Raw genomic sequence first — 72,089 nt, forward strand, 5'->3', positions numbered from 1 at the left:
ACTTCAGGCACAAGGCTGTCAGTACAGCCAAGCACTAGGAAAGTGGAGCTGAACATGGGCAACGTGAGGCCCTTGGCTTTCAAGCGTACGAACTTTGATACTCCCTACTTCTTGAATTGCTCTTTGGCAATTCAAAGCACTATATTGACTGCAGTTGCATAATATTGTTTCACAAACATATTAATGTTCTTGTTCTCATTAATAAGCATTCCTATTCTGTTACTACACGCAGCATCAAGTGCTCTTCAAGTGCTTTTGGGGTGAATTCAGAGAAGTGCACCAGCATTTGCTCCTTAGGCCACAACTCCTCTTTGAGGACCTCCAACCTAACTTCTTCCATTCACACTTTCGGTGAGGAGCACGGAGCCCTGAGACATAAGCAATTCCCTCCTCTCATTTTACAGGCGAGTATGCCTGTAGATGCCTGTAAAATGAGAATTAAGATCACACTTCAGCACACAAATGTCTGCTTGCCCAGAAAGAGGACCAGAAACATGGAAACCTCCTGTGGCACAACTGTCAGGCGAGATCCCAGATCAGGGAGATCAGCCCTTGTTGTAACCCTTGTACTGTCTGGTGGCCAGCCTTGAGTCTGGATGTGCTTCAGGAAAGGGCTGAGGAAGCTCACATCCCTCAGAGTGGGAACATGGCATTGCTACAAGCACAGCACCACCCTCAGCAGCACGGTTTGGTTTTGATGTTGGCTTGGAGTTGGAGTTTCCAGGGGTCCCAGCTGGGCTGGACCCTCACATGGAGATCCAACACTGAACACCCAGCTCAGGCACATGCCCAGAGTCAACAGCAAAGGAGGAGGTGCACTTCACAAGACTACAAACTTAAAACTCCTGTAAGGCCTTCTACTACTTTCAGCATATCAAGTGAAGGCTTTTTGCAGTAAACACAGCTGAGTGCTCCAAAGGGAATCAGGCAAACAAACATCAGGAAGGAAGAAAATACTGGCACAGAGTATGCTGTTAGAAACTGTCATCTAGAAGGAAAGCTTCACCTCCCTCTAAGTCTGACAGGCTGAAGAGACTGAAGTAGTAGTCTGGGAAAGCTTGAAACTCTGGAGAGCCTCTGCAAGTCAATATTTTTTAAGATCTCTCATGAATGTAAGAATATGTAGTTATTTACTGTAAAGAGAATTTCATCTTCACATTAAGACCAAATTCAGGGATACATGTTTATTTGGCCCCCCTTTGCAACCATGTAGTCTTGATAGAACAAACACATTGTCAACACCTACCCTCCTGGCAAGACGCAGCAGTCTTGCAAGCGCTGCCAGCCATTGACGTGGACATTTTCCTTTCTCAACCATAGCCCCATAAAGCCTGGTTTAGCAGTAGCATGACTAGGAGTCCATGCCACAGGAAAAACTGCCTAAAAACAATACAAACAGGACACGGAAGCCTCTTTCTGTTTTCTCTCTCCCACGAAGGTCAGGCTGGGCCCTTCTTCTACCTGGGTCCAACCAAGAGTGAACTCTTGAACTCACCTGGAAGAGTAATACCCACATTTCAGGATGTCAGCACACCGCTCTGACATCATTAACAGATCTAGGTCACACTCATGATGCAGGCAATTAAGGCAGGAACTGTGCACCAGCAGTCCCACCAGTGACCCACACAGACTCCAAACCAGCTGCTGGGGAGGCACCTCCACAGTCTCAGGGTGCTTCAAAGTCTGTAAAATAAACGAGGCAGTCAGTCAAAGCTCCTCTCTCTGCTTACATTTACTATTATTATCCACTGGGAAATACTGACGTTCCTTATTGGAAGAAACACCATCATTTCAAAAACTGCCTGCACCGAGTCATTTAAAAAAATGGTTCTTTTACAGATGATCGAAAAGTTCTGACAAAAGTCAAAGCACTTCTTTCCAACAGCAATTTTATTTCATTTTAGATACACATTCAGAAGATGAAGTTTTTTTGGGGTAACTGAACAATTTAATCACTGAAAAGGTCAAAGTGACACCCTCTGACCTTATCAAACGGGTTTCTTTGCAATTATTTTCTAAACAAAAACCTTATTAGAATTATGCATTCCATGCAATGCCTTGCTGTTAATGAAATGAATAATTTTCCTAATGAAAATTAAATTCTTTTCGTCTTCCTAATGAATAAAATCAAAACATCTTATTCAAAAAATTCTTGTCAGTTCAAGTTAAAAGGGAATTACCTAAGAACACAATGAAAATAGAGTAAATCAGCTTCGGATGAGCGCAAAGGAGTACTTAGCCTTGACACCCACTCAGCATGGAAAACTTTAGCCCCAAATAGCTCCAGTTCAGTAAAGTTATAAGGAACTGAAACCTGAGACTTCTCATGATAAGTGCAAGGACACCACAATGAGACTAACAGAGCCAGCAGAGTGATGACAAAGTGCCTGAGTCCCCTCCGTGAGGCAACAGAATTTAACCTTCATGGTGAAAGGATTGCAGGGAAACCAAGGTGGTTCTCAGATGGGCAAAGCTGCCAACAGGCTGGACATCCAGCCTTGTCTCCCAGTATTAGGATGTCAGTTGGACCCAACTGGCTTTCAGTCACCAGGGTGCAGCTGGCCCCAGGCCCTCCCTGGGAAGCTGAAGACTCCAGGAGGATCTCAAACCCTCAGATGGTCACACAATGTCTCCATTGCCTTCTGCAGGTATCCTATCTCAACCCAGCTCTCCCTGCCACCCAGAGCAGGGACTAAGGTGAACTTTTTCTATCTGGGTCACTGTTTCCATCTCTCTTAACCAGGCCAATGATATAAAGAAATGCATGAAATAAAATTGCTGTTTTGCACCAGCCCAGCTCCCAGGTCCTATTTCTTTCCTTGGCCAGCTGCTCATCTCAAGAGGTCCAGCTACTGACTGCCAGAGGTGGTGTTCCTGATTCCACACCACTCAGCAGAGAGATCCAGAATTGTCCCTCAAACCCAGGTGAGGAGCGACTCTCACTTCTGCACCCAGTTTTCCCTTTGTGTGCCATCCTCTGCTTCTTAGCATCTCCCACACATAGTACTTTTCATCAAGGTAGTTATGCCTTTTCCACCCTCCCATCATTAAGAGCCTGAAATTTTTTTCACCTTAAAGGTGAAAAAGGAAGCAAAGAGAAATACCATCTCCAACTGAAACAGGAAGGACAATTTTAATAGGCAAAACATCATTATGCTGTGGGTGTAGACCATGTGCCTGGAGTGCTACTGAAGGCATCTGGCAGACAGAAACATAGAACAGGAGAGATTAAAGAAGCAAAAAAACTATAGTTTATTTCCCTAGGATCTTAGGATGATCCAGAAATCCTTTTGCCCAGTTTCTCCATACATGACCCTTACTCTGACAGATTGCACTAAGTCATGGTTCCTCTGCTTTCTCATGTACCATGTGCGGTCATCCTAGCAAAAGCAAGGCAAAGGTAGCAGGAGTTTATTTACTTAATTCCCCAGTGGTTTATCCAGCGCACTCATCCCAGGAATTCAGCTGGGAGGGACATTAGGTCCAGAGTACCCTGGGTCAGACAGCTTGCAAGCAGCGGCTCTTTGCAAGGTGGTGAGGGGGAAAGGGCTCAGCTCTGCAGAAGCCTGTCTTGAACCGGGCTGGTACGGATCCAGCAGCTGCAGCTGGCTGCCAGCATTCAGCTGACACATTCCCACCACATCAGGGTGTGCTATAAGATGCTGCTGTCTAGTCATCCCATCGTCAAAGCCAATAGGATACGCACAATTAAAATTAAGAAAATAGATGAGGAAAGCATTCCAAGCTTTCAACAGGTATTAGCCTGTCCCAAAACCAAATCTCCTGCCTGCATGATACTTAATGACCTGCATACCATATGGGTGCAGAAGGTTAAATCCCCATTTAGCAGCCAAAACAGTGGTACCATTGCACTTGTGCTTGTGCCCTGTCGGTACAGTCCCTGTCTTTGCACGACTTCCCTCCATCCTGTAACTCCAGGTAGGCACCACTCTGCATCTCATGATGCACTGCGCAGCCTCTGCCCTAAGCAGGACCATTTCCCAAGTTACTCTCAGACCCCAGCTTTGGCTTTCTTGTCTGTGTAGTCCCTGACTCCAGGCTCCTGCTGTGAGGACTTCGGATGACTACAATAGTACTGAGTGCTATTAAAGACTCAGGTTCAGTTTTCAAGAGTAGCTCACACCGTATCTGGAGAGGAAATTTCTGCAAACACAGCTTAAACTGAAGTCACTGAAGACAGCAAGAAAACACAGACTTGGCTTATTAATAGTGCTTGTTATAGCCCCTGGAAAAGCTTTGTGCAGGTGTCCAAGAAAAAAGGGGACAAAGAGAAGGGAGAAGCACAATAGCATGGGCGCTTTGCCCAACAGCTCTCTCTGAATTACGTTCTCTGGTTCTAAAGCCGAGGCTGCAGCAGTGTAAAGCCATGCCAGCCATGTCCAGGGCTGGTGGGGCAAGTTCCCACCACACAGGTGCTTGTGCTGCACAGCTAATGGTCATGGGCACAGGCAGCAGCCCCACCACCCCCTGAGTGATGAGATGCTGGTGTGATGGTTCACTGCTCACCAGCATGACCACCTATGCTGCAGGACCTGCCAAACCAGCGCTCTTGCTCAGCCTAAAGTCGGGGTTGCACAGACATCTGCGTGCACCCTGGTGTAGTCTCCAGAAATACTGCAAAGCCCCTCACACCCTGGGTCACGGGTCACCTCTGCCATGAAAAGGCAGCCCGGCCAAGTGGAAGTCCTTTCGGGGTTGTGCTGGAAGCTTGTCTTTTCCAAATACGTCGAAAACAGAAGGCCAGGGCTGGATGCAGGTTTGCTGAGATCAGGGCTATTCTGGTGCAGACAGGCTATGTGCTGCTGATAGGGAGGATTAATGAGCCAGGCTGCTCATCCATTGCAATTAGAAACAACACTACAACTATTCTGGTGTCATTTCTCTGCAGAGTACTCAAATGGCTTATCAGCCCCTTCTATATCTCCATGTAACCGTGGCTTTGTTAAATATAGGATGGTAAACTGCCATACGTATGCATTGCACTTCATTTAGAGCTAAGGTGCAGAGGACCATTTGCTAATGCTCATAGAGCAGTAGAAAGGGGGTTAGTGAATGGCACTAATAAGACTTCACTGTCACTTATTGGAAGCTAAAATTGCTTTGGCATTTTCAGTGCATATAGGACAGCAGACACAATGAGGACCTAATTCGCTCCAGCTTCAAGAAGGGCCTCAGCATCTGAAGCTGTAGCTAATCACCACATTTATCAGCAACCAGCTGAAGTTTTAAGAAATGGTTTTGTGACATTAGTAAGGCAAGAGGAGTTCTAGCTCCTGGGCCCTGTTCCTTACTCCTCTCTGACCACGGACATCCCTCTCATCAGCCCCAGCTGCAAAATGGGAGGGACAACAACTGTCCAAAGGACGAGGTCTTGCCTCCTGCTTCCACACTGTTATTTACAAGTATGGGTGATAGGGCAGAGAGGACTCCCAGAGAAACCCAATCCTATCTTATAGCAAGCATACTATGTTTCATACAGATCCTACAGAGCTGTACACATTTTATCTGCCTAGATTCCCTGACAAAGGTTGCGTACTCGTGGCTGTGCACCAAATCCTCAATACGCATCAAAAATTCAGAGTAAGAACTGGGTTCTCATTTCAGGCTTTCTGGGATTTTTACTGATGCTACATGAGCAAGAGTTCAGCCAAGTCAGCTGGCAGCAACAGCCCACCCAGCACGCTTGAGTTTCCTCTTCAGGCACTGTCACAGACCCCAGCCCAGAAAAGCCAAGCCCAGAGGGGTTTCTTCATGGATCGCACTCCATCGGGATCAACAGCTGAAACACAGCTGGACTTCACACCATGACCTGGTGGCCACTGGAGCCCTCGCCACTCAAGAAGCACAACTGAAAACCGAGGAGGGTTTGGAGAAGGAGCACAAACTGTCAGTGTGCTCCCTGGCACCCATTTGCCTCCCACTGGAAATGAATTCCTACAAACTACTATCAGTAACTGCAAAAGTTTGGTCTCAGGTGTTGGAGTATTACACCACAGAGCAAAGCAATGTGAGGCAGATGCACAGCACAGCACTGAAACTGGATGCCTTTAAAAAGAGCTTTCAAATGGATGCTAGCAGTGCAAAGCTTTGTTCAGGACTGTGGGACAGACCTTTGAAAACGTAGGTGACTCCAGGTAAGCTCCTCAGCTCAGCTGCCAGTATCTCACATTTTTTTCACACCAGCATCCTCTTCCATTACCCCAGTGGATTTTAACAAATGACCAGAACACGTTCTTAGGGAACCTGCTGCCTATGCCTCTGACTAGACGTTCTATATCTGCCCAAGTCCTGGATCAGAGAGAGATCTTACAAATCCAGTGCCTCTCTATTCAGAGTCCCTGCATCACAGACAAACCTCTGTCCATCCTTATAGCAACTTACTACTCTGCTCTACAATGTGATCTTCTTTAAACGCTCCACTGGCGTCTGCCAGAAGCGCAACTTGATACACAACCCCCAAGTGCCAGACAGCTCCTTCATCTCTCCATGACAAATAAATCTTCAGGATAAATCCATGCTCTCCAATGTCATCTCTTATATATAGACAATCAAAGAAGCTAAGGTACAGCAAGCAGAAGTGTGAAGACAAGGCATATGAGTCAAATTACATTTAACCTCTGGTTTAGTTCCTTTTTCTACCAGAAATAGTTTGTTACATGTTTTAACTTTACTCCCTGATTCATGTTAGGTTTTTTAAACTGTTTCTGTACTGTGCTGAACCCTCCCCCTCCCAGATAGAGCAATTCTTATCCCCAGGAATAAAACTTTAGGTTATATTTTTCCTTGTCACTGAAATGAACCCAGCCCTGAGGCAGGAGCTCACGGGCTCTGTGCTCACTCTGACAAACTCATGTCACAGCCCAGGAACATGCCAAACAGACAGGCGTCTCACATTGGAGGATTTAAGCCAGACTGGATCCAGCAATTCAATAGGAGCTCAGACAGCTTCTGAGGCAAGGAACCATATCTCTACATACTCCAGGAATACTGGCTCCATAAAGATACAAAGAGAAGATCAACCACTGAGTCACTAGCAGGATTTCTGGGTGCACACTGAGTAAGTCCTGCTACAGCTCATTTGCACACCTCACAGGCCTCCCCACCCTGGGAAGCACCAACTACAGACTGGCATGCTACTCAGCAGGTGATTGCAATATGTAATTTTGTCATCCCAACAATGTCCCTTGTTTCTAGCAAGAAGAGAGTTGCAAACTTGCAAACAGGAATTGTTGCAGGAGAAGGTCTCAGGCTCCAGCCTCCCTAGGAGAGAAGCTGCCTGCACAATACTTAAATCAGACCAGGAGTCCATCAGAGTGGCTGAAAACATCCATCCCGCTGCAGTACACCTTCAAAATGACTGGCTTTAAATTGCTTTCCTCTAGTCTCAGAAATGACAGGGTTGGAATATAAGCAGAAGACAGCTAGTGCAAGACCAGAAAGGAGCCTGCTCCTCCATCTCATGCTCCATGGGACAAGAGTCTAACAGAGAGAGAGGCGACATCAGAAGAAAGTAATGCCTCAGCAAAAGGAGTGCCCAACTGAGTTGAGAGATTGAGATTGCACCCAGCACAGGGAGGATGCCGGGGGCTGGCAGCACCCAGGACTGCTCCTGGGAACATGGCACGGCTTGAACCATCTCCCTTTGCTGCCAGCAGCAGCATGCTCAGGGGGAAAACCAAGGGCTTTAATTATCAGCTACTGATGTCAGGCTGTGCTCAAACCATTTGAAACCTGCTCATCAGTAACCTCCTCTGTGGTACCTACAGGAGCAGCAGGCAAACATGCCACACGAAAGCAGGTACCTGGTAATGAGACAGCCATCAACCACTTGTTATCTCTCTTTGATTACCTCCTTAACTCAGTCAAGAGATAGCATACTTTATTTTTGTCCTCCCTACTGAAACAGCATCTTCAGTTCCCAGGAGGCTTTCCTGCTGCTGGTACTGCACATGCCAGGAGCCAGCTCCACCACGGCCGATCAGGACCCGAGGCCAAAACGCTCCCAGTCTGTTCAGCACTTTCCCACACTCCTTGTGTTTCCTATCTCAGTCTCATCAGCTCCTGCATGTACTTTTGAACACGCCTTCCTACAACGAGTCATTGGCAGATCTTGTGACCATAAGGTAACAAAACTCTTCCTACACGATCGCTTCATCTTGAAACACTCCTAGCCTGTATCTGTCAAACAGGTAGGAGAGGGACCTTCAATTCATCTTTCCCCAAAGGATGTTAGCACAACATTTGTAAAGTCCTAGGAAACCTCAGAAAATTGACTGCCAAGACAAAAAGGGATTTGGTTCAGTCCCTGGTGTGACCCAGAAGAATGAAGCATATGAGATACTTAGCATGAAAAGTTAATCTCTTGGCTCTGCAAGTCCAACCTTAAAATTGGGATAGTTTGCAAGATCAATGAATTGAACAGTTGTAGCTTTAATAGAGACTTACAGCAGGTCTTAACACTCTCACACACTGACAGTTCACCATTTGGTAGAGTTCCCAAGTTTGTAAAGACAACCAGAAGCAGCACTTTCTCCGAACACCCTGCCTGGGCTTGCAAGTTGGATCTCAGGGACCTGCTCCCAAAATGGGACCTGCTTCCAAAAAGGGAAATGCTTTCAGAAACAAGCACTCAGGGGCGTACCCCAAGTTCCTGAAGGGGAGAAATGGAAAATAAGTTATGCAGTAATCAATTTTCCAGGACAGTACCTATTTTGGATATCTTGCATGCAAGTACGCAACGCTGATGCTGAGTAAGGAAAAGCAGGTCCTGCCCTTGCTGATGCCCACGCGTACAAAGACTATTGAATGATTTTCCTGATTTATATTTTGTTTTAACCATGCCCCATCTCAGAGAGACTGGGAGCGCGTTACAGGCAGCGGTAAGAGCAGGGGATCAGTGATCGAGCCTCAATTCTGCAAGAGACAGGCCAGAACCTTAAATCAGAATAACCTTTCTGAAGGTTTCTGTGGCAGAGCAACACCAACGTCTGCTTAAACACCCTTCGCAGCTGTGTCCCCTATCCCTTCAGCCTTGCTTCCTCTTAGAAATGAGGGCAAATTGTTTTTTACAGCTGGAGTGCGTGGTGCTCAGACAGGGGCTTTCTACTGACATACAGGCATGTATGTGCAGTGCATCATAGCAGGTACCAGAAAAGGAGGCATCTCTAATACGTGTGCACACAGGCAGGGCTCCCAGGTGGTCTAGCACTCATACAAACCCTAACTGAATTTCTCCTGCCCTCAGGCATACAGATATCAAGTGATCATCTGCTGGCTTCAATAAATTCTGCCTGGAAAAAAATTAGCATTTCTGCTCAGCCTGTCCCCACTTGAAGCGGTTCCCAGGCTGCTACTTCCCAGCATTGCCTTCAGCAGGATATAACCCTCCTGAGCTCCTCTCCTCCAGCCCAGGTCCAGTCCCCTCCAAGGAAACAGGTCTGCACAAAGGAGAGGTTTGATCCAGCCCATCCCTGCTACTGACAGACCCACAGCATCCTCACCCACAGCCTCGCACTGCCCAGCCCCATCATTTCTGTCTTCATCACACTGGAGAGCAAAATCAAGCAAGGTTTACCCTCTTTTCGCTACTTCTCACCACGACAAACACAAAGGCTGATGGGTTTTCTGCAGCAGAGAGCAAGCCCTCCAAACTCCACGTTCATGCGTGCAGCACGAAACAAAGCAAATGCATCGGACCCTCCGCTGACAGTGACTTACTCAGGGCTGCAAGGGCTATCCTTTGGCTTAAATAAGAACCAAATGCAAGAACTTACATGGCTGTGAACTTGATCCTGATCCAAGGCAGCATATGGCAGCTGAGGCTGAACCAGAGAGGATGCTGTGAGTCACGCTGGTATGGCAGGCCCTTCCTCCCGCTGAAGATGTTTGCATCAGGCCATTTAGCATGGGAACAAGAAAACAGTAGTAACAGAGAAGACCGATTTTGAATCAAATCCTCCTTCCCCTCACGCTTAGGAGAGCCATGTCCCAGGTGGGCAGCTGGCACTCTCCCCTTTGCTGAATAACCTGTTTCCCAGGCAAAGCACCAGCACTATTAGTGCTTATGGCCACGGACACCAGCTGCAAGGACCAACTTTTCAGTCAGCCCTGCCGCAGCTGCTTTTGCTGCTCGGGCAGGAAACAAAGAGGTTTTCTAACTACCTCCCTGCTCTCAAACTACCTGCACCTGCAGTTCATGGAGAACAGCTGGAAGAGGTTGAGCCTAAATGCAAGGAAAGGGCGGGGGGACAAGGGAGACCATCTTTGCTGAGGGACCTCCTTCATCCCGGAGCACAAAGGCTCCCAACCAGCATGTGGTAACCCCTCTGTCCAGTCACTCTCCCTGCAGCCCCAGGAGCAGTCACAGTCTGAGAGCTTTTGCCACCTGGGCGACACTTGCTGCCAAGAGCATCTCAGCAAAAGGACCAATATTGATCATAGAAAAGAATTAAAAAAAAAAATCATTTCCAGTAGAAAAATAATTTAATAAAGGGATAAGTTTCAAGAAAATATCTGTATAGTAACAACATTTTAAGTAAAATGTCCACAAAAATATACATGTTTAATGTGATTATACATAAGTTTTCCAACAGGTCCTGATTTAAACTTGGTTCAGTCCATCCACATAGGTTTTGTCTAGGAAAAACCTCCATTGCTATCAGACTTCCTGGGATATATCAGTTTGCACAACAGAATCATATGAGAAATGTTTTCTAACTCATTTTAGGTTCATACAAATAAACTTTAGAGTTGGTAACGGTCCAGAAGAGATCAGGTTATATCATATCATTAAAAAAAAAAGTAAATACAAAGTAAGCAAAAGTCAGCCACCTAAGGGACACTGTCAGGCAGAAACATCAGCCCTACAATAAACACCACACTTAACACTGACACAGCTGGATAAAGGAGGGGGATGAAGGAAAGATGAGCAAGAAAGAGGGGGAAATCCCAGGAGGAAGATTCCCAGGAATAATGGAACTCCTAAAGGAGGGCACTATAGAGAGGCCAGGGAAAACACACGTGAAACCAACATATTTCTAGAAACCGGACAATTCCGTAACATAGAAGGTAAGCTACTTGCAGGAAGATGAAAAGGAATCAGTAGAGAAATGTTTATTTCTTATTTTTCCAAATGGCTACTGAGCTGTAGAAAGAACAGGTCTGTCTCAAAGAGCCCTCATCAATAGTGCTAATTCAGCCAAACAGCTCCAAAACTGATGCACTTCCAGGAGAGAAAAATCCGGTTACAGAAATTGAAGGATGCAAGAGTAGAGTAGAAAATAAAGAAAGCATGTTCCACCAGCAGAGGACAGGAACAAAACACTGAATCCAAGCTGAACAAGAGATACCAGTTTTGTCAAAGGGAGATGTACACTACAACAAAAAACAAAACAAAAAAGAACAGAACAAAAACCCATCCCACAAAGAAAATGGAAAACTGCTAAAGAAATAAAAGGACACACATTTTCCAAAAGATTTTGTTTTATAATCAAATTTTTTTTTTACATAGACAACTGAAACACACCAATATTTTGTGCGAAAAATATTTTTAAATAAACTTTGCTCGGTCTTGATTTTTGTACATTCTGATATACATATGTAACAAGGTTTATGGCACTGTAACCAGGATCAAAATCATATAAAGGAACAAAATAAATGCTCTCATTTAGCCTTTCTGAACCAAGCTGGCTGCTGTTGCACTATTAGACTTTAAAAATTATTATCTTATTATTAGTGGGCAGCCAACTCTAATTGGTTTGAACACTCAAAACAAACCCCAAATTATTATTGCACAAGAAGCCAGTGAAGGCATATGGCATAGAATGATCAAAGTCCCTTGCTGTTAAAACCTTACGCCCCAAAATAGAAAAATAGAACTGGAACATGAAACACGCCAAATAAACTTCTTTCTTCTTTAGTTTGAGTCAGGAGTGTGAAAAGTGCCTTGCAGACTTTTTAAGCTGCTCTGATTTCCTTTGCATCGGTGAGCATTTTGCTAGGTTATCTTTAGCAAAGCCTTTGCAGAACGAAGGCCCTTATGTTTCAGGGAGGGTTTTTCTCTGCTTTGTTTTGGCTGTTTGTGTTTCATCTTCAACTTAGGTTTCTTCAGTCTATGAACCTGCACAGACTACTTAGCCATAAACTCTACAAGTAGCAGGAGAGGAAGGAAAAATAAAAGGAAAAAAAGCCCAATATTTCCTCATCTTGTTTTGATTTTATAAAGTACTCCTTTTGCTCCAAATCCTCCCTGCTCTGCCGGCATCTGGGAAGGAAATCACAACAGCATCCCAAGCACGGCAAAGTTCTTAGATCTTTTAAAAACCTTTCCTACAAAAAAAGGTTTTTTATTCACAAAAAGTTTGCCACAAAACCCCCCCTTTGAAAGCTAAAAAGAAAAACCCACAACCCACCCATCACTGCCCCAAATCAAGTGAAGAATAGGTTAACCCCTTCACTGAGCGCCTCCTCGCAGCTTTGCTGTCACACGACAGTCTCTACGCCGATCAACTTTGGTGTGAGGATTCGTGGTGTAACACCGTTGTTTAGATCTTCTTCAAACTCCAGTAACTGCCCCATAAAGTTAAGGTTAGGGGAAATGATTGGTCGTTTGCCTTTTACAAATTTATAGGCATCCGTCATGGTCATGCGCGTGTGCTTCATTAAGTACGCGATAACTATGGTGGCAGATCGGGAGACACCAGCCTGGCAGTGGATGAGGAGACCTTTTCCACACTGATGAGCTTCCTCTGGAAACAAGACAGACAGAAGAAAATAAGATTTTTTTGCCAGTTCATAAATTAGAAAAAGCTCAGTGCAATTAAGAGTAACTTAATGTGAATAGTCCCTTTATTTGACTACAAGCACAGCAGCATCTCCTCCCCTTCCCCTCCAGTCCATCTTCCTTTGGTGTTTCAGAGTTACTGAACGTGAAACACAGGCCAGTCTAACACTGAAAATCCTCACATTCACTTTTATCTCTATTAGATGAACTGCACATTGAGAGACACTGGTGCGCTGCACACATGCACTGCCAGGGAGATTTATTTAGGAGGTCAAGTCCCATGACGAGACAGCTCAGGCTCCATCTCCACCTCCGTCAACATCGCTGTGTTACACTGGCATCTCAACCTCCCTTTCAAAGCAGGACACCACCTTTTCAAAAACAGGTATTTTCAGATTATGAATTCATAACAATACATCTGTTTCAAACCCCTATTCTTCAAGTCTTTTACAAAGCTACTCTCGTAATGAGCTTCAACAGGGCACTCTGCTGTGGTGTCTCTGCAAAAATCAGAGGCTGGATCCGGTTTATACCTCAGCAAGACTTTGGTGGTAAGAGACCTCAAATTCTGACTCCTCACTTCCTGCATGTCAAGCTTTGTGTATTTTGACTTGGTCACCTTCAGCAGTGTGAAAAAGGCAATTTGCCATCCCTGTTTTCACAACTCAAGCACAGCATCGCATTCTGCTGAACGATATCCCTCCAGAGCGTCTCACTGGGCAAGTGGAGGGGAAAGGGGGAGGGAGGAAGGAAGGCAGACAACAACAATCACACACACAATCACACACACGCTCTCCACCAAGATACACCACTTAGAGAGATGCAACCTGGGCAGGATTCAGGGAGGACAGAGCCCCTGGAACCACATGCTAATAGGACATGAGAAAGAGTCACTACCATACCATCCTCAACTCCCCCAGCTTGCTTTTAAAATAGAAGATAAAACTTTCAAGATGTGACACTTCAATCTATTTATTTTGTTTTAATCTGCAGGAGGAGCATGAATTTAGCAAGTTTTGGCATGAATCCAACCCCACCAAGAATATGGTTCATCCTACCCCACGTGTTCAACTTGTATTGTGAAAGCATAAATGAAGCCAACTTCCCTCCAGACCTTTTTGCCAGTTAGTATTTCAGAAAGCTGAAACTCTTAACACATTTTGACACACTTTCCCAGAGAGTTTTTGATGATTTCACTTCCTATGGCTTTAGTCTTAGCTAAACCTGGGTTTGGTTGTAGTTTTTTCATGACATATTTAAAGAAACATAGGCCAATCATCTGCTGTTTAAACATTTCCAAATCTTCTCAAATGCAATTTAAAGTTTACCCCGAGGAAGGGAAAGCTTTGACTATTTACTTACCCAGCTGGCTAAGTTTGCTATGGAGAAAAACTCTCAATGGAGAAATATTTGTTTATTAAAAACAAAGACAGACCCTCAGGCTGTAATTATTAAATGGGAAAAAAAAATAGGTTTTGAAACACTTTCTAAACCTTTTCAGGGCAAGGCTGCTTTCTCTGCCCTTGGTAAGGCCATAAACCAAACACTACTTTTAGTGGTTTTGAGAGCTCTAATCCTGCAGTTCATAGGGATGCTGGGTGCAGAAGTCTCCCTCCCACCCAAAAGTACCTCAACAGAGCTTTGCAGTTTCTCTGTGTAAGCTTAGCCTATTGCATCTCCCCATCTTGTTGAATCCAAAGTTTAAGGTTTTACTGGATTTCTTGACCCAACTTTTCTTCCCAAAGGATCAAAGCCAGATTCCCCCTCCCCTACCCTCAGAGAAGGTTTCCCTTCACGCAAACAGGGGTGTTCACCTTGCCATGCACACAGTAATCAGCAGATTCAGGAGCTGACAGCACTACTGGTAGAGCAGGGATTGGGTTAGAAACACTAGGGAGAATTTGGTTTTAAGCAGAGATCCTTCAGTCCTCTACACTGTAGAGGACAAGCCCAAGGGCTCATGGTAGAAGCTCTCAACGGTAAGACTCAAGCTTTAATGCTGCACTCCATGTGAACTGCAGCATAAGCAGCAATTTGCCTGTTCACCTTCACTAAAGTAGCATGGCTACAGACCCCATGCATCAGCGCACAATGACTCCCTGCCAACCGAAACACAGCCAGACTAAGCTGACAAGCTGTCTGCTTCAGAGCAGCGAGTCCCTGCCCAGCCATACGGCAGGGGCAGATGGGCTCTGAAGAATATGCTGAGCTTGGACCTCCTGCCCCAGGGCCCAGTCCCACAACCGGGGCCCAATCCTTGCTGAGCCCAAGAGCACCTCCACAGAGCCAGCACAAGCAGGCTTGAGTTTCAGGAGCCGTGTACCCACACCCTGATTCAAGGGCCATAAACACGGATGTTTTGAGGGCAGAGAGGGTGACAGCTCTGCACCCACTTCAGCATGGGGTCAGCTAAGGACCTAAGGTGTGATGAAGCACAGAAGCACACTTCCTTTGGCTAGTTAAAGAGATTAGCCCAGCCTCAGCACAAGAAAACAAAATTATATGTCAGTGGTCACCCCCGCATATTCCAGAAAACCTCTCAGGACACATACTTGTGCTGGGGAAGCAAAAGTGGACTATGCTGCAAAAGCTGTGCCACAAAGACATGTAGAGGGACAAGGGAAGGTCCTCAAAACCCAGTGTCCTCACTGACCAGCCTTGCTTAAAGAGGCCATCTGGCTTTAGCCTAGATGACCAACCAGAGCTGAACGCACCCCTAAGCTTGGCTGAGGGTTATGCTCCATGGGTCATAGCGAGGTCTGGAGCAACACGGGCAATATTACTGGGTCATTTCTTCAGCAACCTCCCCAACAAGCTGCACGTCTGTGGTAAACTCAGCCTACAGGGTTTACAGGCTTATTAATACAAGTTTTCTTCACAATCCACTCATCCACACATACACTCTGGAGTTATAAATCTAATGACAGAACAAGTAAAGTGTGAAATTTTGTCAGTTTTCTCATGAAATTAAGTTAGGAAAGACTCAGCCATCATTAAGAATAGTTACTATGAAAAACTGGCTGGAAGCCACCGTGGAAACTAGAAATGCAAAGGAATCAAGAAGAGGAGGTGCCAGGTCTCAGTTTTCTGGGGTTTCCTGAATTTGGAAGCCTGGAGGTAGGCATTGCTATCAATGAATAAAAACTGTACCTTCAGGCTACTTAACTGGATATGCCAGAGATGAGAACAAGTAGAAATGTGAGGTGCTCAGCATTTCTGACAACCTAAACAAAAGCAAATATGGTCTTCCGGAGCCTTCAGGGTAGTTAGCAAAGCATAAAATTCACCCTAGGTTAATACAACAGGTAAAAAAACCACGGGAGTATTTCCAGTCAAGGATAATTACCAATGAACTCAAAAGCCTCTTCAAAATACTGCCTGAGATTCTGCTTGTTGCTATCAGTGGCTGGGAGCCGCTTGTAGTTGAACATGCCTTTCTCGTAATGGTACAGGGGCAGGTGGGTGGTCACATTGATTACGTAGCCTATGTTCATCCTCTGCATTTTCTCCAAGTCCTGAGCATCGTGCTCATTTCCAAGGAAGAGGAAGGGCAGGATGGGGGTGAGCTCAGCATTCTCGATGTCCGGTGTGGTGGGGATAGACTGAGGTAGCGTGGGGGGGACAGCAGATGCGCCGCCCCCTCCTCCCCCCTCTGGGCACTCTTGCAGCTGGAGGGAGTTATCGCAGAGGTTTTCATGGTTCTGCTTGAAACCGCTGAGTCCTCCTGGGAAGAGAGACCAAGCAGATATTTTGGTTAGACACCCCAAGGTTGGCAACGCTTTGGACACACCCTTCTTCAGAGCACATGCTGGGGCCACCAGGACTGGAGCTGGCTCTATTGTCCCCACCACCACTATTACAGTGACCGATGTTGGGCACGGCTACCAATGGCAAGGGTTGCATGAATCAGTGGCACGCATTGTCCTCCCCTCCACAAGGCTGACAGTGCCAAGGAAGAGGCGCACAAACACAACTGTGCAACATCAGTATGCTGGGGCTGCCTCACCTATGAGCCCATGGGAGGAAGCAAAGGGAGGGGGGAAAACAAAACAAAAAAAGAGACAAAAGGCATTTTTCCAAGAAGGAAAACATCACCAAGATGATGAGCAAATGGGCTATCACCACACCAAAGCAGTGAGCCAGCTGGGACAGTCTTTTAGCTTTACCTGTCCACAGCAGATTTGCCTGCTGGGAGCAGCCCTGCGGGGCACCCCCTGATCCAACGCCCCCGAGGAAGGGTGGGTGCCCCACAGAACCCTACCTATGCGTGTGGGGCCAAACAAAAGAAAGTCCGCTCCCTGTAACCAAACAGCGACTGAGGCGCTCACTTAACATGTGGCAAACAGCTCTCCTTTCTCTGCCCCGGCTGCCTGAAAATATCTAGCAAGAGTTATTTTTAGGACATTAATATGGATTGGGAAATGGATCCGAGGGGGGAGGGAGAAGTCACTTTTTTGGCTCGTGCCTCCCCTGGCTCTACTGCACATCTTGCTGGCTTTTTCAAACAGCATTCCCTCCCCCCCCCCCTTTTTTTTTTTTATCAGAAGGGCGGCTCCGCAGAACTGGAGCAGAAAAGCAGACCTCCTTTCTACACCTCATTCGGCAATTACATCAGCCCCAGGCTCCCCACCTGCCCGGTTTCCATAGCGATTACACAAAGCACACAATGACATCAGCTGGCATGACATCAGCTCTTTGAGCGCAAACAATACAAGAAGAACTACTTTGTGTAAGGCCTTTGGTAGGAGGCGGCGTTCCTGGGAGCCGCTGATGTAATGCTAACAGGTGGCTCCTCCAAAAGAAAAAGGCGGAAAGAGGAGAAATCCAATGATATATTCCCCCCGCCTCGCTCCCAAAAGCACACGTTTATGTTGTACCAGGATACTTGGAGTCATGCACCACATCGAGACGGGCCAAGTGTTCAGACTCAATTGCACTTTGTTAAATGCAAGCCAAAAAAAAAAAACCCACAACCAGGAGGGGGGAGAGCTATGCTGAAGTTACTAGAAAGAGCTACACTAGCCAAAATAAATGCTGAATGTCACCATCCCAATAAAGTTATTCTTGAAAAAAGAAAAAAAGAGGTTGTCTTTTCCCTGCTCTTTCACAGTGATCTAGCGAAGGAAGATTTTAAAACACAGCAAAACACGCTGTCACACGGACTCTGGATCACACACAGCAAAGGGCTTTGATGCCAATGTCTTGAGTGCTGCTACTCCACATGTCCACACACCTGCCCATAGGGTGGGATCCACCCAGGGACCATCTCGGTGCCCTACACAGTACTCGATGGGCATGAGGCACCCAGTCTAGGTTACAACCATCTAAGTCCCTCTAATACAAGTACCCTTTTTAATGTGCAGACTTTTATTCTTCACATGCTGCTAGTAACTCATCTTCCCAGAAATCCTCCAACTGCCCACAAAACAGAGTATTTCCCCCACCTCAAAAGCATGCTTGTCTTCAGCTGTTTCTGCTGTTTACAGAACACAAAGCAAACAGATCTGCCTTAATCTCTGCTCACAACGTTGTTACAACAGGGGAGCAGGATGGAAAAATGAGCAAGGACAAAAATCTGAGCTCAACTGTCAACTGCACCCCTTTTCAGACCCTGTCAAGGCCAAATCTTCTCAGTTCACTCAAGAAAACAAACAAGACTATGGTCCCCAAGCTGAAGATGTCTGAAATCTCATCCAAACAGACAGCCCCAGCCTAGAGTCTGGGCTAAAGGCTAAGCCCTAACTCACATTCCCGTCCTTCTGCATAGGCAAGCAAACCGTTCAGCCTAAATATTGCTGTTTAAACAATAACCAGAGCACGCCGGGATTCCTAAGAAAACCCCTGAAAAATAAGTTGCTTTAGTGACTCGTGGTTGTAACAGAAGCTGTTTTGTGGTTGAAGCTGCTCAAGCCATTCCAAACCTGGGACATGAAGGAAGCGTTGCAGAGGGCAGCAACAGGAAGTGTGGAGGAGACGCACAACCTGGCAGAAGCTCTTCACTAGCTCAAAAGTAAGGTGCATTTTAAAAGCAGCTTTTCACCTGCTATTTGCCATATGCAAAAAGCCTTCATCTTATACAGGCAGCCTAAGCACAGAGGCAATACAATATATTCACCAGGAAAGACCATTAGCATGCACAGCTGTGCGGACTGAGTGACAGCCATGAAGCCTAGACTCAGCTGTGTAGCCACCTTCAGTGACAAACCAAAATGCCAGCAGCTAGATAAGCCACCAGTGTTCACTTCTACAGAATGTCATGGTTGTAACCTGTCTCTTCTAGCTTTAAACATACCACATAGCTTTAATAACCAAAGTACAGCAAAAAGCCTGAACCACCCAGTCAGTTTGACACAGCCCACACGTGGATGTGGAGAACATGCCAAGTGCTTTTGTGCACACTCTGCTCCGAAACGGCTGCTGGGCAGGATTTCATGGGGGTGAACCTACCCAAGTCCAAACGAAGATGGACATGCAAAGATTTCCAGCACACTGGGGAACCCAAGATATTTCTATTATAAGGAAATTAATCAAAGCAGGACCCTTCACAGCAGGTGGCCTTGCCTGCATCTAGTGGAACACAAAAGACTGAGGGCTCCTGCTCACCACTGATGCAAGAACCAAATATTTTTGCAGTTATCACTGCATGACATCTTCCAGCATCTTGCCCTGCCAGAACAGTTAGTGAGCAACAACAGACTCTGGATTGTCAGAGACCTCAAAACTTTTAGGAAGTTTCAAGTCAGCACCGTACATGCTCCAGCTATTCACACTTGTTTGTTCAAGTTCTTTGCAGCCATCTGCCCATAAACATCTCGCTTAATGCTTCTCAAAATCCCCCGCCTAGCAGCACCCGGGCAGCAGCTGCACACAGATTTTCCCAACTCCAAAGCCACCCAGGAGCCTGGGGCTTGCACCAGCGCTGCGAGGCCAGGTGAGCAGCTGGGCAGGAGCCAGAGCAGCTCTGAACAAATAAAAAAAGACAAGCAGCATGGTGCTTGCATGAAAATCATGCCAAACATGGTGTCTGTCATCTGCCATCAGAAGAGGGCAAACACTATGCAAAACAGGCACAAGAGGTATGTCAGGGACTAGGCAACCAGCTTTTACAAGGGACCATGACCTTGCACTAGAGACAACTATCTTCAAGGAAAGCAAGAAAAACAAACCTTACCTGCACACACTTTATACAAGTGGGTGGGTTTTTTTGTTTGGGTTTTTGGTTTGGTTTTTCTTTTGGGGTTTTTTTGTGGGGTTTTTTGGTTTTTTTTATTTTATTTTTATTTTTAAAGAGAAGATTGAGAATTAAAGTACAATGAGTACAGTAACACCCACCCTCTTCTGTGTCTTCTCTGACACCTCTTTCAACCATCACTGCTGCTCTATAGCTGTTTGACTATATGCAAACTAGGATGTGGGTTTACATGTTTTGTGAGATTTGCAGCATGTTTCCTATCTGGAAACAGGCTCTTACCCCACAGTAAAGGGAGTAAGTGACCTTGTTCCCTCTATAGTGAGAGCGCTTACAGAGGCAGTTAGTGTGAAATACCCTCACTATAAAGCAATACCTTTGCATTACCTCATTGGTGTGGCCATACTTTGTTCTGAGCATGACAGGTACTGGGTGTTCCTGCTACAATTACAAACAGGAACGTATTTTCATACATGACAGACTGCAGATGCAGGACCCACATTTAGACAGAACACGTGGTCCCAGGAGACAAACAGACCTTTTATACAGCTTTCAAAGCTGTCCAGGCGGATTTCTGGATCCACTCATCCTCGATTACAATAACAAAGCATCTCAAAAAAATAAAACCAAAACCATACAGGCACATGTGCAACAAGAGCAGAAATCCCAGGGTGCTGTGAAGTATCAGCAGAAAAGATGTTTGGTCTGTAGCTTTCCCTCCTCTTGAGTTGCTGGGCTCTTGCAGGGGGAGCAGCAGAAAATTTGGCAATACGGGGGTTCTGGCCACCAAAAGCTTCGCTCGCTCAGGAATGAAGCCAAGTTTTAAAACACCCTCTCAGCACACACACTGTCAGTACTGACACAACAAACCAAGCCCCTGCAGCTGCGTTTGAGTGTGCTTAAGGTCGAAATGTTACAGTGAGCATTTGGGGCGCAGGATGGAGATATGGACAATTGGTGCGTATCTGTTTAAGATGACGCTTTGAATTTGTGCAAGCACAGCCTGTTCCTTTAAACCTGTGACCTCATTTATTTACATTACTGCAGAAAAGCACTGCCAGAAGCAACAGCTGATGACAGTCTCATGTATTTTTCCACTAAGACAACAATTAAACTGCTCCTGTGTTATTAATGAACAGATGACTTTGTGTCAAGTTGATTCAAAGTGCAGGATGCCTCAAGGTTAAGCAAACGTGACTCCAGCATGTAAAAATAGAGGCCAGGTACTGTTCAGACACTTCGCCCACCCAGTGCTGTGCCCTTCCTCAGCCTGGCAGGAGGGTCCAGGCCCTGCCGTGCTGCCGTCAGTGCCTGGAGGTCCTGCTGCAGGGTGGCACGCTGGTGCTGAGCCACCACTGCTTTAATGCCAGCATTCAGGCTGCTCCTGTACCATGGGCAGGGAATGCTATGGACTGTAGCACCATGCTTGAGTGAGATGCACTTACCTTTGAGCACTGTGCTTGCTTATCTTTTTTCTTTACTGTCACATATTCCTCCCCTTTGGCTCAGGCTACAGTTGCTCCTGGCTTCAGAGGTAGGTAGCACTGCTTTCCTTGTGCTGACCTTCACAAACCAGGTTACAGAGGGCTGAGGCTGGCTCAGCTTATTTGGAGGCAATGTCTTGTCCCCAGGTCACATATCTATTGTAAGAGTGCTTTCCCACACAAGGTGAACCAGTGAACTCCAGCACAGAGACACCCCAAGGGACACCACTCCCCTCTGACATGGATATGCTATTAGCAGCAAATCCATCACAGCTCGCTTCCTTCCACCAAGGGAAAAGCAGCTGTACAGGCTGAAGCAGAATTCAGTCAGTATAAGCCAAATCCACTCCCAGGATGTGGACAACCATCCAGACCATCTCTTCATACCACCGACCAACACAGCCATGTCTGCAGAAGTTTATGACTACACACAAAGGATCTTGTATCCGGGCCATAACAAAACTGAAGGCCCACTACTTTATCTCCAACACCACCAGATGACATGGAAAAAGGAAAAGCAGGAGAAAAGTACCTAACACTCCATATTTCTTCTGCAGTACTCCCTTAGCCTCAAGCAGGTGCAGGTCTACTGGGTACCAAAGGTACTAGCAGGGAGGACATGGAGACACTGGGGGACCATCCACAGAGCACGAGTGCTAAGACCACGTTGCAGTGGAAGATCTAGCCATCATACTTTCCCACAGCTGTTGCTGGCACCATTTCAGCCATAGCAGAGATGGTTCAACAGTGCATACTGGGGATCATTCCCTGTTCATCCTGAAGTATGAAAGAAGGGATACTCAAATTTCCTGAACAACATGACAGCCACTTTCCTTGTCCAAGCAGAATTCTGCTCATGTGGCAAAGAACCATGCTTCCCACACCTCTTCTGGAGCAATGGGGCCAATCCAAGCAGGTCACTGTAGGAGTGTTCCTACTCTCCAAGACAGATGTCCTTCTCACCACAGCCGCTGCTGAGCGGTGCTCAAGGCTTGACCTCATTGCTGTAGAAAGCTCAACATGGTTGAAAAATACTATATTTGGCCCACACAGTGGGAAGCTGAGATGAGACAGGCAACTCCTGTCAGAAGGGGTGGGGACCTATCAGACCACACTCATCCAAGTGACATTAGGAGTTGCTCCTTTGATTTCAAGGAAATTGTGGTTTTGTTTGTTTGTTTTTAAAACACTGGAGAGAGACTTCTGTGAGGTCAAGCCCACAACAGAGGGGAGCCCATCCTTCTGCAGTACAAGGAGACCACAGTGACACCAGGACTGCTTTACACATTGCCATTCCTGATGTTAAAGGAAGGGGGGACCAAATAAAAAAAAAAAAATCCATCCTTTTACAATATAAGTATCCACATTTACCTCAGCAACCCACATTGCCTCCCTGTTTTACAAAGTCAAAGGCAGAACAAAGTCTTTCTACTTCTATTGTTACTAGCAAGTAGAATAAGTCTGACTTTCTGGTCCTGAGCGTATTTCTCACCTGTCCGCAGGAGGCTGAAAAGACCCATCGCAGGGTTTCTGTCCCTGTCACCTGCATGGCATTCGGCATCAGCCTTGCCACAAAAGATTAAGCTTTAAACAAACATAAAAAAAGTAAAAGTAAACATAGTTCACAAAGAACAGCTTCCACTTCAATACACTCAATCTAATCTAATCTCTCCCTCTAATCGAGCTGCCAACTGCACTTCAAAAAAAGGCAAAACCCTGCATTCCAAAGAATTTGCAAGGTCATTTTTTTTTCCATGTGGGAACTATCCCAAGAGATCAGCTTGTACACAAATTCTGGCCTAGAGGAGTTACAAGCACATCCTTGACACAACTGCTTTGGGGTCCCTTTAGAAGTCAAGTGCATGATGCCAGATAAAGTGGAAAGGTTTCCCCTCAGCATTGAGGCACACGCGTGCACATTTGCATGCAATTTCTAATTTCATCTCGCTATGGCTCACGCCCCTTGCCACAGCACATCCTCTCCCACTGGCCTTTGCATTCCCTGGCCTCATCTACTTCTATTTTGTACTTTGACACCAGTCACGGTGCAGCTGGCTATCCTAGGGATATGTCCCAGGAAGGCAGGAGGGAGGTCACCGAAAGCCCCTTCCCCTGCTGTGCTGTACCAGAGATGCTGGCTCTGCCCAGCTCAACTCTCGGCTCCCCCCATTCCACCACCACCTCCTATCAACCTCACTGTCACCCCCAGCACCTCCCACACCTCAACACATGACTTGCTTCTTTCCACCATCAGCTCTCACCCGTTTGCTTTTCTTCTTCTGAAGACCACTAGATCTTCCAAATTAGTTCCAATTAGAAAAAAACAATATTGTTTTTTTTTTTTTTAACCTGCCACTAGGGATTTCAGTTTGGGATTTTTTTGTTGTTGTTGTTTTAAACTTAGTTTTTGCTCAGCTCCAAAGTTTTGGGCCCATTCAAATCCCACACATCCCTTCCCTACCCTACTCACCAGCTTTTCCAAGAGATGCCACTAATTTCTGGACTACTCATCAGCCTGTCCAGGAGCTTCTGTGAATACTTCTGGACCACATCTCTGAATTCAAGATAGTGGTTCCAGCTTGTAACTGGAAATCCCCCTATGCTAAGTGTAGAATCTGCCCATTTGAAAGAAAAAAAAATAAAGTATTCAAAGGAAAATAAGCCACATGACTGCATCCTTCAGAGCACACGCTATCCTTGGGGAACAGTCACGAAGGTGAAAGAGGAGAAGGCCTGCTCTCAATTTTGGTACAAGGATTAAGCTATACAAGAATGTAATTAGGAACAAGACAAGAAACCCCACATCCCAAACACACTGTGGTGACAATTCTGCAGCCACAGACAAGGACTGGACTTACCCTCCCTGGAGGGCAAGCGTTTATAGCAGAAACTCAAAATTAGACACATTACAACTTCTCATAGCAAAAGTATGCATTCCCATGGGGATGTAGGCTAACATGAAGTCCAATTAAATAATCACTGGAAATGTCAGCATAAACCCTGAAGGAATACATACTTCTACTGTGAAATGCTCCCACTGGAAATCATATTAACAAAAAGGTCATCAAGAAATGTTAAAGCTATGCACAAAGGAGGCAGGGGAAGTGAGGGGGGAGGGAACAGAAACTATTTTAATGCAATAAAGATACCACAAATGGTTTTATATTGACAAAGAGCTATGAGTCTGTTTTCACAGACAGAGGTAGAGCAGACCAGATTTGCCCAAAACACCAAGGGTTGGTTTTTTTTATTATTTTTTAACTTATTACCAATTCTCTCCCTGTCCATCACCATGCGCATCCCTCAAGAAACTGGCCTGCTTGGCCTGGAGACAGCCAGTGGCCGGTGTGATCATGCACGAGCATGATGCAAAGGGCTTTGGCTCAGCATGTCTGAAGAGGGAGAAGGGTCCCGGGCACTGTGTCAGACATCTGTAATCCTGGATGCGTAGGGGTGGACATTTCTGTTTAATTCACATGTTTTAGGAGAACACTTGATATTTTCATGGTTCAGCCATCTATTTATTCACTTTACCCTTTTAAGGGCAACCTCTTCAGGTCAGCTTCTTTCTAACAAGAGAGGAGGCTGCTTTGTTTCTCCTGAGGATGAACACAGGCTCTTCTCCAGTCCAAAACACTGTTTCTCCACATCAGAAACATCAGCAACATTTCCATTAACGTGAAAGGAAAACAGGGTGCTGATATACCACACCAGCCTTTGGAAGTGCCATCCATTCCTGCTGGATCTAAACTCTTTTTAAAGTGAAGAATTCTATCCCTTTGGCTAGAACTAATAATAATAACAACAATAATAATAACAACAACAATAGTATCTGGCTCTGATTTGACACTTTCCAACAAGGTATTTCAAAGCACATGAAAAAAAACCAGAAAATAAAGGGTGTTGCCTTGACATATCCCAGTAGCACACTGTCCAGAAATAAAAGCAGCAAACTACTGGATCTAGCATGGACACAAACTTCAAGGCCAGCCCTGTCAACACTTAAATACTAATGGTCAGAGAAGCAAAGCTAGATCTTAAAAACCCCAAAGGGCAAGAGAAAGTTGACCCACTTTGCATCCATATATTTCAGAGTCATGGGAAAAAAACCCCAAACATATTTACAGAATCCAGAGCTAAACAGCAATCAAACAAGGAATCTCTTCAGCCAGATCAAAACTACCCCAGGTCTCCTTGTTTCCACAGGTGAGTTAACACTAATGTTTACCAGGAAGCATAAACACTGTGTTATCCCCCAGAGATGTCATGCTGCCTTGCAGGACTAACACAAACACCTACGAACCTAGGATTAACCTCATGTTAAATGATCACATTAAGTGGTTTTGTACCTAAAATATGCCAGCAAATTCTAAGCAGCAGCAAAAGGCTTATTCTTAGTTCCATCAACTGAACAGACTCCCATTATCTTAGCAGAGACCAAGAAGAATGAGAGCCCATCACCAGCACAGTACAGGTCAACTGCTCTAACAGCTTTTACTTTAAAACATTATTGGTCAACTGCTTACATAAGGCTTAATATCACACTTTGGAATAACCAACCATAGCAACCAATCTGATATGACAGAATCTTCCATTTTCCAAATCTTTTTAAGGCATTGTTAAAAAAATATATGATAATTCATGTGTGGACAAAGCAGTAACATTTGTTCTTCTTTTTATTACCTTTAATTAGAAGAGGTTCTTCTCAGTTGCAGTGAATCAACCGGGAATTAACCCAGGCATGCTGTAGACTTTTTAAAGCTAGAGCATAGTAAAAGCGTTGGAACCAACATGTTCACATCACCTTATTATTATTCTCTTAATTTATTTTTTCTGATTTCCTCCTTTGAAGTCATCATCTTAGAAACAGAGTCATGCGTACATGCAAAGCAGCATCTAACCCTAGTGGGAGGGGTGGCTCCCAAGCCCTCCCACCCACTGGGCACATTCACGTCCCCCCAGCAGCAGGTGACGACAGATTTACAGTCATCCCCACTGCGGTAACCCCAGATCCCTCTGGTGGGGACAGCCCAGTGCAGGGACGCATGGGCTGGCTGGACCCTAGCCAAGGGAGCTGTGGGTGTAGTTGAGCTAGACAAGGCTAGTGTTGCCCCAAGCGGCAGCAATTAGAGGCTCATTCCTTCAGGACAAGAGGGACTAGGTGGCACCCAGATTTACAAGGTCCCAGTTGCTTCCTGCAGACTTGTTGGCTCAGGTCTCTGCACACACTCCCCTGGGACATTCTTTTACAGGCACCACTGAAAACAAGTGCCAGGAGATCATAAGATTGTGCCCCTTATGGATCTTGGTCTCTTCACTGGCAGTGGAGCTTTCCGTTAGAAAGGAGGTAACCTGCTCACCCAAGCAGAGAAAGACATGAAAACAAGCCTTGAATTTTTAGAAGAACAAAAACCACTTAGAGGCAAATCAGAGCCTACAATTTCACTTCAGCAAAAATGCACTGTTAAGAGAAGAGGGGAAAGGGGTGCTCCTAAATCCATCTCCCACTTTCTGCAACAGGCAGCTGTGTTGTTCCAGAGCACCACTGTGATGGTGGATGAACCTGGGTCAACCATACTTAACACCGATGGCAACAAGAGAGATGAGCTCAATGTTACAAACAGTGCAGAGGACAGAAAAAGAAAACCCAGACAGATTAAAGTGACTTCTCCAAGGCCTCACAGCAAGTCTGTTGTGTGTGCTTAATCACAGAGCAAGACAATAACCATTGCACATCCTTAGCCAGAGCTCCCCTGGCCCCAAGACTGCCCTGCTGTCTAGGCACACTTATACCTCTAGCCAGATTACCCCCTTTCTGCACCACATGGGAGAGATACTTACCTCTCCCATCTCCCCCCATCTCCTTTAAGCCCTAAAATGCTGCTATACAGTTCCAGAACCAGGTCAGAGACCACCTTCTGGAAGGACACATGCTCCTGGGGAACCAACATCTTTCAGAGCATGGGAGGACACACCAAAGCCAACCTCCAGTGGGCTGAGGTGCATCTGGAGTTGCCTTAATCAGAGATATCAACTGAAGCAAAAAGTTTCCTGTACTAAAGAGTCACAAGACATTAAAAAAAACCACCAAAACCCAAAAAACCCTGCAGCTTCACTACTGAAGCACAGATCATCAATCAGTCACCCTGCACAGAGACCATGAGCACCTCAGGACTTTCCAGCTGCAGAAATAACTCACTGAACCCTTCCATGCCTCCTGCTCATAGCAGCCCCCCATTCTGCCTCCACATAGGGTGAGTTGAGACCATACAGTCAGGACTGGTGGCCAAACCCAAAGGCATTGGTGCACATGTGAGCTTTACCACCATAACCATTAACATTTATTGGATCAAGATCAGGTGGAAGGCCTGCCAGCTGAAGCAAGTGCAATGCTCAAGACAGCTCCTTTATTCAGCCTCCTCTCAACAGGACTCTACCAGCTCTGACTTTCTGGTGAGGAGGGGAAAGGTGACATCCATGATATCCACTGCTCTTCTTTAAACCCCAGCTTACCAGACACCTTTGTGATAACAACCTCAAAACCAAAAAATTTAACTTTTACAGTACAGAGGTGTTTAAAACACACTGAAGGCAGATTCAGGTGAGTACCTAGAAACAAAGCTCCAGGCAGACAACTGCTCTCGGTAATTCAGGTCAGCATTGTGATTTTCTGTAGCCAGCCCCCTCCCAGGCCCACCAGAGACTTCCCAACAAGGACAAGGCACTACACATAATCTTATCTTATGCACAAAGGGACAATGCATTAGGTCATCTTCACAGATTACCATAATCTATTTCTTTAAACAGTGTGACTTGCATAGCTCTGCCAAGCCCATGCTGAATATTTGAGAAATATTTCCCTCCTGGTTGGCTGGTAAACATGCAAAATAACACTAAAAAAAGAAGTCCATCTGTATTAGTTAACATCCAGACACCACTCAAACCTCAAATATAGCTACTCTTCCACCCTGAGTGTCTCAAAAAGGCTGTGCTCACCTTAAGAATAGAGAACCAGAAGACACACCAGCAAGCAACACTATAAAGATTTTACTAATAGAATGTCTCACCTCAAGCAGGGTAAGGGCAGCACATGAGGCATTCAGCTAATTATAACCCAACATCTACCTACCAGGAACACTGCAGGGGATGTCCCCCTAGTTTAAAAAGAACTGGAGCCAGATTTTCCTTCACAAGCATCAGACATATTTGCCTAATGTAACAGTTTGCTTCTTGACTCTTAATTTTGGTTTCCAAGGGTATAAGAAGCTGGAGAGCTAAAAAAAAAAAAATATCTCCTTCCTGTTCCTCTTTCCAAGGCAGTGTCATTGCTCTCTTCCCCCCAAGGACAGTTAAAATGTGACAGGCACTGTGCAAGCCAGCACTTGGAACTCTCAGATACCATCATCTGGGAGGAAATGCTACGCTTTCTATTATTGTTGAACAGGCAATGTTTAGAGGTACACTGCAGAAGCATCCCCTCAAAGTTCAGAAAAGACTGTGGTCTCCAGCCACACTATTGCCCCAATTTATTTATGTGCAAAAGACAGACACACAGAGCCAGTTTTCAAGTGTTATGGTCAATAAGACTGTCTATTCCACTGGAGAAAGAGATACTTTAAGCTCCAGCAATCAAGAGTCTGAAAACTGAAGGTGGAATCTCAGCCCTAATAGAGCCAACAGAAGTTTTTTTCCCCAGTGACTGATGGGGCCAGATTTCCTCTGCAGCACAGAGGGAACAGACTTTAGTTTTAAACACATTGGATGCTTCACACACATTACTTAACACTTAAAAATACACATTTCCCTATTACAACCATGACCTAATAATTATTCAGTGGAAATCTCTGGTGGAAGTAAGTGCCAGACACGTGTTTTGTTGGTCAGCTGGATTTGTTGACCATTGCATCAAGTTTTACTCTCAAATACACTTGTGCAATGTAATCCAATTAGGGTTTAAAGTAACACTGACACTGTTAAATTATATAATTAATAATGCATTTGCAACAGATTATGACCAGGTCAGGTATTCCAAAGGCAAATGATCATAGTATTTTACATGAACATGGGACAATATAAAACAGGTACTTATTCCTTTTATAGGTGTCTCGGTCCCCTCTGTAGTTCTTTCAACTTCACTGATACATGACTTCAGTGTGGTAAGAGATCTGAAGCTATTCTTAGACCATGGCAGAAAGCATGAAGTAGTTTGCTGGCAGGTCTTATACTCCCCACTAGAATGAGAGCGAGCCACTTCATTTATTTCCCTGTTAGATGATCAATGAGAAGACTGAGAGCCAGAGAATAAATAAGCTCCTCAGACCAGGAACAAGAACAGAGACACAACCAGTTGTTATCACCACCAGTCGGTTCCTCCCCATCCCCCTTGCAGCAGTTCTGCCATCAGATTACAGCACCCAGTGGGGGGGAAAAAAAAGGATTATTTGCCAAATTATGCTTTGCACCTCTGTTTTTGAATCTGGTGTTTCCTTGCAGTCACACCTTTAAAAACTAAACACAAGACTTCACAAGGCTCCTGCTGCTGGGGCTTGAAGGTAGAGGAGGGAGGAAGACAATACTGATAGACACCGTCTGGGGAGACAAAGGTAACTCCTCTTGCATTAAAGACTGTTGAAATGTCTTGGCACAGATGCTTCAATTTTTCATTTTTGTTTCATTTGTAGATTTAACTGGGAAAAGAGACACTCAACTCCAAACCTAAACATTTAATTCTGGGGAAAATAATACTTTTCATCTGAATGCAAATGAATTGCCCACCTCCTATTTTTAGCTCCCAGCAGCAGACTCAAGCACACAAACTCCCAAAACTCCAGGCCACTTTCACCATGAGCAGAGGTGCTCAGGAAGGGCAGAGATGTCTTGCCGTTGGGTTGACAGGAGGGAAAGGGGCACAATCCTGCCAAGGAGGACCAGGGCTGCTGAGCCAGCCCACAGCCGCACCACGACACTCTCCCTCCCCAAATTAAACAGTTTGGCCATTGGCCTCAAGCAGAAGGGACGCAGGGCTCGCATCACTCTCCTTCCCAATGCTAAGCAAAAAAGAAAAAAGCTCCACAGAAAGGGAGCCTTTTGGTTTCAGTAAGCATGCAATACCATGGTCTAGTACAAAGGTGTGTGGGTGTGGGGGGGCAAAACATGACTTCCTTCTATTTTGTATACAAACAGGCTGAGCAGCAGCTTCAGCCCTGACAGCTTAGACTGTTAGAGCCTGTGTAGCAGCACTGTGAAGTACATGACTTTTTAAATTATTTTTTTAGTAAAAATAGGGAGTTTATGCCTGTCTCAAGTGCTGTTGTGCCTTGCGAACAAAGTAATAAGCAAATACTTTGCTTCTAAAGAGCTTAAATCTAAGATATGCAAATGTTTTATTTATGATGAAAAAAATGCTCCATGTTAAAGGAAGCAGCAAAGAGAAGCATAGAGAGAGAGGAACAGAGGTCTTAAAATCCCCCCATACTACAGCATACATAAAACCCCAACACTCTTTTGTCACAGTGCTAGCTTATTTATTGGTCTGTTAAATTAAAAATAAATCAGGTCACCTCTTTTTAACTGGAGCCTAATAAGGTGCCTCATACATACATTTATCTATAGATCACAGCCTGGTCTTTAGAAACAGCACAGAATTTCTCTGCTGCTTAAAAAGACTTGGGCACCTAAAAACCTATACACACGCAGGGCCACGTCGCTGCCCCGGCGCGCTGTAAGCCAAAGCTGTAACTCAACCCTCGGCTTTGCTGATCAGATTCGCCCCACAACACGACACCATGCCACGAAAACGGCAACGGGGCCACAGGCTGACAGGCAGCACCAAACATGGAGAAGGTGGCACCGGATCAGGGGGACATAAACTTGGACAGCCAGGCTAGCAACCAGTGTTTGCAAACACAACACAGGGGATCAGATGGGCCGGCAATAAATTAGGACCAGATTGTAGTGAGCAAGAGAAATTGCTCGAAATAACAAATGGAGGCTAAGAGGACTCCCCAGCTAGCCCCGGTTTCATTTCAGAGCCTGAACTGAGAGGCATGCACGCACCAGGTCCCAGGTTGCTGAAGCAGGATGGAAAAAACACTATCTGACAAGTGAAACTAAATAACAGGCCCTTCCAGCACCACTCCTCCGGCTGGGAAACTTAACCACAGCCTTCCTAAATGCCGCTTTGTCCTAGGCTCGACTTCATTTGACCCCTGTTTGAGTCCCACTTCAAAGTGGGGGGCGGGAAGTTAAGGTGATGGGGGAGCTCCTTGCTACACATTTTCCCAGGTGAGGTCTGCTCTGACCCAGTGGATCACTACATTCAAAAAAAAAAAAAAATCAAAGAATTTGGGCTTCCTCTGTCTTCTAGCATGCTTCCACATCTGTTAGCAGAACAGTTTGGGAAAGGGATTTCTGCTAAACAGGTCTTTGAGGCAGATGTTAATATTTCTCAGTGGTTGAAAACCAAAACTGGCCCAAACAATTCCACAAGCTCTCAGTTAAACCCAGCACAGCGCCAAGGGGCAGCGACCAGCGTTGGAAGGTGGGAGGAAGCTTAGTGCTGCCCAACTACAGCTCTGCAGCTCCATCTCGGCCAGGATCTTACTTCAAGTACTGAAGAACTGCCAGTTTGAGGTCCCCAGGAGCTTCAGTGTTTTCAGAGAAAAAGGAAAAACACCTTCAGCATCCCACTTTTCTAAGGACAGGAAGGGTGGCAGACCTCAACCATCTGTCTAGTTGCAAGGACTGTACAACAGAATCATTACCACCAGAAATACAGGACTTCAGTGGTAACCTCACTCTGAAAAGCACCTCCTCTCCCTCTTTTACAGATGAAGGGCATCAACACGACCCGAGAGACTCAATAAAAGCATGCTGGGAACCTGTAGCAAGTATCAAAGCAAGTGCAGCATGACCATACGCTTGCTGGGAGCAAGGAGAACATTCGGTGCAATTTTAAGCTTCCACAAGGTAACACCTACAGAGGAGTACCTCGCAGGACCCTTCGCTCCTATAAAGCTATGAAACTGAACAGGGGAAAGGGCATAAACTGTCAGCCAATCCATTCTACTGTCACGTTGTGCAAGTTGGAAGTAGCAAGCTGTACAGAAAAATTAGGCAAATACATACAGTAAGAGCTAAGCAACAAATCCTTCCACAGTTTCTCAGTGCCACAGCCAGTCTCTGCCAACCATGCCTCTGAATGGCATAAACACCCAGGGGAAAGGAGATTCAAGATAGAGGGCTGCGTTGTTATAAATGGGAGCTACAGAATAAAGTGAAGAATGGATGCTGCCTTAATTGGTGGGGCTCATTTCCTCCAAAGCATTAAGGAATAGACCAAACACCACATTAGAACAGTAGCCTCCACAGGAAAACCATATACATATATAAGCATGCATACATGTAAACACACTTTCAGATCACTTTTTAGATGAAGTATCTCCCTCTGTCCATTACTCTGACCCCATACCACCAAAACAAGGATTGATTGCTCCTCAAGTTTTGCTGACTGGTCCATGATGCAACACCTCAGACCAAGTAGCCTCCCTCGTCTTTCCTCCTCCCTTCTACTCTCCCACTGTCCATCTCCAGCACCTATGAGTTCAGCTTTATACGGACTAAAATAAGGCTGCTAAGTAAAGGTCAGTCTGATGAGCTAAAAGAGAAGTATACCCTCCTGGACCTCTGCCCCTTGGGCTATAAATACTCAGAGCAAGCACTGGGGGAAATTCTTCGTCTGCACAGACAGACACCAGGAAGCAAGTCTCCTTCTCCTTCCAGTCCCCCCCTCCCTCCACTACTCAAGGACAACAGTCAGAGAAAAGCAAGCATCTCCCTGATACTGACTCCATGATTTGTCCACGGAAGGCATCTGCTTTGCCACTGGTGACTCGAGGCACACAGGTCTTCCTAAACAGACACTTTCAAAGTTCAACCACCAGCAAGGCTGACACCAGAGTACACACACTGCAAAGCGAACCATGAGACTAGGTATGGGCAAAGAGGATTACCTTTTAGAACTAGGGGTTCCTTGCCTTCTCGCTTGAGTGACTCCAGCACTATGTGGAGTGGCTGGGAAGGCATTACTCTGCTTGGCTCATTGGTATTCTCATCATAAACTATGATTTCTTTGGAAAAGATCCTCTTGAAGGAGTCCTTGCCTTCCCGGCAGGAGATCAAGTCCAAGACAGTGATCTTGCCCTGCTGGAGCCTTCTCCGGCTGATCTTGTCAGAACAGTTAATGTGGACAGCCCCTTGAATGTGGCTCTTATTATACTCCATGAACGGCCTGCAGTCAATGATGACAGGCCCTTGGTTCTGTTGGTGGCTCTTGCTGCATTTGGTCATCTTCTTCGCCAGATCATTGGGATAAATGATTTTGATGCTAGCGAGTTGCTTGGTGGTGCCTGAGACCGGGCTCCCCACTCCACCCAGCGGGCTCAAGCTGCCGGCATTCTCATTGCTGTTGACCATTTGGTTGGCAGGGCAGGCGGTGGAGGCTCCGGCGTTGGTGCTGCTGGTGCTCGCTTGAGTTTGGGCCTGAGTGTCCTTGTCGTACGTTGCCACAGTGCAGCAACTGGCACTGCTGCATCCACAACTCAGGGAGCGTGCAGAGCCGTTAGATGAGGGCATATACGTGAGATTAGCAGTCTTTAGGGACACGACAGCTGCGCCGAGCAGACTGGAGTGGCTCTCACCGGCAGAAGAGGCAGATTCAAGATAGCTAGAGTCTAAACAAAGGTTGAGATCCTGAGGTCTCACTGGCCTCGAAAGTGCCACTACTACCCTGTCGTCTAAAGGAGATGGAGGCATGAGGAGGCTGAGCACTAGCAAGTTAAGAAGAACTCAAGATCACCCTGCAAGAGAAAAAAGGGAGGGGGAAACGGAAATAAGAGAAAGGTGATGAAAACCGATCATGAAAATCACATAAGCCTACAGATACAGCAACTTACTTTGCCAACACCCATTATCCATGGGTAACAACCTAACAACCCCTTCTGACAGTTATCAGCTCACAGTAGTTGCTGTAAAACCTTTTCCAATCCTGCAGCAAATACTTCAGCTATCTGCATGTGCGCACATGGCACGCAGAATACATGCGACCAGCCTGGACTGTGCAGCTACACCCAGGAGGAGGCATTTGTCTACATGCAGATGGTGCTGAGCTATTCTGAAACCCCAGGCTGCAAGGCACGCAACTGATAACGACAGAGAGGCACGTTCTCTTGTTCCCATCGCTTACTGCAAGGGAAGCAACTACTGGGCTGACTCTACTGCTGGGAGGAACACACAGGAGCTGAATGTGTCAGCAGTGATATGCAACTTTTCCAGCAGGCTGGAATAAAATTAGTTTATGAATAAATTCTCCGAGACAGTTACAAACTTGAACACATTAAGTTAAACAGAAAACATCCAGAGAAAACAGGAAAATTATGTTCTGGAGATCTTTACAAAAAGTAAGTGTGCGCCTTGCACCTCCATCCCCCCTGTTAGAGAGGTAAATCCAGCCCCAGTTAAGCCCCCAGCTCCAGGCCTGGGAAGGCTGCTGTTCTCCAGCAGTCCCAGAGGCATAAATTCCCTCCACCCCAGCACATTTCACAGCTTCTAGGAAGAGGGGTCCCCTCCATGCCCCAGCCAAGGTCACAGCCAGCACAACCTCTGCCTTGCCATTTGCTAAGAGACAGCGCACAGGATTGCAAACTCCCCCCTTCCATTCGGGAGGGAAGGAAGGCAACCAGAGCAAAACAACCTAAGACAGCCCAGACAGTGCCTCCCCTTCCCCAGCAACTTTCGGAGCAGCTGGGCTCTCGCTGGAAAACCCATCCTAACAACAACTTCACCAACTCCACCAAATCCCCGAAACCGGGCGAGCGCTTGCAACACCGCTTCGCCTCCCCAGCCAGCTCCGCACCGGGACCGCTGATAAGGGGCACGGAGATGCCCCATCCCGAAGAGCGAGACCTCGTCCCGGGACGGCCCGGGAGACAACACCGCCGCCCCCCAGCACCCACCGCCTGACGGAGCAAACCCGCGGGCGCCGCCGGAGCCACGGGGGATGCCGCGACCCACCCGCCCGGGGGACGGCGGAGCGGCCCTGGCGGCGGCAGCGGCTCACCCGGGAGGTTTTCCAGCCTATTCTTGCTTTTCATAAACCTTCCCTCGCCCTTGTCGCTGTTTGGAAAAGGGATAAACAAGCCCTGAGGATCTTCGCCTGATGCAATTATAAAGAATTAAATAAACGAGGGAGATAACCCAGCTCCTCCGGCTGGGGACGGGGGAAACAAGAAAAAAAAGCACAAGAGAAGTGAGAAACTGAAGTTTTACCCCCGCGCGCAGGGACCCGGCGCCGCCGCCACCGGGACGGCGGGCCGAGCCAGGCCGGGCCGGGCCGGTCCTCCCCGCCGCGGCAGCCCTGCCCGGGCTCCCGCAGCCCCCGGCCCCCGCGTCCCGGGGAAGGGGAGGAATGGGGACGCCCCGCTCCGCCCCGCTGCCCGCACTCACCGGCGCGGCGCGCTCCGGCCCGGTGCGTGGTGATGATAATGATGCTGGTGGCGGCGGCGGCCGCCGCTGCCTCTCGCGCCCGCTGTCCCGCGCGCCGCCCGCCCCGCGCCCCGCGCGCCGCCCGCACCATCCTCGTTACTTTCTCTTTTGCTACCGCGTAAATGTACGGCTCGGCGGGGGCGGGGCGAGCGGCGACGGGCGGCGCCGCTGGCCAATGACCGCGCGGCGGCGGACGGCGGGGCGGGGCGGGAGGCGTGGCCGGCCTGCCGGGCGCCGGGGCGGTGATGTCATCGGCAGCCAATCGGGAGGGCGCGGCGCCGGCCCGCGCCCCGGGGCAGCACCAGCTGCTGCTCCCCGCGGTCGGGCGGGGGCGGCCGGGCCGTGCGCCCCCCGCGGCAGCGCCCCCTGCAGGACGGGCTGCGCGCAGTCGGCCCCGGGGCCGGGGACTGGCCTTGGCGGCGCCGCCCGCCCGCGCCCCCGCTGAGGGGAACTGCGAGAACAAAAATAACCCCTCCACGTCCCAAACCAGCCCCTTCATCAGGAAAAGCCACAAACGTCCCAGTAACCCCTGGTCTGACGGCTCCCGGGCCACGCCATCGCGTCAGGGAGCTGCCCCTCAGAGGGGTGCGCCACCCCCCCATCGCCAGCACCCCCCAGACTGCCTGGCAAAGCAAGGCCCAGGCCCATGGCTTCCATCGGCACGACCTACGGGGAAGCACCGACCACCTTCGAAGCAGGGCAGGGAGAGCAAAGCCCCCTGCACCCAGTTTTGGGGCAGTGGGGCGGTACTGTGTGCGCTCCCCAGCCGCTGCCACAAGCAGTTCAATGACGTACGAGTGGTGTCAAATCAAAAAGGCTGCTTTCTGGATGCTTTTCCAAGCGACCCTCCTCTAACAAAAATAGACTCACACAAGATACTTTGAGTAGGAAAACAATAACTTCCCTGCACGGCAGCTATAAATCACAGGGAGGGCAGAAGATGCGACTCTCCCACACAGCTCGGAGCCGGCTGGGCCTGTACGTCTCTGCCTGCCTGACCTCCATCTTAAAAATGGAACCAGTTACTCCGTGTTACGCAAGTTCAGATCAAATCCAGATTCTGGCACACTGCCAGTCCATCCTTGTCCAGCAAAGATCATAAGCATTCAGATTAGACTGAACTCTTCCAGTGTAAAAAAAAGAAAAGCAATACAGGCTTGAGGACAAGATTTTAGGGACCAGTTACCAGGACAAGTTTAAATCCCATTCATCCTTTCTGTCAGACCTTCACATGGGTGAAATAATGAGTTCTCACCCTTGCTATGGGTGCACTACAGGGCAAGAGGTGAAAATTGGTTTTCGAGCCATATGGATCAACTTGTCAAACACTAGGAGGGTACCTGGCAACAGCACGAGATTTTTGCACCTCTTCCTTCCCCACTGTGCAATCCATTTTAGCATTTCCTGGTTCAGTAACCGCATCTCATCACCTATCAATCCATCACGTATCAATCCACCAAGTCAGAGTCATGGAAAGTGGTATCATCAGAACGATGCGTTCCACCGTGTCCTCCCTGACAGAGGGAGTGCAGGAGAGTTTAACCTGCAACCAGGAACGCAAACCCTTTGAGCTAGAGGGGAAAGGGTGAAGTTAGAGCAGATACGATGTTGTCAGTATGATAACATTGAATCTAAATTAGCCTCCAAAGATTTTGGTTCTGGGGTGTACATGGAGAATTCATTTTTCTACTGGGATTTTCAAGCTGTGACTACAAATCCAACTGGAACTATTACAAAAAATAGCGTAAAATGCAGTCATATCAGCATTCAGCAATTCAGAGTAAAAAAATCTCTCTAAAACAGGTTGAAAGGTTTCAGAAGCACTGAATACTTCATTTTGTTGATGAATAGTTCTAAAAAGCAAGTCAGGTAGTCCTCCTCACAGTCATCCCTTAAACAATCAGTTGCTTTCCCCTAAATGTTCCTCACAGGACAGTGACTCATCCAGCAAAAACCCAGGCTTTTGGTTTCCAGTCTTGCGATGCCACAGCAGGGCACCAGTTCTCCTGCTTGCTGGAGAGGAAAGAGGAGCTGAGGGAAGGTTCCCACATGCAACAGCTTCACCTCCAGCAATCTGCTCCCACTGAGAGCAAACACGTGTGCAAAGACTTTAAGGAAGTAAGTAGTGGAATGGTTTCATCTTCACACCAGCAAAGACCATAGTCTGGAGGCATTACCTTCTGAAGGCTTATAAAACGTAAGTTGCCATGATACCAAGCATAAAGGCAAATCAGGCTTCTAATACCAGCATGCAATTGCTGCCCTCCCCAGCGAGACAGCAAACAGATCGACGGAGAATGCACCAGTCTCAGACTCTCTACACAAACATGGTTCAGTTCCCCCGAGGTGCCAGCGTGAGACACCACTGTAGCATTTTCATGCTCTCTATTCCTCTTTGTCTGTGGCTTGCTGAGGTTGGCACTGGGCTCACTGCAGAGAGAAGGGTTAGCTCATGCTTCCCTCAAAACTGCCCTTTCAAGCCACACTCAGGCTTGGGGAAGGAGGTCTCCATGGGCTCATGTTCACTTCCTGAAATGGTCCTTCCAACCAGGGGAGCTGGAAACTGTGTTTTTATGTTTGGGCATCCTCCCAAAACTAGACATGTCCTAATGCAAACATTTGCTAGAAAACACTTGGAATCATTGATTTAGCTATCTTTTACTTTCTGACCAAATTGCTCAGTACTAACAATGTGCGCTGAGGAAACGTTTCGTGTCTTGTTTATGGAGGATCTCACCTCACAGAAGAGCTGCACAGAGGTTACCCACAGCAAGCAGTGCTCCCTTCTGAAGGATACTCAGCCTTTGCTGAGTTTTCTTACAATACAAAGAGAGGCCAAATGTAATTTTGTCTCATATTTGACTTAACTTTATATTTTTCTAAGAATGTTGACTATAAGTTGCTACTCATCCCCAGTTTCAGAGGATTTCCTACAGAGTTTTTACTGACTTCATTCTTAATATATTTTATTAGCCTATGACATAAGATTGGCCTTTTTCCTGCTCTTAGAAACCACAACCCGCTGTGATTTTTTTTTCTGAGTATATTCAATGAACAGCTTTCTAAATGCTTTTGCTTTCTGTAACTTAACACCCATAAGAGACACGACTTATCTATCCCGTAACAACTAAATTTCTATTTTCTGAAAAGCATACAAGAATTCTTACTATGAAAGCTGGCAGGTCTTAGTTAAATTCCCACTTCCAACAGTAGCAGCACACAGGATTCTGACATTCATTTTCCTCAAATGCTTTTGCCATCACTGTGCACTTGCTCAGATATTTGTAGCAAACCACAAGCAGACAAAGAGAAATCATCTCAAAATTGAAGCAAATCCTCACAAACTCTCACAGTATTCTAATTACATAAAATCCAATCAAACCCGTTCAACCTCACAAAAAGGGTAAAGATTGCTAAAAACACACTGAATATTTAACAGATGTGAAAAAGAAGCCATCAAAATTCTCACCAATAACACAGACATCCCTTAAGTGCTCTCAAACTAAGAGTCCCTTGTTATTGAAAGATTTCTTCCACGTGAACCATTCTTATCTTCCACTCTAAAATCAGGGACCTTTTCTCTTGTTTAGGATTAAGAAATATATATAATTACCTTTGCCAACACAGCCATGTACAGCACCCACCCTGCGTCTAAGCAGAGAGAAAGGTCTGCTGTCCTGTCCCCCTTGAACATTCAAATCTCCTCCAAAGTAAAGAAGGGTACAGAAGGGATTTGACCTGATGTATGAGACGGTGCATCCCTCTGCTGCAACCACCATGTGCTCTGTGGTCTGTACCACTGCAGGACTGGGCACTCCTGTGTCTGCTGCTGTCAGCGCCGCCCTCTCAGTGGTAGAGTTATTTCAGTTGTAGGAGCAGAGTAACAATCAAAGTTAGGTGTTCACAGTAACAGGTTGTGTAAAGACAATAAAGGACAGTTGCCTGTCCCTCCTGAGACTGGGATTTACACAGAGCAAAGAAAGTTCCCAATTTTACCAGCAGAAATGGGAAGCAAGAGGTTGAATGACTTGCCCAAAGCTACACAGTAGCTTATGTGGTGGAGCAGAAAATTGGGAAACCCGGGGAAAGCAGAAGTGCTAACCTGCACAGTATTTAAATTGCAAACCAGTATCTTGCACTTCATCAGGTATTGCATGAACCGGCTAAAATCAGATCTCCCTGGGGCCAGGCTGAACTTCTATGTGTTCACTATGTAAGGTTGCCCATTTGTTTTTTTAAGCACTCTTTGATTCCTACAGGTTTTAATGCACTGCATTGCACCTTCGTTTGTCCTCATTAGGAATGTCAGTTCACTACACAAGCAAAGCTGAGAACCCAAATTTAGTTTCTGTTAGCCTTTTGCAAGAAAAGGATACCCCCTTTTTCTTTAAGTCTGTTTTCAAGGCACCTTCCTCTGTAAAATACAAACTTCCCTCTTAACTGATCCTCTAGTACCAGAGGAAACATAATGCCTTTTAGACAAACAGTTCATCTTCTAAGGAAGGGGGTCAGTTTAAAACCGCACAAAATGAGTTTATAAGGAAAATGAGATCCAGTAGTAAACATGAAGTAGTATCCTTGTACTCCTGCTTGCTTCTTATGGCTCATCCCCAGTGAGAAAGCTGCTATAAAATGACCTAGGTGAGAAATTAAAATGCAGTAGCTATGCCACTGTAAATCCACGTGGATGCTTTTGCTGCACAGTAAGCAGCCTGCATGGGTTTGGTAAGCCACAGGGGATGCCAGGTGTCCCTTCCCCAGGGCACACCACGGGACTGTTCGGGCAAGGAGGTCACGGTGGTGAGCAGCATCGCTTAAACAAAGCGACAACGCAGGCGGTCAGCAGGTGAAGTTAACCCATATCTGCTGACCTCCATGCCTGCTCCAGTTTAGCTCTCGGCCACTGCCGTGGGGCTGTGGTCAGACTCTCACCTCACAGCCCGTGCAGACATCCTTGCCTTCCTGGTGCTTGGTGGCAGATCTCGGCTCGAGGCCACCCTGCAAGCACCTTGAGCTGCTGCAGGTGGGACCGGTTAGATCGAACAGCAGCTGGAGCAGGGGACAAGCTAACGCAGGGGCATTTGCCTCCAGCAGCCCCGTGAGCACCCCAGTGACCCTTCTGGCGGCAGAGCATGGGGATGGCTGGGAGGAGCAGGAAGTGGTTCAACACCTTTGAGATGCAGCACTTGAGTGAGAAGATGATCTGTGCTCACAGCCTTGTTTATACAATTTCATTAAACAAATGCAGCTACAGATTGACATTTTAATTCCTCTACAGGACATTTACCCAGGGCTTCAACACAAACATATTTCCACTTACCTGGCAGTACATGCCACCTTTAAAGCAACAGAAGAACGATTAAATAGGAATTTGCTTCAGTAAAGTCAGCTATTGTTTTCAAACCTGCCTGGGTCCAATGTGCTCATTTGTATTTAAGCTTCTCCAACCATCTCTGGCTGCAGCCTGGCCAGGAACCTCAGCAGGACAGGCACAGATTATTTTTTTTTATAGTTCTTTTATCATTATGATTTCCCTGTTTGAGCACACAGTTACGGACCTCCCCAGGGTGCATGTACCATAGGGAGCAGAACAGACTCTGGTCACAAGAAGTCTGCAGGTGTGCTACTGGAGCCCCCGCACCACCAGCATGAAGCAACGCCAGCAACATGTCAACAGGAAGGGACAGGCAGCACATCTGTGCCACGCAGGAGGGGACATGAGGGCCAGGGAGGGAGGGAGTGAGAGAGTGTAAAAACAAAAAGGGAACTGCTTTCTGAAGGTCTTTATTTATAAATTGCGTTCAGGCCAGACACGGTCTTACTTCCTTTTCTTAGAGACTGGGTGAGGTCCCTCACTCTGTCTCTCCTTAGGAGAGCCAGAGGGGAAGACGCTGGTGATGGGGAGCAGAGCAAGAGGACTGGAGAAAGTCCAGCTGGAGTCACTCCTACAGCTCTGTTCAGCAGTTTGGGGTCATAAAGGCTAGTCCCTCCTGGCTTTGAAAAGAGATCAGGGAGGTGAATTATTCAGATCAGCTCTATAGGAAAATAAGTTCATGAATAGCTGCTGCCCTGACAGTAACTGTGAGCTGAGAAAGCTTCAGCACTATTGACAGCCAGCTGGGCCAAATACCGCTCTCCATCGCACCCAAACCCCCTGCATCGATTCAGTGACAGCAAACGCTGCCTTTCAGTGCACCGACACAAGGTGTCCTTCCCAGAGGCAAATATCCGATTGTCCTGTCCCTGCAGCCTGGGAACTGCAGACGGACATGCACGGGGTAGGCGAGGGTGTGGCACAGCTGACGCTGTGGGACAGGGAGCTTTTGAGGGTCCTTTTGGGCCCCCAGCTGAGAGACGTGGTAGGTGTGCTCCCGGGCAAACCTGAGCCCTAGTGCCCCTTTGCAAAGCCAATTAAGGCCAAGCTCTTTCTTCCTCATGCCAGGGAGGACAGCTGCCTGCCTGCCAGAAGTGACAGCTCTTGCCTTTTGTGTGCTCCCCCTCCTGGTTTTTCTTTCACTGGCCGATGTGGCTCCCCCCTCCCGAGCCAGAAGAGTGAGAATACTCTATCTTGCATATTTCTGCCTCTACCCCCATAAACACAAGTGGAAGCAGTACAGGAATATGACCTTTATGGCCTATCCACACTTGGAAGCATGCCAGAACAGATCTTCAGAGACACTTGTTTCAAGTGCCGGTGTAGCTGCTTCAGCAGCGGCCCCCATAGAGCCCCCCTTCGGGAAGGGCAGCTCCTGTCTTATGTGAGAAGGTTCTCGTCTTCCAGAGCAAGCTTCCACATCAGACATTTCACCTGGTCTGCAGTCTAGTCCTGCTCAGCTGCTAACACCAGCCAGGCTCTGAAGGTCAGGGGAGTCAGAAGGCGCAATGCTGCACAGCCAGGTGAAGCCCCACTAGACAGCAGATGTGCGTCTATAGGAGAGCTGAGCTCTTACCAGCCCCACTCGTTGGCGACCTGACTACTGGGGGTCAAATCGCAGCCCAGATAACCAGCACTAGCAGTCCTGGTTTGCAAGCAACTTTTTAACCCAGCATTTTGTGTCTGCATCACCTCTGGCTGCTGCTCCTTCCTCTCTGCCTGCCCTGCGCTGGCCTGCACATGTGTGCAGACATGTGGCAAGGGAAGCTCATCCCGCCGAGACAGCAACCAGCAGAAGAGGCACAGATTCCCTTTCCTCTACCTCTCCTCACACCAGGTCAGTTCTTGAATTTGCACCAGCACTTGTGCCAAAACAGCAGAGGGGCAGCAGCGAGTAACTGCCAGGTGAGCACCAAGGGGCACAGAGCAGAAGAGCTTCACTGGCAAAGCACCACCCATGCAGGGAAACCACTGGCTCCGCACCTTTGCTTGAAGACCACCTGAGCCTGTACCAGGCCTGGAGAAGGCCCCCGGGCTCCCAGCCCTCCCTCCAGCCCTGGGGAGATGAGGGGGTGGAGGATGCGCACAGGCAGGCTGCAAGGTAAAGCGCATCAGTCAGCCGTCAGCAGCGCTGCGCTTTGGCATTCGCAGTGTTTTGGAGGAAACTAACTGAACTATCATAAAACCACTCCAAATGTTTGTCCTAAGAGAACATCCTAACTAATTTGTTTACGGTGGAAGCTTTGTATTATAAGTTGCTGCTCATTTAGATTAGCATTCAGTGACAGTTTCCACCCCACCCCATTTCCGTCTGTATTAGACAGAGCTGTCAGCATCTCGCCTCCAACGAAAAGAGCATCAATATTCCTTGGCAGCAGGCAGGGGAGGCTCTGCGCAAAGACAGAGTTTTAACAATTTAATGGATGTGCAGACTTGCAAACCTGGAAACTTTTGCTCAGTCAGACTACGTGGTTCAGCCCAACCACCTCCCTCCTTTGGTGTGGCCACCGCCGGAAGGAGAGGAGAACAGGTCCTCTTCTGACACATGTACCTTCCTCATGGCTACACCAATGACTGGACAGGAACTCCTGAACTGCATGGACCCTCCCCATGGGCCAGAGACTCCTTTTTCAAAGTACATTTTCAAGCAACTCCTCTCCTCCTGCCTGGGCATCAAGCAACTTCCCCTCCATGGGATAAATGGCCTCTTCCTCAGCTTGATTACAGCAATCCTAAAATTGGAACTGAGAAGTTAACAGGAAGAAAGAGCTGGGATCTTATTGAGATCAACTCTATTTCTGTCATGTTGACTGAAATAGGCAGTTGACCTTGTTCTACTTATGACTACCACAGCACAAGCCACAGCTTGCTTTATCACCAGTGCGGGGCGAGCAGGTACAGCAGAGGCTCCTCGGCACCCTCCACCTGCTTCACAAATCCCATGCTTCCCACCACGGTCGTCGAGTGACAAGCAGTCACCCCTGTGCAGCAACAGGCAACAGGGAAAGTGGAATTTGTATTAATGGGCTCCAAATTTTCATCTCATTAGTAAAGGAGCAAAGTGCTCTGGGTCACAGGACGAGCTTATCTCCCCCTCCTCCTCTTCCCCGAGGCGGTGAGAAATAATGACGCTCACGATCTTCCTTGTGCTGATACGACAAACCAGTTTGACTACAGAGGGTGCTTCCCTTGCCAGTCTATTTTACCAAAGGCAAATGAGCCCCACGCGGGTTTATGCAGCTTTCATTGAAGAGATTTTCCCTTTGAAAGGGATGACAGTTTAATCAAAAGCATCTCCTGCCTCCACAGAGCCTCCCTCCCACCAGAAAACTCCTCCTCGCTTCCTTCCTGCTCTCAGCTGCCAGCTGGGTCCCACCATACACCTGGGATCCCCCTTAATTTTGGCCCATTGACTGTGACGCCAGGGGCTGCAGGGACTTCCTGGACTGGGTGCAGGAGGCCAAGCCCCTGATAATCCCTGCAGGTGAGGCGAGGCAACGGAGGACACCAGCTCACCGGTTGCTGGTGCCAAGTTGTTTTCTGGATCACCCCCACTTTTAGCTTAGCGTGATGCGCTGGCCTTGCCAGGCCTCTAAAAGGAACGTTGTTCCAAGGGCAACAGCACATTCTCTCACCATGGTTGGAGGGGAGGTGTCCCCTCTTCCTTTGTGAGCTGAATATATGGAGATGAGGGAAGAACACTGGGGGTTAAAGATGGTAGGAGACAACTACAGATCAATTTGGCTCTTACCAAGTGACCCTGTCTTTGTGGTTCATGCTTGTGATCAAACTTTAAGCAGGCAGAATACACTCTCACCACATACATCAGTAACAGAGCAGAGGGACAGTATAATCAGCTAATCAGTATAATCAATGCTGTCAATTGATAAATATTTTAAGGCAAATCCTGCTCAGTTGACTCATGGGATTGAGGGACTTCCTAAGGGACTTCTACCGTTCTTGGTAGAAGGAAAACAATGTGATGTAATTGAGGGAGAAGAGGAAGCTGGCTTCCTTGTGCCTACTTGTGAGAGTACAGCAAGCAGTATTTGGCCGTAAATATAGATCTTGTGGAAAATGCTTATTCTTGCTTAGAAGGTAGATTACCCACACTTGGGTTAGGCTGGCTGCTCCTATTAGGAAATTGCAGTGCCCTTCTCTTACATAGCAAGGTACAAAAAATTAAAGCAAGTTTATTTAGGGTTAATATTAATGTCCCGGGCATATCCTACGACTTCTGTTTTCCCACGCTGATGATCCTGCAGCTGATGGATTGTGAAACCACAGTGTAGGGACTCACACAAGAGATGTCAGCAGTGGAGATTACACACTACGGGCTTGCTTCCCCAGCCCACTGAGGAGTATCACCACACCTACCATCCACTTAGATACCTCCTTCAGAGATTAATTTGTTGGTTGGACCAATAATCATTTTTCCCTCTGCTACCTGCTGAAAGCAATTTGGCATATAGCCAACAGCTGACCAGTCCTTTTTCTTATTCCAGTCCAATTTCTGTAGTTCTCCTGACCTCTAATGAGCTCCTTTATAAGTATCCCACTCTCACTAGGCAGCCACATTTGCTCCTGAGCTGGCTATAAAATCCCTACCAGCAATAAGCGGCCCTGGCTCCAGACCCCAGAAGCACTTGGCTCTTCAGCAGGTGCCATGTGTTGGAAAGAAAGACATCTCTTAGTGAGAGGTTCATGCCACATTTTTGGGTTACGCAACTCTGCTCTGCCTGTGGTAGCTTCTCAAGGAGCAGAGCTGTAGCTGGTGTAGTTGTAGTGTCTGCTGGTGGTTTTGGTCAGATCAACCCTTGTTTCTCTGTCCAGCAGCAAACTGACTGGAACTGGATGGGCAAGCTTTAATCACAACATTTGCTTTCTCAAAGCAGCACCTGAACCACTGCATGTGGTATTCAGGGAGGTGTGGGACAGGCTGTCATGACTATAAGGATCATTAGCATGCAACATGGTGTTGCTCCATCACTTCACCATGGTGGCCTTTTGCAGGTGATCTCTGTAACTCATGGCTCATCCTTTGAGCTCTGGCTGGAAAGAGCGACAACCACCCCCAGATCACTCCAGGGCTCTGAGTCACCCCCCTGTCCACTGCTTATCGCTTATCACAGGAGATCTAAGAGGAGATGCCAAAGTCAACAGTGCAACTAATTACACACAGTTTTCATCTAATTGAAGGAGTGTAAAAATAAAAAGTGATGATAAAATGAAGTGAAAGATTCTTTCTCGATGAGTGTTAATTACAGGTGAACTACAGGTGAAAGCAGTGGTAGTAGTCCTCCACAGCTGAGTCAGTGTTGCCCACGCCACCCACACTGCAACAACCTCACCAACCCCCAGGCTGGCCTCCTTCCTCACCACTGGAGAACAGTTTAGAGTGAGCTCAATGTAATGGACCTTGTACATCCTCAGAGCATTGTCAACATGTTGACCGGTCTTCAATGCCACCTGCATGAGACAAGGAAAAGAGGACCTGTCACTTTACAAGCCAGTCAGATGGTGCCATACTCCAGAAGTGGTCCTACAGACTCCAGAGTAGTAGTAACTGAGAGATAAGAGCCCATCCAAAGGGAGGTCATTGGTAATTTAGAGATCCCGGGTGACTTAAAACCAGACTCTTTAGGACATAAAGGGTGAGGAGCAGGACCCAGAAGAAATAATCCAGGGCAGATGTCTCTCAGCCCCAGGATCAAACCAATAAGAGCATGCCAGGACACGCATCAGAATTTCAGTTCTTCGTGAATCCTGCATCAGCAGCAACACGCTAAGATGGGCTGATGGCATAAACAACGCCTGGGTATTTTCCACCATTGCTTTCAAATTCTGCTCTTCTTCCTAAAGCCCTGCTCAGTTTTGCTTTTATAAACATGCTCAGAGAACACTGCTTGCCTTCCCTCTTCTCCAAAATAAGTCTGTTAATTAGAGATCTAATAATAAAGATACAGTAAACTTACAGGACTTTGTATGTTATTTATGAGGTGGTGACGCAGCCTTAAAATGCTGTGGAAGCCAGTGTAAGTGGCTGTAACCTAGCAGAAGAGAAAGGTTTAGATAGGGAAAACAAGTAAAACAATCAGCTGTACACCAGGACAGAGCATTGTGCAAATATTTCTGAGGTGTGCCAATCATTCGTGATGCATCAGGCAAATCAAGCAGATTTTCTCAAAAATGAAAAGGACTTTTCCTAGCTGAGTGAGTGCACTTACTAGTAGTCTGGTTAAAGTAGTTTTCAAATATGACTAATCCCATCTGGCCAGCAAGAAAGTAAATAACAGCTCTTTTTCCCCGTCAGATGCAGCAGTACCATGGTAAACACTGTCACTCCAGGTATCACGTGGCTCTGCTTTGAATCCTGCCAAAGGACTTTCATTCAGGATTTTAGTCCTCTTCCTTTCTAGGCAGCCATGCCATCAGGATGAGGCACCCAAACCACCCAGATGAGGCACCCAACCGACCCTGCCTAAATTAGCCACCACCCCCAGATCACTCTAGTGCTCTGAGTCACCCCCTGTCCACTGCTTATCCCAGGAGATCTAAGAGGAGATGCCAAAGTCAACAGTGCGAGTAATTACTCATGGTTTTAATCTAATTGAAGGAGTGTAAAAATAAAAAGTGATGATATAATGAAGTGAAAGATTCTTTCTTGATGAGTGTTAATTAAGTCATGGTCACCCAGCCCCTGTGGGAGCTGGGAGTAGATTATGGTCTTCAGGTGGGGCAACAGAAGTGGGTCTCCTGAGCCTATGGCCATTATAGGATTAACATACAGCAAGGGGCCGTTACCAACCCTGCACTCATCCTGCAAGAGGAGACTCCCTCTCACCATCTCCCTGATCCCTTTTGGCTCTTCCTCTTCCCAAAGAGGTAATTACACCCTTCATCTGGTGTAAGATATCCTGGTTCCCCTCCACATCCCGGCCCCATTCTGCTACACTGCTTGGGTAGGGAAAATCCACCCCATAAGCAGTGGTCAGGCACGTGTGGTGTTTCAGAAACGCCACAGAATATTGCTAAGGAAGAACAATTTTTCCAAGAGGTATTTCCAGGGGCACTGCAGTAGACATACGCGTTGATAGCAGCAGCTACCAAATCCCCACGTGTCTGTACAGGCACAACACATGTTCAGGAAGATTTATCTTCTCTATTTCTTCACTTCCTACAGTGCAGAATGACCTCTTCAGAAGTAAGCACTCCAAAGGGACTTTTCCTGTTATATTACTGAAGATGTACTTTCCTGCCCACATGGGCAGCCTTATATCACAATTCAGCAACTATTAGCAGTAGCAGCACTGCCCAGGGGCTGTTGGAGGGCAGAAAGAGATGGGAGCTGGAGTTTCATTACCCTTTTAAAGGCACAGATCATCAACTAAACAGGTTCCAGGATTAAAAATGTAAAGGATTGAAACTTATGGTTGCATTATCTTAAAAAAAACCCAACAAACCAACCAAATTCTTTCTGGCATCATGGCCAAACAGGGCCCAGCAAATGTCACAACTCAGCCTAGCTGCGTGTCCAGAAGCACTAGTAGGCACAGTTGAGTACACCAGTGTGCTTGTGTGCTGTTCTCACTGGCATACATGGAGAAGCTCCGGAGTGTGTTATGTGCTCAGCTGTATGGCAGCCTGCCCATTCTGAGGACAGGGAACAAGCTCTGGGTTCACACCTGGATAATTTCCCTTGTAGCTCTGTGCCCTGTACCTGCAAACTGCATGCGTTAAGTCTGTGCCTGCAGCCAACAGATGGGGCAAATCTATTTACTATAAATTTTGCCAAGAATGGGGAATTTACGCTATAAAAACCATACCTTGTGTGTGTTCAGTGTTAGTGATGAGCAACTCAATGTCAGTTTTTAGCTCCAAACTAATTTTAATGGCTGAAGCGTAAGCACTTAAACAACAGGGTAATGGAAATCGTCACAAGCCCTTATCTGCAGCAGCTCTTCCAGCTGCTGCTGTGATGCTGCTTCTCACTTCTAACATTTTTTTCTTCTCAAAAGAGCCTTTGCCTGTCACCTAGTTATCTTCAGGATGAGCAGAACAGGGATTGAGAAATGTGCAGCAAAATTGTTTCAGACCATGGACGCTCTGATAATGAATCACCAAAGCTTTCCCTGCCAGGGAACACATTTCTAATCCCAAGTACAGCCTGAGCACTGCTTCTCCTCTGTCCTCATTCTCCCACTGCTCTCTCGTCAAGATCAGAAGAGAAGAGGGATCCTGCAGTTCCCTGACATCCCATTTTTTGTCCTGTCCACTGACTGGCCCCCTCCCAACTCGTGGATTACACCTTCATTCCCAGGAGGGGCTGGGATAGTGCAGGGCGCTTGTGAAAGAGATAAACTCTGCTCCTGGTGAAGGAAATACCAATGTTCCCACCTACAGGTTTAACAAAATCAGCACCCCTTTAGCTTTTGGATTAGATACCACCTAAGTCTGACTACACTGCCTGTGATTAGCACTAATTGTAAATGCCACGGGAATGAGCAATGTCCTCTGTGTTAAACACAGAGCAAACACAGACAATTAGCACTCAACACACGAATAAGGAATTGCTTCATCAGGCGAAGGATGTATGCAACTGCCAGGATGGACGATAAACAACAGGTCTCTTCATTTGTTCCATTCATCACTGCAAATATAAGTCATCTCTCATCCACAGCATTTTTTAAAAGACTCCATTGTATTATAAAATTATACATCCTTTAAAAATAGATGAAATAAAAGCTTAGGAGGACAGTTGTACGATCTTATGGATATTTCATTCATGACTAACGTTTTTCTAGCAAACTTTGCATAAATAAAGCTTCAGCTTGGGCTCAGGCGGGTGATGGGGGCTTCCAAGCATTCTATCATCCCAGCTGGATCGATGTCCTGCAGCCTTGCTTGCTGGGGAACAGCAGGGACCTCAAGCACTGCTCAGAGGACTGGGACATGCACATTCCACTAAGGTATTCCAAAGAAACACGGATATCAGGAAGAGCTCAGAAATTTTAGTTTAAACTGCAAACTTTGGTGTGAGGATCTTACATAGTGTGGATCTGGGGAGGGAGCGGGGAGAGAAAGGGAAAAGGAAGCTGTTTTAATCTGATTGCTTGCTCAGCCCATTGTAAAGAAAAGGTTTTGCAAAATTCAAACCTAGCTCAGTGTAGGATTTGGGAACATGCATGGGTAAGCAGCTGGGAGGCTTTGTTTTGATTTTTTTCCTTGATATTGCTGTCTTCATTGCTACATTTGCTGAGGTCAGTATATAAAATGGAGCCTGCAAGCAAAAAGGTGATAAACACAAATTTTCTCCTTGACAGCGTCATGCCTTAAGACTTTTCAACCATAAAACTTAGTGAGGTCTGAACAACTATGTGTATTAAATAGTTCCAATTTACATAGTGTGCATAGGTATATTTACACACAGAGACAAAACGCTTTTGGTGATTCCCTCCATGCTATACAAACAAACCGGCAGTGCGGGCAATTGCAGTGAACCACCTACTCTGATACTGAGCCTCTGAGAGCAAAGAGATTCAGCAAAAGATTGAATGAACCCCTCTGTGGACAACCAAGGAACAGCTACAATATCCAAGCCTTGGCAAGTGCTCCTGAAGGCGAGACTGGTTACTGCTTTTGATTCCTTCTAACAGAGTTGTTAGGAACAGTCTTATTAGCCCTCTAAGTGTTTCATTCACTTGCTTAATCCTGCTTGCCTCTTGACCTCAAGGCTCCCTCTGAAAGGAATTTCCACGTGTTAATTATGCCTTGTGTAAAACAGTTTTATTACTCCTCACACATTTGCTGCCTCCGAATTTTTCTGGGATACTCCCACACTGCGAGAAGCAGGGTAAAAATTTGGTGACCTAACTTCCCAAATTCACATGCTAGTTAGCTGAGTGAAAAGGGCTGTGATAATCTCAGGCAGGGTTTCAGTGAGCCATTCCCTAATCTTTTGTTTTGATCTTTCCAATTACGGGAGCCTTCCTGCTCCTCTGTGACTTTATTCCCCTGATGCTAATGAAAAAAATGCCTGGGAGAAGAGTCACTTTCAGATCCGAAGGATGAGCTCACACGTCTTCATCAAGGAACAATGTTGCACAATTTTCAGTCCTTCATGATGGTGATGACTGGAGTCATGGTCAGACCTTCACAGTACAGGAAATGCTTTAAGGGAAAAACATTCATTATCAAGCTATGGAAAAGGGAAACAAAAGTCGTCCATGAGCTTTAACCATTTAGAAATCAAAACTGACACAGAGGTCGTAAAGTGGCACAGCATATAAAAAAAAGAAGTGAATACTTTCAGCAACTACCCTCCAACCTGCATGTAGCTCACACCCTGCCAGCTCTCAGAGAGAGGATTTTATTTTCCAAGAGAATTATACAAAACCCTTGCGGAGAGGAGGAAGAGAGGTTTTGCTGAAATGCCACCACCAATAGAGGGTATAACATGTACCCCAGGGTTTCACGGTGCCACAGTTTAACAGCAGTCGAATGGATGTGCTATAAAACATGGCCATACCCTATGGATGCTGCAGTTCCCCCTAGAACTTGAGAGATTTCAAGAACAAGACTCGTTGGGCTGCAAAACACCTTCCTGGTGGTGCAGTACCACAGCTCTGAAACCCACTTGCTTAGAGAAAGGATCTGCGTGCATGCTATACGTAAATATAAATTCACAGGAAGGATATGGGTGTCTCAACTTCTCAGCTCAGATCTACTTGACCAAATCAGCCAGTTTATTTTTGTTTTCCTCTGAAGATACCTCTTTGTTGGCAGAAAAACAAAGCATTCATACCTTTTCCTATGCCGATAGACTTTTTTCCAGGCTTGCAGTTTCTCAGAGTCAAACAGATACCAAAGGGCAGTTACAACCGAGGGTGTAAAGCCAGACACTGGCATTCCAGGTCCTGCAGAGTCAGAGGAGCATGATAACCCATCAGTAATACAGTACTGCACACCCACCATACAGTAGGAAGACCGGGACAGTATTTGTCAGGACAGATGTGGGCAAGTGTTGCCAAATGTCTCAGACTGCTCCTCTCTGCACAGACATCAGGAGCTAAATATTACAATGCATTTAAAAGCCTTTTTGCCTCCCAGTTCCCTTAGCGCATCATTTTGTATAGCACCGTGGAACATTAAATCCAGTTCTATATAACTGCATGCAAAATAGTAAGCATCATCAGCTGCCTGAAAATTGATGTGATATTACAAGGAGACATCTCCGCATACAGTAAAATACTCATCCTCCCCCAATATATATACTTTTCATAAATCAGTACATTAGAAATAACAACTCATGTTAGCATAAGATAAAATGAACTATGTTGGACTCACCCAACCCAGCTTAGTCACCACACATATCCCATTTGAAAAACTGGTATGAGTAATTCTGAGTGGAAACCTGAAAAAATGAGTAACCAAGGCCAGTAGTAACAATGAGGCCAATGTCCCCCGTCACGTTGGTCAGAATAGCTCTAATGACACCAAGGGAGTTTTGCCTTTTTATGCCTCTTGAGGCTCATGCCCTTAATTACAAAGGAATAGTGGAAGCTGTCATGAAATCCCTTTACTAATACCAAAGGAGGGCAGATATTTTGTCATTATTATCAGATCCAGTCATAACAACCTACTGATTGAAGGCATCACTCCACATAAGCACATGCCTTGAGCAGTTCTAATGGACCAAATGTTTAACCTTTTGTTGCCTCAGAGAAGCAAGTGACCAGCTCTGATAATGTCCAACTCTCCTGCTACTCTCAGGACACTGATACTTGGTGGGTGACCCTGACCCCAGGGGAAGAGTTTCCCCTTCCCCAGCTATGTTCACTGCCATGGATGGGCCAGATCTGCAGACAGCAGTGAAGGTCACAACAGCACCTGTCCATTCAGGTTCGCCTGCTGATGACATAGCCATTGCCTCCAGCTTACATGCACCATTAATATATGCTCAGGATGTGTGTATCCTGAGAAGAAAAGACCAGGGAAATAATTACAAGGATTATTCAATGGTGCGTTAGTGGTGCACAGCATTCAAGAATCTGTATTCCAGGACTGGCAGTTAAATAAACATCCTGGCCCTACTGAAGACACCACAGATTTGCCCCCAGTCTCCAGCTGAATGGAAGAACCAAAGATCACGCAAGAGCAAGGCAAAAAGAAAATTTTACTAAGTGTCATGCTGGGACATCACTATGTCAAAAGCCTGGCTATAATCCCGATTTAGGATTGTTAGCCCTAAGGTGTGGCCTGCATTACCATTCTCCCACTGAAACAGCAGTGAATGAATGAGAGATAGAGGATAGGAGATGACTGAACAGCCTTCTAAAATAACTCTTTATATATAGATACACATGCATGGATGCACAGAAACTAATGGGGGGGAGGACTGAGGTTTTTGTTCTCTTTTTAATTGCAAAGTTTCCTTGAGTGCTTAAAGCTCAAAATGGACGAACACTCATTTCACATACTCCTCCAAATCTCCCTCCACCTCCCGCATGTAGCTGGCCAACACAGACTTTTCAGACTCTGAGAGCTCCCTGTTGTGCAAAGACCCAGTGCAAGGTCCGTGTGGCACCTCTGTCCTTCCTAAGCTTTCAGCTACAGCTAACATGAATGAGGAAGTGTGACAAGGGCTCCCAGTCATCCGGAGGAGGGAGATTTACCTGCGACCACCGTCAGAGTCCATCCTTATCTGGGAGATATAAAATAAAGCTGTCTACAAAGCTCAAGAATTTTCCGCATGCTTCCTCATACCTCACGCACCAGACGTGCAAGAGACGTGCAGCACTTGTATCATGCAGGCTCTTGCCACATCATTCCCCTGCTATTCAGAGCCCCGGCTGGAGTAAAACCCCTGCCACTCCCATACCACCTCCCCAATGCACTCATGGTCATGGAACACTCTGTGCCTGAGCCACCCTGGCCTGAACGGTTGCCTCGGGGAAGGTTGACCAGTGCTGGGGAACAACCTCTGAGTCCATCAGATGTCCTCCACCCCCAGAGAACAGCCCAGTTAATCAAGAAAGCAAGTGGGAGGTAGCAGGCACATGCAGATGCATCTCTCATCATACTTTCCCTAGCAAGTACGTTAACTCCCTAGCTCAGCTGACTTTCTCCAAGACAGCTTTAGAGCAGAATAAACAAGGATGGCTGCATTTGTAGGAGAAGGCCCTGCACCCATTTATCTTCTGGTGAGGATCTGGTCCCTTTCTATTTATCCATATCTCTGCTTTCACACTGGGCATTTCTACACCAGCGTTTCAGTCACCCTCTTCACGCCAGCATCTAGCAATCATGAGCAAGCACATCAAAATAAAAGGGCAATAAAAGGAAGAAATCTATCACAGAAGAGAAAAAAAAAAAATCCCTGAATCCAAACCACTAACTTTTTTTCTGCAATGCCTTGTGATATATGGGCCATGCAATGCAACCTAACCAAATAGATGCTGTGAGGTCTACACAAGGCTTCTGCTTTGGATCATCCTTCTTGTGGAAAATCCCCAGTAGCTGCAGATGAACTGTGCCTCTGGAAATCCCCCGCTCATTGCAGTTCAATCCCTTTTGTCTGTGGACAAAGCTGTGTGCTTTATTCTCCTACGTGGGTACGGCGAGGCCAATCTTGCATGAACAATGTTTGGAAAGGAGAGGAGGCAGAGGTTATTTTTGGTCACTGAGATAAGGAAAGAAGTACAGGCTGAGGAACATAGGGAAGAATTAGACATGCCTCAGTTGGCATTTATTATCCTACCAGGGGCAGGGAGAAGATCAGATTGAAGAAGCAGCAAGCAGGAGAATCACATGTATCAGACCCAGCTCTTCCCCATGCTCCCAGCCCTTCTGCAGTCCGAGCCAGGCAAAGGGGATGGATCCCGACCACGGGGACTGCACTAAGTGCTCCACTATGGAGAGGTGACCTTAACCAGCACAGTGCTGGCAGGATCATTCCCTCACCCCACTAGGCTGGCTGGAAGGAGCAGCCCAGCAGCCCTCCAAGGCCTGGAGTGACCAAGTCCCTCCTGTGTGATCTTGTAGCTGCAACCAAATGCCATGGCCATTCACAGAGTGCAGCAGCTTTAAAAACTACTAGCAAACCTCAGGGATAGCTGCAGTCCCTGACAAATGCCCCACTGTCCTGTGCCAAGCAGATCTTGGCACAAAAAAGAGCTTGGCCCAATAAATTGAAGGCTTCCCCTCAATGAAATCAATGCTGGCAGCCACGAGGAGCATGTTTGAGGGCAGACATGGGACTGGCATCACACAGCAGTCATCGGCCTTTCAGCAGCAAGGAGAGCTGCCTCCTCCCTTCACAAAGGCTTAAAGTGATGTGATCGCACGGAGGGGTGGCCCAGCGTGGTTCCAAAACCCAGGTCCCTGTTACCAGCCTGAAGCTGCCCCACGTGTGGGACCCAACTCCTCTTTGGCCAAGATGCTACAGAAGTGGATCCACAGGAAACTTTCCATTGCAGCTCTTAATGGGACATAAGGAGAAGTAATTTTCATTTAGGACAATATCGGTCATGACTCATTTACCAAACTGGAGCAGCAGTGATGTTTCTGTGGTCCACTACAAGAGGCCACACCACTGGCTCTTCTCTTGCTACCTCATCAGAAATGGAAACTGAAAAAACCTGAAATATCCCAACAATTGCTGCCCCACAGACCTAAGGGCTCTCAAACTGCTGAGGTCAGGCTGAGAATCTCCCTCCAAATCCTGGGAAAGGGGGGCTGAGCAAGAACCCAAATTGTCATGACCTTCCAGTGGCCTTGCTGTGTGATGAAGCGAATGCAATCTCCCTGAGGACTACACAATGCTGCCACTCTCCAAGCTCTTTCTAAGCCTCAACTCCTTGAGCTATTTAATACTTTGGTAAGATAGGCCAATACAATTATTCCCACTTTCTAGAGGGAGAAAAGAGGACAAAAATGGGAAGCATAAGTCCATGACAGTGGAGATGGGTCTCAGCAGGCCTGAGTAAGACCTTAGACTTGCCTTAGCAGCAAGTCCAGCCTTCCTCCTTTCTCTGGTGCTTCCTACAGGTCTGAAGGTAAGCGAAAATGAAAGGAGGTTGTAGTCCTGTAACTCGAGCAGAAAGAGGAAGCTAACACTTGACAGACAAAGCTTTTATTAAATAAGCTGTAGGTCAGACCAAATTCTGCATCATGTAGGTCCTTGAATAGCACCGTTTCCTTTAACAGAACTGTACCAGGCATAAAAAAATACTGATAGTTTTACATGACTGACTGAGAGGAAACACTAAGATTAAGCAGCCATCATTTATTAGTCATTTAGCAACTACTTAGGATGCAGGTAAAACTCTGAATGAGGCAGTTTGCGGGCAGTCGGACACACCTGCAGCCAGCTCTGCACTGGTGTGTCTTTCCCCAGGGACCTGACTCTGGTACCACTGTCACACTGCTACAGCCCCACTAATTCCAGTGACTCAGGTGGGATCTCTGGGGGTTATCCTGTACAACCACCCGCTCATAGCAGGGCTTGCCTCAAAGATGCAGCTGGCCTTGAAGCCAGGCCCCACCGCTCAGCTTTTCTACAGCGTTTTAGTAATTATAGAGGGGAAGAGGGTGGGAGGTGGGAAGCAATTCCCAATCCAGCTGTCAAGCTGCAGGGACATCCAGGTAGTCCATTCACCACCCTGGAAGGGATGTGATGAAACGTTTGTGCTGTATAAGCTGTCTCCTGCTGAGCTGCTACATGCGCAGTCAGCGATGTGTAAAACCCACCACCCCGTGGCATCACAAATCTGGGTCAGCATCTTGACTTATCCTGTGGAAATGAATCCTCCCTCCCTCCCACTGCCCTGGCTCTGGCTGGGGTATGCACTGGGATTGCCTTTTCTTCATATCCCCTTGTTTGACAGGGATTTTCATCCACTAGCCTTTTCCCACAAAACACACTCACCCACCATTTTTTGGATACTTTCCCAAATTAATTTCAAGCCCCCAGCAGCCGCAGAGTGGACATTTTGAGTGGGTGAAATGCGAAAGAAAATTCACATGGAACAACATGCCTTGCAGCTGGCATCTCAAGTGAATGAAATCAGGGCGTGCCCCAGATTTGCTGCAAATGCCCTGGGAAAGGTTTTTCAAAAGCCACTGTTGTGGGAGTGCTTCTGCTGTGTTGCGTGCATTAAAGTCTCCTAATCTCCAGTGAATATTTGCCCAAGGCCCACAGCCCATGTCTTAAAATTGACATGAGACTGGAAATCTGTGATAAAGGAAGACACAAGATAGCGGCAGCAAGAGATATCAAAGGTCAGAGTTGAAATATACTGCAGGTCCAAACAGATTTAACCAACTCATTTTCAGCTGCTTGCCATTGGCACGCCACACTTCCCCCTAAACATTACAGACAGAAAATTTACATGGGCTACAGTATCTGTGGGGCAAGGTCCAGCGCACAGCTGAGACGCCACTGCAGCAGCCTCAGGGAGGATGCACTGGGGCATCCTGATGGACATCAGGCACCTGCAGAGGTGTCCTTGCTCCCTTCCCCAGGGTCGAGAGTCTCATGGCTCCATTGCAATTCTCCAAATAACAGCATTTTCTCACTCAGCCAAAGGCCTGATGGTTTCATTTATATCTAAACCATCTCACAGTCAGCAAAGGGCCTGAAATCATTCTTCCAAACTTTTCACGGGTTCATAGATTAATTTTCAGCTCTCAGCCATTTCCATCTCTTGTCTCCTTGCTCTGCATCAGAAACATCAGTGACATGGGCAACCACCTCCCTGCCATTACAGGCTGCATCCTGCCTGACTGGGAAACACAAATGGCCATCCTTTTGATTCTTCTGGGCTAATTAAGCCTAGATAGTAACAGGAAAGGAAAGCAATTCAGGGGAAAATTATATCTCATTCCCCACTGTCCCAGAGAAGATGTTCTCCAAAGTCACCACTTCAGGTAAAAAAGACAAAAAAACAAAACAGAGAGGCATTGAACAGACCCCCACTTAAATCAAGGTAGCAAGTAGAAGTACAGAGACCTTTCTTAGCCAGGTACTAGCACACAGAGACCAAGAGCTGTACATAAAAAGTGAATTTTTTTTTTTATTCCCCTTGGGCTCAGGGAGCTGGGCTGCACCATGGTTAACAGCTCAGTTCCCAGTTTCTCCATCTCATGAAAACGAGTCCCAAAGAACCTGACCTGACAAACAAAAACAGTTCTTTGAGTTGATTAGGCACAGTGTAATCTAGGGCTTGGAGAAATTATTCTCTCTAAATGGAAACTTTTTAAAATGTTAAATGAACTAAAACATTCTTTTAAGGAGTATTTTGTTTTGGAGAAAACAGTGTCAGAAAAAAAGAAAACCAAAACCTGCACCAAATTTTTGCAGTGTGACAGCCTGCAAAGCCTTACTTCCCATTTCCTAACAAAAATAGTGCCATGAAAATGTTTAAAATCTTTAATACCCTGCAAAGATAATATTGTAGCAGTTACTGACCATGCTTAATTCAAAAGAATCATATCTGATCATTTTGAGTCATCAAAATTATACTGAAAATCTTGCAAAGGCAGGCATTTTGCAAGACTATCATTATCCTGCCCCTTAAATAAGCCTTATTAACAGGAAGAATCTAGGTGGCACTGCGATAGCCCACTGCATGAAAGTTAATCAGAAGGAGCTAATTTCAGATCCAATTTTCCTGTAACATTCTGCAGACTTGCTCGAAACGTTCATTCTCATACAGCCACTTAAAAAAAGCCTTTTTTAAAGAAGCCAGTTGTCAGTTTCATCCACATTTGAGATTATTATTTGTCTAGCTGAGGAAAACAGCCAGCATGCACACTGCAGAGGTCTAGCAAAGTGGAGGGCTCTCACGCAAGACAAGTCCGGATGAGATTTCCAAATCGATTGAAAAGGCCTGTCTGAATATAATTTCCTTCTTTATTTGGGAACTGCTAAAAGACAATTGATAGCTAGGTAGCCCTTTCTTTTGTTTCAGAAGATTTTGGGGTAAGGAAGAAACATTGTTCTTAGCACAAAAATCCATCTGAACAGAACATGTTTGAAACAATCCCAAGTGCTGAAACTATTTTTATTAACAAGTTGGAGTAATTCATTCTTCCCTATGTGCTTGTTGGATGACATTAGTAAGACAAGTAACTCACAGCAGGGCAACAGTCTAAACACCATAGATGATTTAAAAAATTTCTATTATTAGGAAAACTGAGAACTGGTCTGCTCCAACGCCTTCATTTTCACCGTGGCAGAGGCAGTTAATGAGGAAGAAACAAGGGGACAAACCATACCTTCCTCCAACCCAGCTGACATTCCTCTGCTGCCTGCTATGGCAACAGAGCTGAGCCCCTAGGCTTGTCCAGCTTTGCCCTGCCATGGGAGCAATCCTGTCTGAAAAGCACCCAGGGGAGGATGTATTTCCCCAGGGGTCATACACAGCTGTTGTACCCCTCTGATTGTGCATGGGGGGAGAGTGAGAATGGGAAATAGGCACACAGAAGTAGGGAAAAACCTAAGCATTTTTTAAAAGCCCTGAAGTGAGATGAGGACCCTGGCACGGGCCCCCAGGTACAGGTGGGTTGTGCAGGTCTTGCTCAGGGGTGTCAGTAGCACTCAGGGCACAAGGATGGCTGTGAGAGGCTCATGTTGTGCTGGGAAGGGGAAACGCTCTCCTCCTCTTGCAAGCCTCAACACCATCTGTGGGAGCTCCACCATGTTACCTACAACAAAAATTTTTTAAAGTGTTATAAATTAATCCAGTAAATAAAAACCTTCTAAGTTTTTTGGTCTGGAAGTATATTTTTTCACATGTTGGTATCTGGCACGGGTCAGAGCAAGAAATGGTGTGGAAACAAGGACACATTCAAGTTAGCTGGGAAGCTGTAGTCACCTCCAGTGTTTCCAAGTTTGTGTCATGATAAACACAAGAAGTCCAGATCTTAAATTTTCATTCTAGCTAGAAATTCTTTTAAAAGAAATCAATTCAGAAGTGTGGAAATCCCTCACTTCTACAATGATATCACAATATAAAGCGCTGTTGCCTTTGATGAGTTTTAATATTAACATTCCCTTCAGTGTAAATAGGCTGAGTGAAAAGTAATAGGAGCATTGCAGGTTGAAATGAAATGCCTTCCTCTCATCAAATCAATGCCATCCGGCACCAATCCAAACAAACCGAGGATGTCAAAGCAACCATGCGTCCCCTCCTGCCACCCCCTGAATGCTGGTGTGCTCCCACCACACGTTTTGATTTTGACAGACTCCATTTTCTGATGCAAATGTGGTTTGGAGAAAAGCTCTGAGCCATCTCTGGGGAAAACAGCTCCAAAGCCTCCACATGCATACACAGGCTGAGCGCCCTCCTGTCAGAAATGAGGTACAAATGCAGCACAAGGAGGGAGGGAAGTCATTTTACCAGGGGCGCAACAACCTCTTCCTTGCTTTTTATATCCCTGTGTAATGATTTCATACTTAGATTGCAAGGGCTTTTTTTTTTTTCCCTTTAGTTGTGCTCCAGGCCGTGCAGATAATACCGCAACATACACATTAAGCAGTCATTGGCAGTATACTATAATCACCCAGGAATGCACTGGTTGTCACATGGGGCTTTGCTCAATACAGCTGTTAGTTGGCCCAGCTGAACAATAAACATTTGAAGTATGGCAAATGTTCTTCGAGGGGGAAGGTTTGTTATTAATGTAAATACAAAAGGACTCTTGAAACAGCCCAACAACTTCAGCTTAACTTGAGGAGTGCCCAAAGTTATGAAGCTGGAGAATACAGAAGTTGAAAACGAAGATGTTATTTCCCTGTTATTCAAGCAGTGAAAATTCATTTAAAAATATCTGTATGACCTCAGGGGAGTCACAACCACAGAACCCAGAAGATTAAAGAAAATAAGCTTAAAATACCTTCCTCACAGAGTCATGCATTTCTTTCCTGATTGTAAGAAGTGATGGGCAAACCTCAAAAGGTCCAGAGGTTTGGATACATCTCCAGAGCATCTGACGCCTTCTTAAAATCCCCCTCAGGGACAATTTCTGCTCACATTTATTGGGAACAAGATAGATGGTAAGGTTCAAGCTCATTCCCTTGCACTGCCAACCCAAGCCCTTCATTATCTGCTTGCCCACGTTGATTCTCACTAACACAAATAAACAAGTCTCCAAATCCCATACCACTAGCATCAATGTTAGCCAAACCACAGAGGAGGTCAGAAGCTGTGAAGAGCCCACAGAAAGTTGTTCAGATGGCATTTTTTGTGGACAGAGAGTTCTGGGAGAGATTAAAACCATTAAGAGTCACAAAATAAAAGAAAATGTAAGAAGCAGGCTTTCTTGGAGGATGCAGTTTTCCCCATCAGATACTTCTCCCATCATCCCAGACTACCAATAGCTGATTGCATTTGCACAGCAACCAGCCAGCAACTAGCTTTTTAAAAATTATATTTACTCTGAATTACATGTTTTCTGGTGTCAGCTTTAGAGGGAGATAAAACCTAGCTGCAGCAATAGCTTTCAAATCAGCTATCATCCATGCTTCAGTCAACAGAAACCTTTAATTAAAGCATCGAGTTACACAGGTTCTGGTTATCATATAACTAGCAACATCTTCAAATATTTGGACTGTAAACAATCTTCATAACTTGGAGACAGGCATCATCTTTCCCACTTCACGTGGAAGGGTTTGCAGGCATTTTGTACGTGTCTGGCAATAGGGAATGACAGAAGGAAGTGCTGATAAGGTGCTGCAGCTCAGCAGAAAGATAGTGCGGGAAAAATACAGTAGGTATGTAATGGTTTGTGATCTCTTATTTTCCTTGGGTTTGGAACAAACTCTAGGATCTCTGCCCTTACATTATCCCAGACATGGATTTGATGGTGCACCAAGCCATGAAGCTCATTTATGCTCTGGTTGAAAGTACAAAAAGATGCTGATTTTACAGTACTTACTAGCCAGCTGCTTTTAATAGTGTAGAGCTATTTATTTATATGCCATATCGTAAGCATTCTATTTAATCTTTCTCTTCAGACTCAGGAGAGAGGACTTCCATATTAAAAAAGAGCACTGGACATTAGGAAAAGTATTTATGGAGGAAAAGAACAAATAAGGAGATTTCTATTAGCTAGATGAAAAACATTAAATGTGCTAAATCAGTAAGTATTCTGATTAGAATGCAATAAGTATCTGCTCAATCTAAATAGACTGAGCCTGCTAAAACACTCCACAGGCCAGATGTAAAATGATATTCAGACAGCCTATTAAATCAAAGCAATAAAATTTTGTATATCTATACATTTTTGTAAGTATCTACTATGAATGATTTCTGCCCCTTATTCTTCTACCTTCAGTCACAAAGTATAATCCTGTTGTCTATAATGCAGTACATGTCAAACAGCACCCCTCACGCAAGAGAGGGCAAGAGAAACAGCAGAGCAGCTCAGGAAAGCCATATTCTGTTATCAGGCCTGAAACCTGCCTTCTGTTGGGCTCTGGGCAAATCCCCCAAGGTTGTATTTTCAGATTACTCAGATACCTCAAGGTACAGATAAATACTCAGTGGGATTCAGGTTAATCTTCACTGAAACCCTCAAGCACCTATCACTGGGCAGGGGGAATACAAAAGGCTTCCTTTCCTGGTGCTAGATATATGGCTATCTTCAGAAATCCTGCCCTCATCCAAAACTATGAAGTAATTATATTTACCCATTCCAAAAGGCACTTTGAGGTCTCTGGGTTTAGGTTTCATTTTAATAAAGCATTTCAGCAGAGGAGAAGCATCCAAGTTTAAAGCTGTGACCCAAAACAGAGTTTCTACCTGCCACCAAGCCCTAGAGGAACATAGATTCATGAGATCCCTGGTGGACCACAATTTTATCAGGTTCATCAGAAAGTCTCTACATGACGACAGCTGCCCTGGGGGAACCCGATAATATCGACCTTAAGCCTCAGCTATAAACAAGATGTATCCTTCATCTTCCGCTCTCTTTGAGGGATGAATCCAGCGGGCCCTCTCCTATGGTCAACATCTCTCAAAAATGAAAATTTAGGGATGTCACCTCCTCCCCTAGCCTTTGTACATTAACTGCATTTTTATAGCAGCTGACTGGGAAGGGAAGATTCAGCACCTTTCTCAGCCCATCTCCTACCTTCTCACTGGGCACTGCCAAATAAAGTCCAGATTAGGAAGAGAATTGGTGAAGGACGGAAGCAGAGACAAGAACAGCTCTTCACCTCACCCCTTGGAGCTCCGTCACCATGCAGTAAAAAATTCACCATTCTTGCGACTAGACAGAAAGATGGAGAGAGCATGGAGGAGACATCAGTCTGGAGTCTGGTCAGGGCGGACTGTTCCCTGCTTCTGAGGTTGTGTTTGGGTTTTAATCAACGAGCACTCAATGTTAAGTGTATAAACAGCCACTGAAGGAGCTCCAATCTGGGCCAATGCCTAAGAGGATGCTATTAAAATGCAACAGACATTGCCTCATTAAGAACCACGCAGCTCAAAGTGCCCTATTTTGCAGGGCTAGGCATGAGGCACATTGTCTTGGAAGGTTTTTAAAGGGTTACAGTATGATCCAAAGCCCATTCACCTCAATGGAGAGTTTTTCACTGACTCACCAAGGTTGTATCAGGTCATTATGGCAATAGATCTTGTTATATGCAGAGCCATACCCTCGATTCTGGAGTGCCCAGCACAGTGCCGTGCATACATTTCTGTATTAGGCCATAGGACAGGCAAATGCTATGAATATTGTTATTCTTCCAGTAAAGTATCCCCCAGCCACACGACCGCTCCACTTCCAGCATCACCCTTAGGCGCTTAGCATTTACTTGCAGGAGGTGTCATTTGATACACCCTAATATTTCTTTGTGCTTGTGGGCTCCCTACAACAGGTATACTTCTGGCTTGGTTTTGGGGTTTTTTTGTGGGCTACACTTTTAAACCCTTAATCACTGTGTTGGTTAAAGAAGCAAGAATGCATTGTGTGTTCAAAGCAGTGTTAGATATTGCTAGGAAGGCCCCCCTCCTCTAATTAAAACCATCCATTTGCTCTTTGTGTACAGAGAAACATAACACAGCAGGAAACAACTGTCGTATCAAATACCCCTTTATGGTAATTGTGGTTAAATACTGACTTTTTAATGGTAACATACTTATACAGGTTTGGCAATAGATGCAAAAATAAGTAATCACTTTTTCTGGAGGGCTACCAAAATGGCAGGTTTCCCAAGTCAATCAGTCCACCCAGGGACTGGGAATGCAGAAAGTGATTTAGTGCTGCAAGGAATATGACAATCTATTTATAATGGCACAGTGTGCAAGACTGAGAGGAGAAACTGCAGCTGTCGTATAAGGATTTTAAGTGACTGATTGTTTCTAACAAAATGTATTGATATATCAGAAGGAAGTACAAGTTTTGCTGCCTGGATGATTCTCTTTCCATTGTATAGGTGTGGTGCCAGCTTGAAAGAAATCAGGCAGTAGAGCTAAAAATGCCATTTTGCGATCTCCCCCTTGACATGCCTGGGTAGCCATTGTCAACTCTCTTGGGGACTTACTGTGTTGGAGCCCATCCAGCCATTATTAAGATGAACGAAAAGGTTAATCCAGTGTCAGAAGACCCCACAGGCGCATCCTGAAGGATAGAGAGCATCCCTAAGTGTTAAATAATAGTTCTGCCTCTTCAGTTCTTGAAAAAGCTTTGCTTCCTGTTTCCTTATTTACTTGTTTTCCAGCTGCTGTATGTATTTCTATGGGCTATTAAATAACAGTCCCTGCATCCTAAGGGAAGGCTGCTTGCCAGTGCAGAAAAGCAAATGATTCCTGCATTCTATGTACAGCACATTGCACATGCCAGACATTAGAAAGACTATTTAGGATCAAGGACACAAAAATTAGCAAACAGCAAAATTATCAGAGCACCCAAAGCCAAGGGACTTTGGAGAACCCATGATCCAGCAGCTGACCCACTCCCAGGAGACTCAGGCCCATGCTGTGCTTTCCACCCCAGTTTGAAAAGGCACAAGGACTACAGTAGCAGCAGGATGGGACTTCTCCAGCAACGTACTTAAAGCTCTATGTCCTTTGTAAAGACTGAAACAGAAAACATGCTTAATGAAACATGCTTTACCAAGTAGCATGCTAAGCATGCTCTTGATGTTAGTATAAGCAAAGGGACTTTTTGCTTGTTGATGTGGTTAAAGGTAGTGCAGGGTGCAGTCTAACTCCTAAATCTGTGCTCAGTCTTCCCCTGTGAGAAGATAATCGAGGCCTGATGGCTTCTTTCCTACACTCTTACCTGATATATAGTCAGCTGAAATCTGGGGGGCAGAGACAAGAGTCTGTTGAGACCTCTTGCATGTAAATACCTGCATTCTACACCCTTTATGCCCTTGGAGCATGCATTTTCCCTGGCTGTTTGGTCACACTCACCCTAGAGCAATGGAAAGAAACCTAGTTCTCAGTTTATGCATCCCACTGCCCCGACTTCCTCCAAGCTAAATATCAATAGGCATTTAGGAACCCTTAGGTCTCTTGATTATAGAAACTCAGGACTGAAAAAGGGACCCAAACAATTAACCTGTCCCCTACTTCACCTTTCCCCATCACCTCAAGATCATTCTCTGACATGTGAAAGTCTGATGCACACAATCAGGGTGTGGCCAGTAGTGGTTACTCCATTGAGTTGTTTTCAGCTGGCACCACACATCTTGAATATGTGCCACTTCCACACATTTTTTCACACAACTGGAAGAACCCCCTGATTATATGGCAGACCAGCTACAGTGCCAGCTAGTGACACACAGAGACACCACCATAGAAGGTGGGGAGTCACCCCAGCATTGAGACAAATCTGAAGCAGACTGTAGCACATCATGAAGGAACAGATCAGGTACCAGACTGCTGCAACCCAGCCACCAGCAGTCCTTCATTTTCACCTTGTTCTAGTATGGGAAGTCACCTATAAGCACAAACCCTGCACCTGGAAGAGGGTTTTTATTTTTGTGCTGTTTGTAAAGAGGTTTCTTGCGCTTTGCATCATACAGACAGCTGCAGCAATATGACCCTACCTGCTCTCCCAACCTTGCCCAGTGGCACAGAGGGAAGATCATTTTTTGTTACACTATAGGTGAGAAGCCAGGGCATGGGAATAATATAGATATTTATATACACACACACAGAGTCCTAGCAGACTCTATTCTTTCTGTGTAAAAAAGGTGCATTTATAGAGCACCTTTCATCAGGGATCTTAAAGCACTTTGAAATACCAAACATCAGCAGACCCCTGTAAGAGCTGGGGTAGTCAAGGGAAACTGGGAGAGACCTCTTACAATGCCTTGTTTCAGCAGGCTGGTGTAAGAGCAAGAAACTATCTAGGCATTCTGAGAAACAGTATGTGGGGCTTTAGGGGATTTTTGCTTTTAGAAAGTTTCCATTTCCATATCTCAAAACTTTCTCTTCTAAAACATCAATGAAAAGATAATTTAAATGATGTTCAGAGACAAAACCCTAATTCTGGTACCCTCTGGAAACCTCAGGTCAGCTCCACAGCTCTGCCATGTTAACTAATGCTCTCCAGCCACTAAGATACACCAGCATGCACATACATGGTCTGACTACATCAAGCAGTGATAACAAGAAGCCAATGCAATTATTCTTCATTTTTCAACACTGAAGAATGAATTAAAGCAGTGCTTTAAAATGGAAATTAATCTATAGTATTAAGAGGTACCTTTATTCCTTCAGATTAGTGCAATGAGGCCTTACTGCAATTAAAATTAGACCTAACAGGTTTTCAGTAACTAAATAAAACTAAATGAAACACTTAAATATTAGCTTCCCTTTGACCTCATCTAAACTGTGTGACCCGGGAGCTTGCAGGACCATGTATGACCCACCTCCATGCCAGAAGGGGCCCAGGTATGTAGGATTTTCTCTCCTTCCCCCTCTCAACAGGCTAGTTTGTATGTGAAAGCAAGCCAATCACATAGGCCAGAAGGCAGCTTCAGCGTGCTCCAGTCAGTTTCATGAGGCACCTGCAGATCATTTCTGTCCCACAGTTTAGCCACGGTCCCTCTAAGTGGTTGTGCCAGACCAGAAGCTGAAAGAGCACAATTTCTCCAGTCCATCACAATATGTAGCAAGAAGACCTCACTCAAGGAGGAGCAGAAGCAAGAACAGACAGTGGTTAGGGATTGCTATAAGCAGTCAGGGTAAAACACGCAGGTCCTGGGTGCTATGAGAGCCCCCAACAATCCCTGCTCTATGGTTCCCTCCCCAAATCGAATGCATCCTTTCCTGAAGCTGAACAGCAGAAAGAAGGCCTTTGCCCACATCTCAGGGTCCATCCTCCCTGGGAAATTTTCCTTTGTATGCTACTATCTTCAGGTACAGGATCGTAGCAAAAACATCTGGCACAGCATCTGCTTTCTATTTAAATCCAAGAGCTCCACCCCACAAGACTTCCCAGTTGCTCCCAAAAAGAGAGGCCAGAAGTTACAACCAACCCTTCCATTGGGGTGAGCAGGTCCAATGAAGTATGGACATTTACAGCAGCAGATTGGTACCCCAAGGATTCAGGTCTTCATTGCAGCTAAAGGTACTGACAGCTACTTTATGTAGTAGTATCTTGATATGCACTGCATCAGCAGTTAAAGCCAGGTAGAGAGGATGAATAACACTTCAGATTAAGAAACCCGGAAGCACTCTGATAAGGAATACCCACACTAAGATGAAGGTGACTTCATTTTAGTAGCTGGATCCTGCACACATCTCTTCAAGTGCAGTCTTTCTATTAGTCATATTTTGATGGGTGCCAAGTAACTAGCTACAAAGAACATTGTATAACTCAGACATGGAAAAAGTTAGTTCTTTGTGGTTATCGCATTTTAGATGAAAAACCACTTCCTCTCCTACATAGCAAAGCAAGAAAGCGTAGGCTTCAGTTTTATCAGTCATTGCATCTGCGCCTTCTTAACAAGCTTAAAGTCTATGAGCCAAAAATGTGAGGTTCGTGGTCTGAATCTGTCCTTTTACATTCATGTACATTTGAAACATCTATAGCTTCACTGGAGTTTACAGTGGTGGAAATGATGAATGCTGGAATTTTGTCTTTTTCATTCAAGAAGAATGAATTGTTTCACAGAATAATATGCTTTTACTTGAGGAGGCTCAGAAGTTATTTCTCAAATTATGCCAACAAACTACATTGAGTTTTAATGTGCTGCTGCACATGGGTTCAGGGTGGGTTGCGGGGGAGTTATTTGCTCTGAGCTAATGGCACGGCTCTATAGTGACAATGGTCTCTGGGGAAGAGGAAGCATTCACTGTTGCTCACAACCCTTCTGGCTGGTCCCTTCTAGTCACATCCAGAGTCTGGCTTGACCATTTAAAGAACCATCTTTTTCCTCTTCTGGCACTTGTTATTGCTTCCACTTACTGTTATTACAGCAGAAAAACACAAGTATTTATTTTAAGGTTATCTTTATACCTTGAATTTTCACTAGGAGAGTAGAACAGGTAACAGTGGGCAAGTGTACCTTTCGATCCTTTATCTCATGATAATGTTCTTAAACATTCAGGTATCTTCAAGAGGGACATTACTTCTTCAGTGCCTTTCCCCAGCTGAGCTAAGTATAATTCTCTAAGTATAATTTCAGCGGTCATCCCTATCTTTTTTATCTGCCTGTCTGCTTAGCTAGCTGTCTGGTTTGATATTTCTAGTTTGCACTTAACCAGGCTGGATATTTCCTCTTTGTCTTTCCCCATAGTCATATGCATCAATCAGAGCTTTTTTTCTTGCTTTTGCAGCAGATAGGGAAGAAACACAGATGAAGCCAATGCTTCCAGAGAAAAAATCTACACCACACAAGATGCTCTGGCTACATCAATCTTAAGATGTGGTAATAATTTGACGTAGAATATAAGCCTATGAAGTATTAAAAAAAAGAGTAATAACATCTTGTACTTACGTAAGAAAAATTTTGAGCTCTTAGTAGGAAATACGGTATGGCTATTAACAATATATCCCTGTGAGCTAAAGACCTGGTTTTTATTATACTCATTTAACCAATGGATAATTTCAGTTGTAGAAAAGGCAAAATAATTTCTACAGAAATTAACACCCATTTTTGGCGGTGGTAGAAGAGGAAACACTGCCCAGGTGACCTTCTTTAAGAATGAGATTTACACGTTCAGAAGCTGTTAATAACTGACATAATTGTTGAGGGTATTTAATTCATTGATTTTAATAAAGTATGACAATAGCTGATGAACATTTCACCAGAATGTCACTGCTATCACTTTCCCTCTGGCACCTCAGTTTTCCAGTGTTCAGAAAACAGTTTCAGCATTCCATTTGACTTTTTCAATAATGAATCTCAGATCTCTAGTCAGCCTAGGATATTATATTACCAGTCATTTTCAGAAACATCATCCTTCATACATCCTGCACCTACTGACTAAGTAGAAGGCGAAAACATCCATCACTGGAGTTACTGTCTCCTACACAGCTGGCACTTGTAGGAAAGGGGGATCCAATGCTTCTTTCCCAATCTTCAGCCATTCCCATCTTTGATTTCTGACATGGTACACATTTGTTGGATGACACCCTCCAACACTCTTTGCCCCAGAATTTTGCCCTTACAAACCTGGGATACCAAAACCCTTGGCCTGTTTCTATAATTACAGAACAGTCTCTCTACCCTGCTGCTGATTTTTCATACTCAAAGTTGTATTTTATAATAATATTTTGTCTATAGTTATTTTATATAAAAGGTTGAGCTCTGGGGAAAGTTTAAACCATACCCCTCCAGGAATTACTGAGTTTCTTGATGATGAGGAGAAAAAAAAATATCAAATTTTCAAACTTTTTAGAAACATTTTAAATAAGTACAACTAATTAGAGCCTGAACAAAGCCAAGTGAAGCCCTCTGGAGCAACTGCATTCCCTATATTAATGAAAATCAGGCCATTTAGACAGTTATTTAAATAAGGAGTATTGGAACTAAGCCAAAGCCCTTTGAAATCAATGGGACTTTTTAATGACTTCAATGAAATTTGTATCATAGCTTTAGAAAATGACCTTTTTTATTTAATTCATTGTTGCTGCTGTGGGTGCAATATAGATTGAGAAGTTCTTCAGTCGCAAAATCTACATAGGGTATATAAATTCACACAGAACTGCGTAGGTTGAAAGACACCTCTTAAGATCATCTAAGTCCAACCCCCCAAATCAAGCATGGCCAGTTAGAGCAGGTTGCCTGAGACCATGTCCACATGGGTTTGGAGTAGCTCAAAGGACAGAAACTCCACAACCCCTCTGGGCAACCTATGCCAGTATTTGACTGCCCTCACAGGAAAAAAAAGAAAACATCACAAACATTTACTGCTTTCTCCTTGTCCACCAAGCTATTCATCTCACTGTAGAGGCAACATGGTTGCTCAAGCATGATTTCATCTTTGTAAATCCATGCTGACGACTCCCAGTCGCCTTCTTGTCCTTCATGTGTTTGGAAATGCCTTCCAGGAAGATTTTCTCCACCACTTTCTCAGGGATTTAGGTGTAGCTGACCAGCCTGCAGTTCCCCAGATTTCTTTCCTGCCTTTCTTGAATATAGGAGTGATATTTGCTCTTTCAGTCTTCAGGAACCTCTCCTAGTCATAATGACCATTTGACATAGTCAAAGATAATCAAGAGTAGCCTTGCAATAACATCAGCCAGCTCCCTTAGCCCTCATGGGTGCAACACATGAGGCCTCACAGGTGCATTTCCAGTATGTTTAAGAGCTCCCCAGTCTGATCCTCCTTCACTGAGGGCAAGTCCTCCTTGTTCTAGACTTTCCCTCTGGTTTCAGGGGCCTGGGACTACTGAGGGCTAATTTTACTGGTTAGGTCTGAGGCAAAGAAGACATATAGTACCTCAGCCTTTTCCATGTCATTTCTCACCAGTTTCCCTGTCCCATTCAGCAGCAGCTCTGTGTTTTCCCAAGTCTTCCTTTTGCTGTTTATGTACCTTTAGAAGTCTTTTTGCCCTTCACATCCCTTGCCAGATTCAACTGCAGGCTGGCCTTGGCTTTCCTAATCCTATCCCTGCATGAAAAAGAGATCAACTCTATACTCTTCCTGGGTCACCTGCCTCTGTTTCCACCTCCTGTACACTTTTTTTTTTTATGTCCAAGTTCAGTTAGGAGCTCCTTGGTCAGCCATACAGGCCTCTTGCTGCCCTTTGCTCATTTTCCTACTTTTCAGGATGGTCCTTTCTCGAGCTTGAAGGAGGTGACCCTTGAATATCACCCAGATCTCCTGGACCATATTTTTGTATCCATTTCTACTCTAAAAAAAAATCAACCCAAATGAAACAAAAAAACCCAAACACCCAAAAACACAGACAACTCCACAACTGAGTGCATTCTTCAAATTACAAAGGTACATCATAGAAGTTCACTGTGCCAGGTCAACCTTCAGTTTTGGAATCTCCTGCCTGGTAACACTCAAGTGTGTGACTGAACACTCAAAGACTGCTTAACTCAAAGTTAAGGTTTTCTATTCAACCTCCAAGGACAAGGAATTTAACAGTGATGCTGCAGGCCTGAACTAAACCCCACCAAAACATTTCACATTAGAAGTGGAAATGAGTTTTGGAGAGGTACAGACCATGAGTATGATAAATTGGAAAGGAGCTCTAGAGACAGTCTGTGCTGAACTG

At 45.9% G+C, this 72,089-nt stretch overlaps 1 protein-coding gene across 2 annotated transcripts; it reads right to left on the minus strand.

Moving 5' to 3' along the window:
* Positions 1 to 11,484: 11,484 nt before the first annotated feature.
* On the minus strand, positions 11,485 to 39,716 carry DUSP10 (dual specificity phosphatase 10). 2 transcript variants are annotated; one of them, XM_074863769.1, is made up of 4 exons: positions 39,630 to 39,716; positions 33,487 to 34,332; positions 16,149 to 16,526; positions 11,485 to 12,767 (listed from the first exon to the last, which is right to left on the minus strand). In XM_074863769.1, the coding sequence occupies exons 2-4, from the start codon at positions 34,286 to 34,288 to the stop codon at positions 12,502 to 12,504; spliced, it is 1,446 nt and encodes a 481-aa protein (XP_074719870.1). In that variant the 5' UTR covers positions 34,289 to 34,332; positions 39,630 to 39,716; the 3' UTR covers positions 11,485 to 12,501. The 2 variants fall into 2 exon arrangements, with proteins under 2 accessions (XP_074719870.1, XP_074719869.1); XM_074863768.1 differs by lacking the exon at positions 39,630 to 39,716 and adding an exon at positions 35,978 to 36,096.
* Between the last annotated feature and the right edge of the window lie 32,373 nt (positions 39,717 to 72,089).

This window comes from Strix uralensis, chromosome 3 (assembly GCF_047716275.1).
Source record: "Strix uralensis isolate ZFMK-TIS-50842 chromosome 3, bStrUra1, whole genome shotgun sequence".
NCBI lineage: Eukaryota > Metazoa > Chordata > Aves > Strigiformes > Strigidae > Strix > Strix uralensis.

Coding starts and splice junctions, on each gene's coding strand:
- DUSP10 (XM_074863769.1), bottom strand. CDS start 34,288: ATGCCTCCATCTCCTTTAGACGACAGGGTAGTAGTGGCACTTTCGAGG. Junction 16,527..33,486: donor GGAACCCCTAGTTCTAAAAG/GTAATCCTCTTT, acceptor CTCTCTTCCCAG/GAGGACTCAGCGGTTTCAAG. Junction 12,768..16,148: donor AGAGGCTTTTGAGTTCATTG/GTAATTATCCTT, acceptor TCTTGTTTCCAG/AGGAAGCTCATCAGTGTGGA.